At 36.0% G+C, this 54,701-nt stretch overlaps 1 protein-coding gene and 3 pseudogenes across 1 annotated transcript; 3 read left to right on the forward strand and 1 right to left on the reverse strand.

Annotated features, from left to right (window-relative positions):
* The first annotated feature begins 8,264 nt into the window (after positions 1 to 8,264).
* LOC122910382 (olfactory receptor 5H2-like) lies at positions 8,265 to 9,209 on the forward strand. The gene has a single exon (XM_044255012.1). The coding sequence runs from the start codon at positions 8,280 to 8,282 to the stop codon at positions 9,207 to 9,209; it is 930 nt and encodes a 309-aa protein (XP_044110947.1). The 5' UTR covers positions 8,265 to 8,279.
* A 16,178-nt stretch (positions 9,210 to 25,387) lies between these two features.
* LOC122910383 lies at positions 25,388 to 26,319 on the forward strand (annotated as a pseudogene).
* A 7,932-nt stretch (positions 26,320 to 34,251) lies between these two features.
* Positions 34,252 to 44,241, reverse strand: LOC122910038 (annotated as a pseudogene).
* Positions 44,242 to 51,332: 7,091 nt separating this feature from the next.
* LOC122910039 lies at positions 51,333 to 52,300 on the forward strand (annotated as a pseudogene).
* Positions 52,301 to 54,701: the final 2,401 nt, after the last annotated feature.

Genomic DNA, 54,701 nt, shown 5'->3' on the forward strand with positions numbered 1-54,701 from the left:
GAGTCTCCAAAAAGGCTATTCCACATTCTATCAAACAAATTGCTTCAGAATGGAAGGGAATAGGATAAGACCAGTGAATTTTATGGTCATGGGTCCTTTGCTGCAGTCTTTGGATGTGAAGTAAATTCCTTGTTCAGAAGATACACGGCATGTAATCCTATGATTTGGGGCAGTGGATAAGGAATTCTGAAAAGTCCAAGATGATGCTTTTGGTAGAATAAATGAATGAAACTTGATCATTCTCTTACAGCATGCACAAAGATAAACTCGAAATAGATAAAAGACCTCAACGTGAGGCAGGAATCCATCAGAATTCCAGAAGAGAACATAGGTAGTAACCTCTTCAACATCAGCCATAGCAACATCTTTTCAGATATGTCTCCAAAGGTAAAGGAAACAAAAGGAATCACATGGCCCAGTTGGTGGAGCGTCATGGACAGCAACCTATACTTGTTACAAAGCCTTTTCCTGTTCTGAGCCCATTTCAAAATTAGCAGTTTATCTGGTCACTTCATAAATGGGCTGGTATGATACACCTAAATGAGGATGATACAGTGCCTAGAATCCACAGGAACCCACTAGGTGTTGTGACTCTTTTTCGGATACAGGAACGGCCACATACACAACTTACCCTTCACCTCAGAATGGAAATGCCCATGTGCCCTATATCACTGACCCCTAGGAATTTCACAAGTATAAGGTCTCTAATACTTAGAGACCAACCCCATTACATTTAATACTCTAATACTTAGAGACCAACCCCAGTGGGGGTTGGAACTCACAACCCTCAAATCAAGAATTGCATGCTCTATGCAGTGACCCAGCCAGGTACTCTGGATTTTGTTGGGTTTATTTCTCCCCCTCTGTCATGCACATTTCTTACCAGGAAGCACTGAACAGTTGCTACTTCTTGCTCACTGGTGTCAAACATCATAATGCCATGTGTGGATTGGGCCAGTTTGATATCTTTGTGGGAAAGAAAGACAACAAGAATCCTGAGAAATATTTGCACATCATATATCTGATAATGACTTGAACTTGTATATAGGAAGAATTTACAAAACACACTAATTAAAAAGCAATTTACTCAAAAGAATTAACTCAATTAAAAACTTGGCTGGGATTTGAACATACTTCACCAAGCAAGATATAAAGATATCAAAACAGGACACAAGAAGATGCTTTATACAGTGTGTTATCAGCAAAATGCATGTGAAAACTACAACTCATTTGTATAAAGGACCAAGGTTGAGAAGACTACTCTTACTGGAAGCAACATCACAGACCTTCTGTGCTCAAGGGAGGCAACAAAATGAGTTAAGAGGTATTTATACAAAATTGAAGGGGCCAGTAGGTTTAAGCCATTTGCGTTATGTTGAAGCCACCTCTGCACGCCACCCTGCTTCCTCCACCCTTCTACTAAGTTTTCAGAATGACATTATTTTATCAGTGCTGCTTTCCCTCCTCCATTTTGGCTTGCACAAGCAAAATTATAAGGAAGCAAGAATATTGATCAATCAGTCTGCCAAAACAGATGCTGTTTGCTTTCCCCTAGCTGCCAATCAAGTCTCTTGTGAAGCCTGAACATTTTTTCTACTCTTCAAGTAGTAAATCACAATGTCTCAAAGAAGTAAATTTTTATTTTTCTGAAGAAAGTTCATTGACAACTTACTTTGTAATGCACAAAAGGCAAACCCAAACACATATACCACCATGTTCAAAATCCCTCATTTCCTTTAAGCTGGGGTAAAATACAAAGTCTCTGAATGAGCCTCCAAGGGCATGTGTGATCCCATCCATGCTGGCCTCCCCCACACCATCTGGTTACTCCTAGCTTCTCCCTTTGTAATCTGTTAGATTTCTGTTAGATTGTGCTATTCCCATGATCTGGGCTCTCTGAAAATCTAGCCCTCCAAGGACATAGGCTTTGTCGGTGATACAAGTCCAGAGGCAGCAATCACCAGGTTAGAACTGAAGACCCTCAGGCCTCACCCAGACCTACTCACACAGAATCTGCATTTTAATAAGCTCTCTCTCTAGGAGATTCACAGGCATTAAAATTAACAAGATAGTAAACAACAAGTGTTAGAGGATGTGGAGAAAGGGGAACCCTCTTATACTGTTGGTGGGAATGTAAGTTGGTGCAGCCACATTGGAAAACAATGTGGAGATTCCTTAAGAAATTAAAAATAGAGCTCCCCTATGACCCTGCAATTGCACTACTGGGTATTTACTCCAAAGATACAGATGTGGTGAAAAGAAGGGCCATCTGTACCCCAATGTTCATAGCAGCAATGACCCCCGTCGCCAAACTGTTGAAAGAATCAAGATACCCTTCAGTGGACTAACGGATAAGGAGGATGTGGTTCATATATAGTATGGCATATTATGCCTCTATCAGAAAGGATGAATACCCAACTTTTGCATCAACATGGATGGGACTGGAGGAGATTATGCTGAGTGATATAAGTCAAGCAGAGAGAGTCAATTATCATATGGTTTTGCTTATGTGGGGCATAAGGAATAACAAGGGGGACAAAGGGAGATGGAGAGAAGGGAGTTGGGGAAATTGAATGGGTAGACCAACCATCCCAGAGACTGTGGACTCTGAGGAACTAACGGAGGGTTTGGAGGGGAGGGGAGTGGGAGGTTAGGTGAGCCTGGTGGTGAGTATTGCGGAGGGCACATATTGCATGGACTACTGGGTGTGGTGCATAAGCAATGAATTCTGGAACACTGAAAAATATTTTAAAAAAATTAAAAAAAATTGGGAAGCACTGAGCTATGGGACTTCTCACTGTAATGCTTTATCATTATTTCCTTTGCACTTCAACTGACTTTTGCCTACTGAGATTTCTCACCAACTTTCAGCTTAGAGTGTGGAGTCAGGTCTATATCTGGAATGTGAGCTACAGTTTGCATGAGGACAGCTTTCCTTGGGGATGGCTCCTGAAGGGAACCTAGAACTCTGGCCTCAATAAAATCATGTATGATTAGCTCAGACAAGAACATATTAATCAAAGTCCTCAGAGCAACACCAATTTATAGATAAACTGATTTGCCTAAACATGCCAGAAGTGTCCTTAGTGGTGGAAAGAAGCAGCACAGTGTGCAATTTCAACTGTTGCAACTAGAACTGTATATGTGACATGATGTTCTCAATCTGTAAAGCCTATTGGGACACCTGGACTTCTCATCCAGATTCTAATCTTCAGTGCCCAGAAGAACAACTTAGTTTTGTCCTAAAGGGAACCCTTGGGTGCTATTAGAAGAAATTGAGTTTTCTAGTCCTTCCTTTTTTTTTTTTTTTTTGGCAAAAGCATATAGTTTTCTGAGGATTAGTTGACTCTTGCATTTAAAGCAAATTTATATAAACAACATTCTGCTGATTTTGGCAAATGAAGCCTCCAAAATGAATCAGTGTGTAAAGAGTTGCTGCCTTATGGCCATTGCAGAGCTACTGTATTTTTTTCTTGTTTTGAAAGCCCAACACTTTGAAGTGATTTCCCCAGATTTCTTGTAAGATATGGGTAAGACAGAAATGATTTCTATAATATTCGTTATTCTTTATATATAAGTTGGAAATATTGTTACATTTATAATAGTTTCATATTGGGATTACAGTTACCAAAAACCAGATGAATAATATAAAGCAAATGGTGAATAATCTATATATTTTTGTTGATAGCCATAATCTAGATAAGCAAAATAGCTCTGAGACTGAATTACTCTCTTTAAAAATATTTTATTATCCCTAATATAATTATAATGACTTTATAAGTATAGTGAATTAAAATGGAAAACATTTAAAAGTTAAACTGCCTTTAAGTATCAGGTCTTAATGATTCCTGTGTAAGAAATCTTCCAGGTTATTGTGATTAAAAGTCCATTTTGTTTAACTGAATACATCTTCTGATTAAAATTTTCAAGGTAAGTCACTTGGATATTAACTATCCTTTATCCCACTTTATAAGATTTTTTAAACTATTTTATTTATATGTATATGTAGCAAGAAATAGGCAGTAAGTATCCCCTCATAGCACCAACATTTATGGCTTGATAATTACCACACACAAATTGAATTTGAGAATTTTCAATTATTTAGTGATTTGGGATTGCATGGGAAGAAGTCCTTTCCAAATAAATATGCCTTTAGTAAATGCAGTTACTGACTTTGGTTATCTGTGTCCCTAATATTTTACTCTGGTTTTTGGTTCAATTTTATTCTGCTAAAAACACTGATGGAGAAAACGTGCTCTCAAGTAAAACCAGCAGGATTTCTATAAAAAGTTTTAATATAAAATATTAAATATAAAACAACTTTTAAATATGAGTGGAATTTTCAAGCAGTATGTAAGTATATAAGCAGTGCTTATATGTAAGCAGTATGTAAGTATATAAGCAGTGCTTATATATGTATATATATACATATATATGTATATATATACATATATGTATATATATACAGATATGTATATGAACAGCATAAAGTTTATAAAGTTAAACTGAAAAACTCTTGCATACACATATTCCATAGTAACGTAAATTTGGAAATTTGAAGAAGAGAAAATGAAAAGATTCCAATGTTGACAACTTAATGAAAACTAATGGAAGATAAATATTTGCCCCCCCAAACTCTCTGGGCCGTTCCATTTTTGTGTCCTTTCTCTGATGTCCTTCCTCTTTTTTCTCTGTAGTCTTTCTCACACTTAACCATCTGTGTGTCTGTTATTCTTTGCCTATTTCTCTTCCTCCATCTCCTGATCTTTTTTAAAAATTATTTTATTATTATGTTCAATTAGTCAGCATATAGTACATTAGTTTTTTGTTTGCTTGTTTGTTTTTAATTTTATTTTTTCAGTGTTCCAGGATTCATTGTTTATGCACTGCACCCAGTGTTCCATGCAATACACCATTTGTTTTTGATGCAGTGTTCAATGATTCATTAGTGGTATGTAACACCCAGTGCTCATCACCACACATGCCCTCCTTAAAACCCATCACCTGGTTACCCCAGCCTCCAAGCCCTCCTCTCTTCGGTAATCCTCAGTTTGCTTCCTAGAGTCCAGAGTTTCTCATAGTTTGTCTCCCTCTCTGATTTCTTACCATCCCTCCCTTCTTCTGTGGTTCTTCATGCTATTCTTTATGTTCCACATATGAGCGAAACCATATAATTGTCTTTCTTTGTTTGACTTATTTCGCTTAGCATAATCCCCTTCAGTTCCAACCATGCTTAGCCAACTGTCCACCTGGGCACCCTCTCCTGATCTTTTCACCACCAAAATTTCTCCTCCTTCTTGTCTTGTCTCTTTTCTCTTCTTGATGCCTTCTTCTCCATTTCTCTCTTTGAAAACTTTATTAGAACAATATTATATATATATATATATATATATATATATATATATATATATATTTGTCAAAGCACTGCAGACATCTAACAACTATCCTCCACAGTCTTGGAATATTTGATATCGTTTCCCTGCTATCTGTTGTGCAACTTGTTTCCCATTCACTGCTCATTATTCTCTGGCCTCAACTGTATCATATGATGAAAACTGCTCACACTAAAACCACTAAAAACATCTTAGCTTCCATGCTCAATCACACCTGTTTGCTCATTGTCCTACTAGAGTATTTATTTTATTTCATTTTTATTTTTTAAAGATTTTATTAATTCATTTGACAGAGAGAGACACAGGGAGAGAGGGAACACAAGCAGGGGAGTGGGAGAAGAAACACAAGCAGGCGAGGCAGGCTCCCCACTGAGCAGGAAGCCCGATGTGGGGCTTGATCCCAGGACCCTGGGATCATGACCTGAGCTGAAGGCAGATGTTTAATGACTGAGCCACCCAGGCACCCCAGTGGTAGAGCATTTATTTTAAAGTGATTTGGCACCATAACTTTCTTTGTTCTTCTTGAGTATCTCCCTCTCTTTATGTTCATGACACTCATCTTTCCTGTTTCCCTTCTCTTCTTGATCATTCTGCTCAGTATCCTTTCCTGGTCTCTCCCTGTCTTTATTCACTGCCAGTCAGAACTATTAGTTTCAGGAATAAATTATTTTTTTGGATTGAAATTTAACAGAAATGCTAGGAGATTAAAGGAATCACAGCTGGAGAAAAAATGGGAAGAAACAGAAGGATGCAAGGTAGTCTGTCAATAGCAAAAATTATGTCCCAACATTGGCTCCATGAAGGCTGCTATCAGTTACCAGGGCTCTGTGAGTATGCCACTGCTCACACTGACAGAGTCACGGATGTGGATTCAGGGTGCATTTGCTGGAACTTCATGTTTAGCTTTGGTTGCCTTAGCAACTCAAAATCTCTTTCCCTTTTCCTCCCTCATTCCAAATTCCAAATGCAGTGTAGATGGGTTTCAGTTGCCAAAGTTACATTGTAGTTCCCCTCACTGTGCTTGTTAGAGGAATAGGAAAGTCTATTGTAGCTCTTTTGGCTCCTAGAGTGGGTGGTAGATTGTCTGGCTCCATGATTATGTGGTAGAAAGAGGACTATCTGAAAATGACATATATCCTCCATAACCATGTCCATATACTTTGTCAGTTTAGTTCCTCTGTCTTCTCTTCACTTAGTGTATTCTCCAATGGTTAGGTCTTACATAAGTATGCCTTGAGCTACCCCAATGACTTCCAAGTCATTACATGTGGTAGACTTCTACAACAAAGTATATACCACCTGGATATTCAGAGAACATTCTCTCTACAAACTGATATTGCATCCTAATTTCAATGAATTTTGAAAAATTTGAATATAGTTGGCACACAATGTTACATTAGTTTCAGGTGTACAACTTAGTTATTTGACAAATGTATACCTTCTGCTACGTTCACCACACCTATAGCTACTATCTGTCGCCACACATTGCTCTTAATAATATTGTTGACTATATTCCTTATGCTGTGACTTTTATTACTGTGACTTATTAATTCCATAATTGGAATATCTCCCACTCCCCTTCACCCATTTTGCAAACCCCTCCAACTCCTATCTCTCTGGCAAATAAGTTGTTCTCTGTATTTATAGGTCTGATTCTGCTCTTTGTTTGTTATTCATTTTTTTAGATTCCACATAGTGAAATCATATGGTATTTGTCTTTCTCACTCTGACTTATTTCTTTTAATGTAATAGCCTGTATTAGTCTGTTGTGTCAAATGGCATGATCTTATCTTTTTTTATAGCTGGGTTATATTTTACATATATATATATATCTATACATATCTATCTATCTATCTGTCTATCTATAGTTTTACACACACACACACACACCAAATATTGCTTATTCATTTGTCTGTAGATAGACACATAGGTTGCTTCCATATCTTGGCCACTCTAAATAAGATGCAGTAAATGTAGGGGGTGCGTGTACATTTCAAATTAGTGTTTTCATTTTCTTTGGGTAAATGAAAACCTACCCAGTCACCAAGTGACTCCTGTTCCACACTGAGCACCCCTTTACCTCCAATGTGTCACAGAAGTGGTGTCTCTACATTTTGAAATCCTTTCCATTTCCCTTTTCATCTTCGCCATCGATCCCAATGTCATTTTATTCATGGACAAGCCATGTCACATGTATTTGTAACACTTGGGAAGCAAGGGTAAAATGCAGATTATTAGATTTCATTATTGAGCCACTAAATCTAATTCTAAAGAAAGCCTTACAATCTATATTTTGTACAAGAGTTCCTCAGAGAATTTCAGGGTATAACCTGGTTTGAGAACCAGTGGGCAGTAGTAACATCCTCCTGACTAGTACTCATGACCCCAACTTTACATCCTTGCAACCTATTTCCTATACTATAACATACTCATTAAAAAAAAAAGAAAAGCCTTACAGTGCCACTCCCTTTTTTCAGTGCATGCTTCTTCCCTGATGAGCAATGTTCAAGATCCTTCACATGTTATTCAACTCATTTTATTGCCCAGGTTCTTCAAGTTGCTTTCCTCTTCACCTTACATCCATGTCCTAGATACAGAATTTCTCTTTCATACTCAATCCTATCCCATAAATTTAGCATTTACATACAGTATCTTTCATTTTCCCAATTATGTTCATTGTAGCACATTTTAAAAATGGAAATAATTGCATTTATTTCCAAGACCCCCAAACAATTCCATCTATTGCAGAGGTAACACAAAAAATTGAGAGGGTATTTATGAGGTACATAATTTTATTCAACTCTTCTCCCTATAATTCATGTTACAAACTGACTGGTTTTTTTGGTCATTTGTTCAATTCCATTTCAGGCAACATCAACTGAGGACATGGAAAAGGATAATGCAACATTCCTGACAAAATTGATTCTCACAGGACTCACATATGAACCACAGTGGCAAATCCCCCTGTTCCTGTTGTTCTTGGTTATCTATCTACTCACCATTGTGGGGAACCTTGGGCTGATTGTTCTCATTTGGAATGACTCTCAGCTTCACATCCCTATGTACTTATTCCTTGGAAGTCTGGCATTAGTGGATGCTTGGTTATCATCCACAGTATCCCCCAAGATGCTAGTCAACTTCTTTTCCGAGAGCAAGATGATCTCTCTCTCTGAATGCATGATACAGTTCTTTTCCTTTGCAATCAGCGTAACCACAGAATGTTTTCTGCTGGCAACAATGGCATATGATCGGTATGTGGCCATATGCAAACCATTACTTTATCCAGTGATTATGTCCAATACACTATGCATCCAGCTGATACTTTTGTCGTTTTTAGGTGGCCTTCTTCATGCCATAATTCATACTTCTTTTTTATTCAGATTAACCTTCTGCAATTCCATCATAGTACATCACTTTTACTGTGACATTATACCATTATTTAAAATTTCTTGTACTGATCCTTCTATTAATTATCTGATAGTATTTATTTTCTCTGGGTCAATACAAGTATTTACCATTTTGACTGTTCTTGTGTCTTACACACTAGTTCTCTTTACAATCTTAAAAAAGAAGTCTCTACAAGGCATAAAGAAAGCTTTCTCCACCTGTGGAGCCCATCTTTTATCTGTGTCTTTATACTATGGCCCCCTTCTCTTTATGTATGTGCGCCCTAGATCTGCACAAGCAGATAATCAAGATATGATGGACTCTCTATTTTATACTATTATAATTCCCGTGTTAAACCCAATGATCTATAGCCTGAGAAATCAGAAAGTCATAGATTCACTGAGAAAAATGTTAAAGAGAAATGTTTAGTACTTATGGAACATTTTTTTCTTCTTCCACTAGAATAATATGAAATTGTGCAGATTAGATGTTGCTATGTGTTGATTAGTGTTCAAAGGTTTTGGCAGTTATAATTGTCCTTTCATTCAAATGACTTAAGGTGGGACTACAAATAACTATCTTAAATATGTGTGTATATTATTGAAAAACATAGAATTTTACTCAAGTTTTCATGTCATACTGAAATAATTAAGAAAAATACTTTACATGTTTTAAAAATTTTTGTTTATTTAAAATTTTTTTCAGTGTTCCAGAATTCATTGTTTATGCACCATACCCAGTGTTCTATGCAATAAGTGCCCTCCATAATACCCACCACCAGGCTCACTCAACCTCCCACCCCTTCACCCCTCCAAAACCCTCAAATTGTTTTTCAGAGTCCACAGTCTCTCATATTTTGTCTCCCTCTCCAATTTCTCCCAACTCCCTTCTTCCTCTCCATCTCCCCATGTCCTCTATATTATTTCCTATGCTCCACAAATAAGCGAAACCATATGATAATCGACTCTCTCTGCCTGACTCATTTCATTCAGCATAATCTCTTCCAGCCCCGGCCATATTGATACAAAAGTTGGGTATTCATCCTTTCTAATGGAGGCATAATACTCCATAGATATATGGACCACATCTTCCTTATCCATTTGTCCGTTGAAGGGCATCTTGGTTCTTTCCACAGTTTGGCGACTATGACAATTGCTGCTATGAACACTGGAGTACAGATGGCCTTTCTTTTCAACACATCTGTATCTTTGGGGCAAATACCCAGGAGTGCAATTGCAGGATCATAAGGAAGCTCTATTTTTAATTTCTTGAGGAATCCCCACACTGTTTTCCAATGAGGCTGCACCAACTTGCATTCCCACCAACAGTGTAAGAGGGTTCCCCTTTCTCCACATCCTCTTCAACACACATTGTTTACTGTGTTGTTAATTTTGCATGTTTTAATGTTTTCTATGTGGCTTCATAAGTGTATTAACCACCGTAATATTCTAATTCCTCTGAAAAGAATTTGAATATGAGTCTTTTATAGGGATACAGTTGTGCAGCCTGAAGCCTCACATCACATTTCACTTCACAGTGGGGTCAGGTTTATGTTTGAGTGAACAGAGGCAAAAAAGTATAATGAATTATCAAATTTCAGTCCACTCCTACCCTTCCTCTCTCACCACCGCTTCCATATACAGCCCTTCTGATACTGCTAAGGGTCCCTCACTAAGATTACTCACATCAGTCATTTGTTACATTCTTGTTACTTCTACATCCTATTGATATTCTTTTTATTTCCTAAGCATTGCTGTTAGGCTATTCTTCATAAACAGAAGTCTAAGTAATATCCCTCCTGAATAGATTTACAAGGATTGTCATATCTACCAGATTTTGTATATATCTAGCATACATATCTAGAACTCTATTATGTGTATGTATATATTTAATGTCCAAGTACATGAATGGATTACATAAACGCATCTACATCTATATATTACCCTGCATTTGTGACCCTGGCAGTACTTGAGGTACTTCCCAATAAAAATCTCGATTTGACTCTGAACTCTCCTTCCTTATGATTCTTCTATTGGACCCTGTGTTTTACCCCAAATAATTTACTGAAAGCCTTCTGGATACCTTCTTTTGATATCTGTTGTTGTTCATATGGTTTCTCCACACAGAATGCTTCCTCAAGTGTACCTATCTTCGTGTACAATTTAAATGGTGTCCTTTCTTCAAGGTCATTCTTAAATGTTCCAGCTTCCTTAATGCATTTCCAGATTACACTGAAGAAGATAAAAATGCTCACTCATTTGAAACATTGCCTATTTTATTTATTCTTTTAAGCCACTAATGCTATATGTAATACTGAATTTTCATCTCTAAACTTTTTTATTTTTTATTTATTTTTCCTTTTTTTAAAGTTTAGCATCTTAATTTTATTTTTTTATTCATGTTCCAAGATTTATTGTTTATGCACCACACCCAGTGTTCCATGCAATATGTGCCCTCCTTAATATCCACCACCAAGCTCACCCATACCCCACCTCCCTCCCCTTCATAACCCTCAGTTTGTTTCTAAGAATCCACAGTCTTCCATGATTCATCTCCCCCTCTGATTCCCCCAATTCACTTTTCCTTTCCTTCTCCTAATGTCCTCCATGTTACACCTTAAGCTCCACAAGTAAGTGAAACCCTATGATAATTGACTTTCTCTGGTTGACTTATTTCATTCAGCATAATCTCCTCTAGTCCTGTCCATGTTGATACAAAAGTTGGGTATTCATCCTTCATGATGGCTGTGTAATATTCCACTGTAATATAAGGACCATATCTTCTTTATCCATTCATCTGTTGAAAGGTATCTCAGTTCTTTTCACAGTTTGGTGGTTATGGCCATTGCTTGGTGGTTATGGCCATTGCTGCCATGAACATTGGGGTAAAAATGGCCCTTCTTTTCACTGCATCTGAATCTATGGGGTAAATACCCAGTAGTGCAATTGCAGGGTCATAGGGTAGCTCTATTCTTAATTCCTTAAGGAATCTCCATGCTGTTTTCCAAAGTGGCTGCACCAACTTGCATTCCCACCAACAGTGTAAGAGGGTTCCCTTTCTTGACATACTCTCCAACATGCTATTTCCTGTCCTGTTAATTTTGGCCTTTCTAACTGGTATAAGGTGGTATCTCAATGTGGTTTTGATTTGAATTTTCCTGATGGCTAGTGATGATGAACATTTTTTATGTGTCTGTTAGCCATTTTTATGTCTTCTTTTTAAAAGTTTTTATTTTAATCACTCTGTGCTCACCTTAAGTACAGTCCTTAACTCCCATTACTTATTTCACCCCCCTTCCCACGTCCCCTCTGGTAACCATGAGTTTGTTTTCGCTAGTTAACAGTCTGTTTATTGGTTTGTCTCTCTCACTCTCTTCCCCCTTCACCCTTTGCTTCTTTGGTTTGTTTCTTAAATTTCACATATGAGGGGCACCTGAGTGGCTCCGTGGGTTAAGCCTCTGCCTTCAGCTCAGGTCATGATCCCAGGGTCCTGGGATTGAACCCAATATCAGGCTCTCTATTCAGTGGGGAGCCTGCTTCCCCCCCACCCCCCCGCCTGCCTCTCTGCCCACTTCTGATCTCTGTCAAATAAATAAATAAAATCTTTAAAAAAACTTCACATATGAGTGAAATCATATGGTATGTGTCTTTCTCTGACTTATTCTACATAGCATTATATGCTCTAGCACCATCCATGTCCTTGAAATGGCATGTTTTCATTATTTTTGATGTTTGAATAATATTACACACACACACACACACACACACACACAGATATATTTATATAGTTGTGATATACATATATATCACAACTTCTTTGCCATCAATTGATGGACACTTTGGCTGCTTCCATATCTTGACTATTGTAAATAATTCCCCTATGAACATAGGGGTGCCTGCATCTCTTTGAATTAGTGTTTTGTTTTCTTTGAGTAAATACCCAGTAGTGCACTTGCTGGATAATATGGTAGTTCTATTTTTAACTCTTTGAGAGCCCTCCATACTCTTTTCCACAGCACTGCATCAGTTTACATTCCCCCTCGCAACAGTGTGAGAGTGTTTCTTTTTTCTCCACACATTCAACAGCAGTTGTTTGTTTTTTTTATTTTAGGCATTCTGACAGATGTGACATCATATCTCATTGTAGTTTTGATTTATGTTTTCCTGATGAGTGACGATGAGAGCCTTTTCATGTGTCTGTTGGCTAGCTGTATGTCTTTTTTTGGAAAAATGGCTGTTCATATCATATGCCCATTTTTTTTCAATTGGATTATTTGTATTTTGGGTGTTGAGCTGTAGAAGGTCTTTATATATTTTGGAGACTAACTCTTTATTTGATGTGTGATTTGTGAATATCTTCTCCCATTCTGTAGGCAGCTTTTTAGTTATGTTGATTATTTCCTTCACTGTACAGAAGCTTTTTATTTTGATATAGTCTCTATAGTTTAATCCTGTTTTTGTTTATATTGTTTAGGGGATCCATCTAGAAGAAAGTTGCTACAGCCTGTGTCAGAGAAATTACCGCCTGTGTTCTTTTCTAGGATTTTTATAGTTTTAGGTCTCACGTTTAGGTCTTTAGCCCATTTTGAATTTATTTTTGTGTATGGTGTAAGAAAAAAGGTCCAGTTTCATTCTTTTGCATGTTGCTGTTCAGTTTCCCAGCACCATTTGTTGAAAAGACTTTTTCCCTTTGCACATTCTTGACTTCTTTGTTGAAGATTATTTGGTCATATAATTAGTTTTATTTCTGGATTTTTCTATTCTGTTCCATTGATCTGTCTATACTTATGTCACTGCCATGCTGTTTTGATCACTGTAGCTTTGTAACATATCTTGAAGTCTGGAATCGTGATGTCTCTAGCTTTGCTTTTCTTTTTCAAGATTGCTTTTTCTATCCAGGGTCTTTTGTGGTTCCATATAAATTTTACAGTTGTTTGTTCTAGTTTTGTGACTAATACTGTTGGTATCTTGATAGGGATTGAATTAAATGTGTAGACTGCTTTGGGTAGTATCGACATTTTAATATTTGTCCTTCTAATCCATGAGAATGAAACATTTTCCATTGCTCTGTGTCTTCAATTTCTTTCATGATTTTTTTTTTTAATTTTTAAATTGTTTTCTGGAGTAGAATTCAGTGATTTGGCACTTACATACAACACCCAGTGCTCATTATAGTGCCTTCTTTAATACCCATCACCCATGTAGCCCATTCCTACCTCCTACCTCCCCCATCAACTCTCAGTTTGTTCTCTATAGTTGAGACTCTTAAGACGTATTTCCCTCTCCTTTTCCCCCCTCCCACATATTCATCTGTTTTGTTTCTCAAATTTCACATACAGTTGGGATCATATGGTGTTTGTCTTCCTCTGAGTGACTTATTTCACTTAGCATAATACACTTTCTTTATCCACAATGTTGTAAATGGCACGATTTCATTATTTTTGATGGCTGAGTAATATTCCATTTTGTATATGTAGCACTTCTTGTTTATTCATCCAACAGTTGTTGGACATATGGGCTCTCCCCATTGTTTAGCTACTACTGATAAAACCGCTATAAACACTGGGGTGCATGTCCCCCTTTCAAATCTGTATTTTTGTATCCTTTTGGTAAATACATAAGAATGCAATTGCTGGATTGTAGGATAGTTCTATTTTTAACGTTTTGAGGAAACTTTAAACTGCTTCCCAGAGTGGCTATACCAGTTTGCATCCCACCAACAGAGAAACAGTGTTCCCCTTTCTCTACATCTTCACTAACACCTGTTGTTTCTCATGTTATTAATTTTAGTCATTCTGACTAATGTGTGAGGTGTTATCTCATCATGGTTTTGATTTGTATTTCCCTGATGATAAGTGAAGTTGAACATATTTTCATGTCTCTTAGCCATCTGGATGTTTTCTTTGGCAAAGTGTCTATTTATTCTTGTCCATTTCTTAATTGGATCATTTGTTTTTTGGGTGTTGAGTTTTGTTAGCTCTTTTTAGATTTGGGGTACTAACCCTTTATCAGATATGTCACTTGAAAATCTCTCCCATTCTGTAAGTTGCCTTTTAGATTTTCTTTGTTTGTTTGTTTGTTTGTTTCTTTTTTTATTGTTTCCTTCGCTGTGCACAAGATTTTTCTCTTGATGACGTCCCTGTAGTTCATTTTTGCTTTTGTTTTCCTTGTCTCCAGTGACATGTCTAATAAGAAATTGTTACAGCCTGGGTCAAAGAGGTTTCTGTCTACTTTCTTTCTTTCTCTCTGCTAGGATTTTGATGGTTTCCTACCTCACATTTAGGTCACTCATCCACTTTGAATATGTTTTTACATATGGTGTAAGAAAATGTTCCAATTTCATTACTCTGCATGTTTTTGTCCAGTTTTCCCAACACCGTTTTTTGAAGAGACTCTTCTCCATCAGATATTCTTTCCTGCTTTGTCTAAGCTTGGTTGACTATGAAGTTGTTGGTCCATTTCTGGGTTCTCTCTTCTGTTCCATTGATCTATGCATCTGTTTTTGTGCCAGTACCATACAGTCTTGAACACTATGGCTTTGTAATATAGCTTGAAATGTGAAATCATTATGCTTTCAGTTTTGTATTCTTTTTCAGGATTGCTTTAGCTATGTGAGGTCTTTTGTGGTTTCATAAAGATTTTAGGATGTTCTGTTTTAGCTCTGTGAAAAATTCTGTGTTATTTTGAAAGGTATTGCATTAAACGTTTAGATAGCTTTGGGTAGTATAGTATTATAGCAATGTTCTTTCAACCCATAAGCATGGAATGTTTTTCTATTTCTTTGTGTCCTATGATTTTTAGAGTACAGATCTTTTACCTCTCTAGTTACGTTTATTCCTATTGTTTTTGGTGCCATTACAAAATGGTATCTATTCCTAGATTTCTTTTTCTGCTGCTTCATTATTGATGTATAGAAATGCAACAGATTTATACACATTGATTTTCTATCCTGTAACTTTGTCGAATTCGTGTATGAGTTCTAGCAATTTGTGTGTGTGTGTGTGTGTGTGTGTGTGTGTGTGTGTGTGTAGTCTTTTGGATTTTCTACATAGATGATCATCTCATTCCAAAGAGTGAACATTTGGCTTCCTTGTAGATTTGGATCCCTTTTTATTTCTTTTTGTTGTCTGATTGCTGAAGCTAAGACTTCCCAGTATCATGTTAAATAGTAATGGTGAAAGTCAACATCCTTCTCTATTCCTGACCATAGGTTTTGTCAAATGCTTATTCTGCTTCTTTTGACAGGATCATATGATTCTTATTCTTTCTTTTATTAATGTGGTGTATCAAGTTGATTGATTTGTGAATATTAAACCAACCCTGCAACCCAGGAATAAAAATTCCTTGACTATAGTGAATAATTCTTTAATGTACTGTTGAATTTTATTTGTTAATATTTTATTGAGAATTTTGGAATCCATGTTCATCAGGGATATTGGCCAATAATTCTCCTTTTATTGGTATCTTTGGTTTTTGAATCAAGGTAATGCTGCTGTCTTTATATAATGAGTTTGGAAGTTTTTCTTCTGTTTCTTTTTCTTTTTGGAACAGTGTGAGAAGAATACATATTAATTCTGCTTTAAATGGCTGGTAGAATACCCCTGGGAAACACTTGGCCCAGTTATTTTGTATGATTTCTGGGTTTTGACTACTGATTCAATTTCTTAGCTGGTGATGAGTCTGTTCAAATTTTCTGTTTCCTTTCCTTTCAGTTTTGATAGTTTGTACATTTCTAGGAACTTGTTCATTTCTCACAGGTTGTCCAGTTTTGTTTTTTTTTTTTTTTTAAGATTTCATTTATTTGAGAGAGAGGGAGAGAGAGTGAGAGAGAACAAGTAGGGGAGGGTTAGGGGGAGCCCAACATGGGGCTCAATATCAGCACCCTGAGACCATGACTTTAGCCAAAGTCAGAAGCTTAACCAACTGAGCCATGCAGGCACCCCCAGGTTGTCCAGTCTGTGGACATATAATTTTTCATAGAGTTCTTTTATAGTTTATAGTTTTATAGTTTATAGTTGTTTGTATTTCTGTAGTGTTGGTTGTGATCTCGCCTCTTTCATTTGTGATTTTACATCCAGGTCCTTTCTCTTTTCTTTTTGATTAAGTCTTGCTTGGCTCTCTTTTCCTTTTGCCTTGCCTTCCTTTCTCTTCCCTTCCTTTTATTTCTTCCTTTTTACATCCTATTTTCCTTTGCCTCTCTTATTCTTCCCGTCTCATCCTCTTTCCTTTTTTCACATTGAATACTCATGGTTTTACTTCCTCAGTGAAGACAAACTGAGAATACATAATAGATACAATTCACATAGAGAAAGCCAAGAAACCTAGTTACCAGTTTTCAAACAAATCAAAGTGTTTTCTCAATATCCTATTAAGACCATTAACATTTTGAAAATTATCATTATGAACTTGTAGATTTGAATATGTTTTATCAGCTTAAATCCATTATAATTATTATTCTTTTGGATGCCAAAATTATCTCATCTTTGGCTAGTAGAAACAAAACACAAAAAGATAGTTCCTGAGTCTTTCTCATAAGAGTGCAGTGGCCTCTGATAGATTTCTTGCTCTCTTGTACAAGATGTCTAGGCTAAACCTGGGGGCTTTTTACTGCAGTGTGGTAATTAGACCTTTTTCCAAAGAAGCCCAATGTGCAATAATAAGTCAATAAATTATGGTTTATATCTCCTCTGTTTCTTTTAAAAAGACAAGAAAACAAATACAAAAATATGCAGGCATATTTAAACAATCATATTTCTCCTTCTTCCTTACTCAAGTGGTAAGGAATCCATGCGTGCATGTGTGCACACACTCACATACTACACTGATTTTTTTTCCTTTACTTTAAACATGACAGGAAAATCATTCTGTATCAGTATGTAGTGATACTCTTCTTTTTCTTTCTTTTTTTCTTTTTCAAACAGTAGGACTCTTCTATGTGAATATTGAGCTGTTTTTTTTTAATGGGCTTTAGCTTATTTTTTATACTTATTTGATACACCAACACTCATTACCTTTACTTGTAACTTTTTGAGTCACTTTGTTTGTATCTGTTGTACAAAGTATAGAGCTGAGTTTTCCTTCTAGAGCAAATCTGAAAATGTTTCATTGCAATAGGTGAATTAATTAATTTATATTAACTTCTGCAGCTGGTCCAAACTCTTTCATATTATTTTTTTAAAAAATAACATCTTATTACACTATTTTATTTTTTATTTATATGACTTGTTTTTCTCGTGTTTTCTATTTCCTTTTGTTTTTGAGATGGTTTGTATTTTCATTTTGGTTGTTACCTTTATGTTAATATCTTTATTACATATCCAATCCCCTTTTCCACATTTTTGATGCTACTTTTGGTCTGGTAGCTGTAAATAATATTACTTCAATATGACTAGTGTTTGCGTGTTAATGAGCTTAAATTTAGCTCTCTACCTCTGCTTATTAAAAAAAAATTAGCCTTTTATTTTATAAGTATTTTCAGAAGAGTTAGAATGAGACTACAGAGTTCTCTGGTAGTTCACCCAAGTTCTACTAATGTTAACATCTTAAATAATCATTGCACTTACATTAAAAATAAGATGTTTAATTATGCACCTCATTTTGGATTTTAACTTTTTTTTCCCAGCAATGTCATTTTTCTGTCCCAGGATGCCAGTTTGGAATTAGCTTCATGTCTCCTTAATATCCTCCAATCTGACAGTTTCTCAGTGTTTTCCTTGTTTTTTTTTTTTTTTTTTTTTTTTTTTTTGTTGTTGTTGTTGTTGTTTTTGTGACCTTGACAATAGTGAAGAGTATTTACTGATCATATTTTGTAGGAGGTCTCTAGATTCTGGTTTGTCTGGTATTTGTTGATGATTGTACTTGTGTTATAAATTTGGGAGATGACAATCACAGAAGCAAAGATTCTTTTTCATTGTGTCATATCAGTGATACATGATAACAACAGGGTTTATTACTGGTGATGTTAACCTTGACCACTTGATTAAGGTGGAGTCTGCTAGGTTTCTCCACTGTAAAGTTAACTATTTTTCCCTTCTCATACTCCATTCATTAGAGATCAGTCACTTGGTATAGGCTACACTCAAGAGGAAAATAGTTATGCTCTTTTCTGTGAAAATATATTAACAACACTCCAGTAAGTAATAAATAGTTGGGGGGAGACATTTTGAGACTCTACAATACCTTACTTCTCAAAGTTTTGCCTACCTGTAGACCTTGCCTGCGACATTATTACTGTGTATTCTCACAGGAATTTTCTACTTCCCTGATTCTTTCTACATATATTAACTAGAAACTATAGCTGGATGGAAAATCCTTGGCTCACACCTTTTCCCCATGAGTTTATTGAAAGTCCTGAGTTATACTTGTCTTGTTTTGTATGTTACTATTGAGATACCAAACGATTTCCTTTTTGAAAGTGAGGTGTAGACCATTTTAACTTGAAGCCAGATGCTTTACTAAGATATATCTTGGAGTTTACTTTCCTGGGTCAGTTATCACAAATATGGCTAAATTCTTCTGGTTTTCCCCAAAAGTCTTTTGGATTATCAATTTAAATACTATTTTTGTTCCATTATTTCTTTTCTTCATCAGGACTCCAATTTTATGTTTGTGTATTATCTTTGCTAATTTTTCATACTCTTATACCTGCTCTAAATCTTTTACTCCTTTATTTGTTTCACTTTCATTCTCTTGGCTATTTCCTTTCCATTCTTCAAAGACCCTTTTATAGATAATACAGTTTTCTTACTCCTTGAGGTTCTTATAATTTATTAATATCTAAAGTGATTGTGTCTTTTTCTCCATATCTTTTCTACATTTAGTCATCTTTAATCTTGTGCATTTATTTTTCTCCATCTCTATTTTGTTTTTTAATTTTTCATAAAAGGTGCTTTTCTCATATCTAAATGCTTGTTTAAGGATAAGGAGTTCAGGTTGAAAACTATTAGAATTTTTCTCTTTCTATGCTTATTTTTCTGAAAATAATTTTTTTCTGTTTTTTTTTTTTGTAATTTTATTTTATTTTTTTCAGTGTTCCAAGATTCATTGTTTCACACCCACTCCTCCATGAAATATGTGCCCTCCATAATACCCACCACCAAGCTCACCCAACCCCCCCGCAAGACTCTCAGTTTTTTCTCAGAGTCCACAGTCTCTCCTCGAAGAATTTTCATTAAATGAAATATTTCTATTCATATTTTCAGTTTTCTTTTTATATTGGTTTTGTGGAGACATAGCCTATTTTTCTCCCTATTTTTAAATGCCTACTTTTTTTTTTCTGAATCAGTAATGACAGAGGATTCTATTTAGCAGGAGGGAAGCTGTACTGTAGTTTAAGAAGTTACTACTTTGGGAATAGACTTTTCTGCTGATATAATGATACACTATTCCTTTAATAGATGGTTTATCTCTGAAAAATAGGTTTAATTGTGTTGTCTGATCTTGTGATTTTCTTTTGTTTCTGTTGAGAAACAACAGAAATTTGGTTGAGAGTTTCAAAGCAACAAAGTTGCCTCCACGTGGCTGACTTGAGGCATGTTGTCTTTACTGGGGGCTCTAAAACGATCTCTGTTTTGGACAAGTTAGAGCCTGGCAAGAACAGTAGCTGGCTTAGCTTTGAAAAGTTGGAGCCTATGCTATTAGGCACATGCAAGCTCCACCCAGGCACTATAGCACTTCATTCATGTGCTGATGAACAAAACTGGGTGGCCTCCATTAGCTATCATTCTGTGTACTTGGTAGTTTAGTATTTTTTTTGATGATAGATGCTCTCTGGTATACCTTCACATGTAATATAAGGAACTCCACACTTCATATCCACTCCAGTACATCCATCTGTATGCCTTTTCCTCAGATTTTCTGGTCACTGACCTTTTACTCTGTCTGCCTCTAGGCTATTTACCAAGATCCAAGCTATTATCTCTACTATGAATCTATACATTCTCACCTTGGACCACTTCTTTCTTTACAACGAATATAGGTAATCAGGACACTACTTGAAGGGAGGATTTCCCCTTATTTGTTGCCTTTTAAGGTCACGCTGGGTGGAGCTAGGCTTTAGCAGCCAAGCATCTTGATTTGTCTCAACATACCAAGGTGACTAGGAACCAACTTGGCCTTTGAAGTCAGACATGTGAGATGAGGGCAAGAGGCCACAGCAATGGTGAAGTGTAACCATCCCTCAGAACAACATATTGCTTACAATGTAACCTATGAGAAGTTATACTAGACCAAACATGCTTAGATATAGCCTTAAGAAAAGCATGTACTGGCAATAGGCTTCTGGGGGAAAGGACGATATAGGTTCTTCAAGCTGAATAGCTGGGAACATCCGGCCTGCTCAAGGTGGAACACCACCTGCTTCATTTTTCCATTATCTCCCCTTCCCTGGAGCATCATCAGTTAGTCAGACAGTCCTTTCATTTGGACTGCTCACTATAGGTCATGTAACCAGTCATATTTTATCTTCCTTCTTACGTATCCACAAGACTCATAGTCATTGTGTAATCTACTCCAGCTTCTTTGTTGGCTGTTACTCACTTTCTAATAAATATGAGACTGAGGAGTTGTTTGGGTCTACAGTCTTTTCTACTGTCATCCCCTGCTTCCATTCTCTTGCAACTGACTTGTTTGTACTTAATTTTTCTCCCATGTGCTGTCAGGAGACATCAGTGAAAGATGACACAAGTCTAGGTTACCTGCTTGTCCAACCTATTTTATTCTCAGACTCTGCTCATGCCAGATCCTTAGGTGTGCTTCTTTCACCTTCCAGTGAATTACTACTGGGCCTGCTCAACCTTATACTTGTTAGTCTGACTAATTCCAGCTCATGAAAGAATTCTGCCTCTTGGTCACATATTGTCCCAAGGCTCGGAGCTCTTCATATAGCAGAATTTATAGCAGAGAAGGAAGTTATTTTTTGAATAAATCCTGCAGAGAACAAAGACTTGCTCTAAAACCAGAAAGGTATATATTATGATTTTTCTACTAAAGTTTTCCATAAGCTGTAATATTGGATATTCTATATCCAATTTATTTCCATAAATTCTATTGTCATTGCTACCAGAGTATGTGCAAATACAGTATATATCTAGATCTGCATATATGCACTTGTATATGTTTGTGTTCATGTGTATGTCTAGATTTAATAAATAAATATATAATATATACTTATAGAATATATATAACAGCTGCATATAAAATACACTTAAAGTTAATTATTTTTGTTTCTGTTGCTAGGATTGGCTTCTGGGATGGACCATGACAAAATAGTGGGGAGAAGCTATTCAATTAGTTTGGTTTAAACTCTATTTGTTTAAAAGATGTTTAACTATTCAAAAAATTCAACTATTCTACAATCTGGAAGTACATATCACAAGATTAGACCAGATCATATGCTCCTGAGGGATATCCCCAAGGCCCTAGGAAAGGGAGGAGTGTATCACAGCAAATGCTTTCCCCCCTAGAACATCCATATTATTGCTGTGTCTCAGATATTTCTAATACTATTGGCTGCTGAGTCAGTATGGACCTGCTGAAGAGTTCTTTCTTGTTCTGAGACCCACTCAAAATTTGTATTCTTCTCCCATTTGAGCAGGTCTACTATCTTTTCAACTTTGTAGGATTTTAAGATGTTTGGAAATAAATTCAAACAAGTGCTTGAATTGCTGTATCACAGTGTTAAGCTACAATTTAAATAATAAGCCATATATCACATTTTTTCTGACCAAGATGATTAATTAATAATAGTGGTAGTGGAGAGTAAACAATGTTTTAATATTATTAATACACAAAATTAAAAATTTTAATCCCATTTCTTTAGTCTAATTCTTTTTGAATTTCTCTTTTCATGTTTTATAATGCATAATATTTTAGTATAGTGGTACACCTATCTAATTTGTAGGTAAGAGTATATATATTTAGGACATACTACCAATGATCTTATTAGTATTAATGTACACAAAAATGGTTTGAAATATCTCCTCTACCGAAGCCATCAGCAGATGAAAGGTGGTTGAAAACAAAAGAGCAGATGAGCTAATATGGGGAAAAGTCTAGAATGAAAAAAGAGGGAGGTCAAGGATACAATCAGAAAGAAGCATCATTCAGGGCAAAGAGGGAAACATGCCCTAGTGTAAAACACTGAGATGCAGCAATCAAGGACAGAGGCAGAGAGCATTACCGTAAGAAACCAGAGAAGACTTTAATAGTACCAAACATTACAGTTGGTTAGGAAAATAATTAGATATTCCTTGGGGGTGGCATTTAAAGTTGGTTGTGTCCTTGAAGAAGGTTTTAGTAAACTGGCAGAGCAGAGAAAATAAATGATAAGGAATCAAATAGGACAATTTCCAATCTATTTTTCTTTTCTTTTATATTACCTGTTGGGTCTCCTTGTATCATGTATGAGTAAGCTTCAGCCACTCCAGTTTACTGTCCCTTTTTAAAATTAGATCTGACTGTTTTCTGAGTCCAGGCTTTTATACATGGTTCCCTCAACCTATTGGTTTGTCTCAAGCTCTTCTCCAATTATTATCCTGATTATCCTATAAAGTTATCTGGAATTATACTTCCACTTGAAAACCTTTCTTTCTTCCTCCTGGTCACCATTCCCTTCCCTCAGTATATTTTTATATAACATGTTTACACTTTTTTTAGTATTACAGCCTAAATTGCACACTAGTTACCAATGAAAGTGCCTTTCCCTCTCCCCACTAGAGGATGAGCTTCTTGTAGGAGCCATATATAAAAACTAAGAACTTATCTCCACCATTTTCACATCCTGTGCCACAGTCCCCATTGTCTTTTCCAATACTCTATATACAGAAAGTACTTGATAAAAGTTGAACAGAATGGAAATGTTAGCAGTTAGTACAGCAGGTATGGAAGATCTAACTCAATTTGTTGATAGTTTCTCAAAAAGGTTCATGACATGATTGGTGAAAATGCATGGAACCAATTCAACGCAGAGTGAAGGACTGATGTGAAGGAGTTGTTGAGCCTAACTAAACCTCCCACACCTTTGTTCTCCTCTCTAAATGCTAATCATCTTTATAAACCATATTAATCTTTCCAGTAACTGTCCAAACTAACCCAAGACTCTCTTTGGCTCATTTTACATTTCATGCACAGGATAATGAACACCATTCTAAACATGATGTCAGTTACATAAGAATCAGCAAGGTGATCATCAAATGACTTAGTGACTTTAGCAAAGATCATTTACTTTAACCTCATTGTCTCACAGGTCATCTTTAATTTATGTCACAGAGTTAATATGTTTTGGGAGCTGAATCTCCCCATAGAAATACACTGACATCATTGTAGGGAAGTCCCATAAGCATTTGATGGGAAAGTTTGATTTTGCATTGTAAGAAACATAATTATTGACACTGACTTCTTAAGTCTCCTAGATTTTCATTCTTTTAATCCCGAATGTTTTTGAGACTATAGTTAATATCTTGAAATTCTACAAGATATACCACCATTAAAAAAAAAAAAAAAACCCTGATATTGTAAGACTCTTCTCAGAGCACTCAGGTAAAGGAAGTATTCAAATTTATCTTTACCTTTACTATTAGCATCCATAAGTATTGATTAATCTGAATTAGTTAGCCTATATACATTGTTCTCCGATTTCAACTTCTCACCTTTCTAGCTCTTCTCATAATTGAAGGCTATTTTAACTTAGTTTGCTTAACTATTTAAACTAAGTTCATGGTGACTTTTCCTGATTATAAGGTATATCTTCAAAACATACAGGTAAGAATGCAGCTTAATTCAGAAGCAATTCTAGATTGTGTTGCGTATATAGGGTATGCTTGAGAATGCAGGAAGTAAAAATCAGTGTGGTCTGGTGCATTTAGTTAAAACTTTCTTAAGTAACATTGTATGTAAACTTTGCTCTACATAAAGAAGAAGAGGACTGAGATATCTGGGAAAATAGACAGGAATGATGGGGTGGACAAAATCAGTTTTTATGGAAATGGATCTAATACCAGAGAAAGTAATGAAAGAGGTGAAAATATACAGACATTTACTTCCTTGGAGAACCAAAGTAATTTTCTTAAAGGATGAAAGTCTTATTCTTAAACTTTTGTGATCTTCATACAATTCCTAAGATAGAAATTTAATACTTGTTGAATGTTATTTTCAGGCATTCACTCCACCAGGATAGTATATGGAATGTTTGTGCTCAATTACAAAAATTTGTATACATGAAAATTGATGGTAAATTTATTTTAAGGATCCTTAATACAAAAATTGAAACTGAAATTCTTTGTCAAAAATGAACCAAATATGAGTATGCAAGATTTGTACACTATTCATACATGAATTCATGACGACAAATATTTTCCATCGTAAGCATTCTTCTTGCAATTACAAAAATATTCATGGGAATGTTGATTTTCAGAATTGAGGTTATAAAATGACATGTTAGGGGAATGACTATCCCCTAGAGGTTTGTGTGCCTGTATCCAGAGATAGTAAGGGGAGTTTGGAGAAGCTTCTCTCTTTGCTATAGAAAGAAAAATTTGGAAATAAAGTTATACACATTCTAAATTAGAATCTTACATCTCCAGAATTCCTATCTCAACAGAGAAGGTGGATATGACTGAAAATAACTACTCCTTGACCACCGAATTTATCCTCATAGGATTTACAGATCACCCAAAGATGAAGAGCCTCCTGTTTGTGGTGTTTCTCATTATCTGTGTGATCACTAGGGTGGGGAATCTGGGCCTGGTGGCATTGATTTTTATGGAGCATCATCTTCACACATCAATGTATATCTTTCTGGGCAACCGGGCTCTGATGGATTCCTGTTGTTCCTGTGCCATTACCCCCAAAATGTTAGAGAACTTCTTTTCTAAGGACAAAACAATTTCCCTCTATGAATGCATGGCACAATTTTATTTTCTCTGCCTTGCTGAAACTACAGACTGTTTTCTCCTGGCAGCAATGGCCTATGATCGCTATGTGGCCATATGCAGCCCACTGCAGTACCACAACACGATGTCAAAGAAAGTGTGCATTCAGATGACCACAGGGGCCTACATAGCTGGAAACCTGCATCCCATGATTCAGGTAGGGTTTCTCTTTAGGTTAACTTTCTGTGGGTCAAATCAAATTAATCACTTTTTTTTTGTGATGTTTTTCCATTATACAGACTTTCCTGTGTTGACCCTTATATCAATGAATTGATGATATTTATCTTTGCAGGTGCAGTTTTAGTCTTCTCTATTATAATAGTCCTAATCTCCTATCTCTGCATCCTTTTCATGATTTTCAAAATGAAATCCAAAGAGGGAAGAGGCAAAGCCTTATCTACTTGTGCCTCCCACTTTCTCTCTGTCTCAATATTCTATGGTTCTCTTCTCTTTGTGTACATTCGACCACATTCAGTTAAAGAAGATGATGAAGATATACCTGGTGCTGTTTTTTATACTCTAGTGATCCCTTTATTAAACCCTTTTATTTATAGTCTAAGAAATAAGGAAGTAATAAATGCTATGAAAAAAGTTATAAAGAAAATTTTATAAAATTTTAAAGGAAGAATCATCCCCTGTGGAAAATTAATTTAAATTTGAAAAAAATGATTTTCAAAATCATGGAATATTGAGAAAGTAAAAAAGCATCACTTTGTTCATAAAATATTCAATTACTAATACATGTAAGTATAGGAGTCAAATAAATAAGTTCTGCAAGGAGAGATTCTGCTACACTGTATTCCAAAATCTTAGCTACTAGCTCCCTTTAAGAATGAATGAATTAATTATTCTTGAGGTCACAAAAAGATTAGCTAAACTATTAACTAATTCTTTCAAAGAGTAATAAGTTATAATTTTCAACAAATACAACAAATATTAGGAATACAAGTGAGTATATGTAAAGATCACCTCCATTTAATATTGTTGACAAATTTCTGGAATTCCAAAGCATAATCTTATAAAGTCTGGCACCTTCTATGTTCTCAAGAATTTATCCCTTCTTAAACTACAACATCTGTCAGATGTACACTGTATGTATTTGATTCCCAAATTTCTTTGAGTCTTTTTCATGAGACTATATTTGAATATTAATTCACATGGAATATCTATTCTGAAAAAGAAGAACATTTTCATCCTTGTGGTACCTGGGTGGCTGTCAGTTAAGCTTCTGCCTCTGGCCTGTGTCATAATCTCAGGGTCCTGGGATCGGGCCCCGCATCATGTTCTCTGCTCATCAGGGGGCCTGCCTCCTTCTCTCTCTCTGCCTGCCTCTCTGCCTACTTGTGATCTCTCTCTCTCTCTCTGTCAGATAAATAAATAAAATCTTAAAAAAAAAGAATATTTTCACCCTTAAAAGGGGAAATTTTGTTATACATCATTAGCCACAATTAAAATTATTAAAGACAAAAAAAGAATACTATTAAAGATTTATAATTAAAAGAGACTACTTTGATCTTTAGTGTTCGTCAATTTTACTCTCATATTTTCTGAAGTAGTGTATCTGTATACTTGTGATTTATCAATCTCTAGATGAAATAGATGGTATTCATACAGAAATCCATATAGATTTGGATATTTTTATATAGTTTGATTAGGTGTCCATCAAAAATGAAGTGCAATTTTGAATACATTGTACATAATGTAGGTGTTATTCTCTTTGATATTACTTATCATGTTTGTTACTAAGAATTCCACCCACCTGTACTTATTCCAATGTAAACTACTGATACATTAATAGCATTAAGAAAAAATTGGAGATGCTGTAAGCATAAATGAGGCACAAAATGGTAAAAATTCTAAATATCCAAACATAAATATTTATTGATCACTTTCATTTACAAATATAATGAAAAAGTAACTTACTGAAAACATGTTTTCTGCTAGGCACAAAGCTACACCTTAAATAGATATTACCTACCAACTTGTTAGATATAATTTTTCATGAATTTTCTCAATAAAAATCCTCATACTTTGAAACATTGAGTGGCTTGCTCAAGTTCAACCAGGTGATTCAGATTGAGCTCAATGTTGCTTGGAACTTTAGGAAATGGGGAGCCTTGTTACGTGGGATATTTCGTCCGTATGCAGGATCAGAAGTAAGATGTGCTTTAAAAATGATTTGTAGAAAATGATGTTTGGAGGAAAAAAGGAACGAGTATGACCACAGTCAATATTTATGGAAATAAGTGTGACACTGGGAACTGGGATGAAGGAGGTGAACCATGGACAGAGTCAGAAAGCTGACAAAACTATTCTTAAAAGGTGTTGTGGAATATGGGAAATAAGGATGGAAGGGAATCAGTTTACTGAGAATCTTAAATGCCAACCTAATGAATCTGAATTTATCTCAGAGGCATCAGATACTGAATTCTTCCTAGAACCAGATAATATGACTCTATTTTTCAAGAAAACTAATCTGGCAATTGATTGGGAAGGAGGCTAGAAACAATGAGGCTAATTGCCAGAATTCATATATTAGATGTTGAGAGCTGACACTGGAGGATGAAAGGGGAGGAGGGCACAGATATAAGCAACATTTTAAAGAAAAAATAGTAAACGGTGACCACCCAATAATAAAATGAAGGCCTGTCTTCTTCCTGTGAGTACGAACCTAGTTGTGACTGATTTCCTATCACTAATACTCAAAAAGATACCTGACGCATTTGGCCATTCATTAGCCATTTTTGTTAATATATTTTAATATAATCATTTAATTTAATATATGACATGTCTGTTATTTTTATTTTTAAATAAGTCAGTGAATATTTTTAATTTCTTGGTTTTAATTTCTAATATTGTAAATACTTTAAGCTGTAACCCACAAACACAAAGCTCTACAGGGTCTTAAATACATTTTTAAAAGCATTAAAGGAATCCAGATACCTGAGTTCAATGAATGCTGTTTCTTTGTATCCACTCTCTGTTTTAGAAGATACTTTTGGTTATCAGATTCACATTCATTGGTCCCTTTCCCTTTTCAAGGGGTACCACAAATTCTGTTTATGTATTTCTGCGCCACCTGCTTCCAACCCTTACCAACACTGAAGCCTAGAGGTCTGTTAAGGGAAGAGTCCATGGCTTACTTGGGCCCAGTGAGTCAACAGAGGTAATTTTGTGAAAGTTTCTGGGTTATATGTTTTCTTTATTTTAAAAGAGATCCACAAGAAAAGGTAGTCTTTCTTCCTCTGAATGTCATGCTGTGTGGATATGAAATCTGGCACAGTCCAGAACCATTTTGCCATCGAAAGAGAAACCAGCCTGGAGATGAAGTCAACACACTAATGAGGGCATAACTGAGGGAATCACAGAGAAGCAGACTCAGGGTCTCTGGAATTAACTATCCCTTCTCATTTCAAAGTCCAGTAGATCTTCTTACCATTAAACTTGTTTAAAAAATGCTTTTATTACAATTGAATAAATATTAACAGACACATTCATGTCTCTTGCCTCATTTGTCATTTTTACTTTATTTTAAATTAATTCACAGACACCCTTTTAACTTGAAAATAACTTTTCATCAGTATACATTTAACTACTCAACATATCTATCACATTTTTTACTTTTATTTCTATATTTTAATTTTCTACAACCCCACAGGAAAATGGAGAACAAAGAGGTTTCAAAATTTGTCCACAGAAATATTAGGGCAAGCTCAGGGATCAATTTAGAGATCAGATCCAAAATCCATGTTCTTAACCACTAAGTCATGTTATACACAACATAGAGAAGTGAAAGTAGCAGGAGAGGAAAAATTACAAGAAACTAAGCTGTTAAGTGGATAGAGAAATAGGGCAGAGGATCCAGAAAAATGTGAATCAGTGACATTTTCCTCCAGATTTTTTTGAAAAATTTCAAACCTACAGAAAATTTGAGAGAATGTACATGAATTTTCTAAATCAAGATGATTAATTGTTAAACTTGTACCACTTTTGCCCAATAATACATCTGCAAATGTGTATATACATGTATTTAATATACATATTTATGTCTATACATATAAATATAAGATTATGACAATTTATCCATTAATTCTCAAACATACATCTCAAAAGAACAAAGAGATTTCCTACATTGTCCTATCATTTTTTTAAGGATTTTGTTCATTTATTTGAGAGGGAGAGAGAGAGAGAGGAAGAGGGAACACGAGTGGGAGGAGGCGAAGCAGGAACCCTAGGTGCTTGGAGTTTGATTCCAGGACTCCAGGATCATGACCTGAGCTGAAAGCAGACCTTAACTGACTAAGCCATCCAGGCACCGCATCATGTCATTATTATCCTTAAGAAATTTAGCATCATCTAATATGATGTTCATATTGAAATTGTTCCCAATTTTCCCAAAATTATCCTTCCTAGCAATTTATTTTTTCATCAAGAATTCAATTAAGGGCCATTATTTGCTTTATTAACATTCTTTAATCTCCTGTAATGTACAACAAACTTCTTGCTTTTTTTTTTCCTTTCATGACATTTTAAAATTTTTTAAATATTTGTGTCAGACATCATTTAAAGTATCCCACCATCTCTATTTTTGTAATGTATCCTCATGATTAGATTAAATTAAATAATTCAACAATCACGGGTGTACTGTTTTCTTCTCCCATCATGAGGCCTATCACATCAGCTTTTCTTGTTAATTGATGCTGTTCATTGGTTACTTCAGTTAGGTGGCACCCTCAGCACTAGGATAAAGATAACTATTTCCTTGCTAATAAAATCTAATCTTTAGGGTGATACATTGAGGTCATGTGAATTTCTTGTTCCCTAATAATTTTTCATCAACAGTTTTAGCATCTCATGACTTTAATTTTTTGAATCAATTATTATCATTGGAAGAAGAAAACTGGTGATTGTTTTCCCCCAAGTGTTCTCTGGATTCATTCTGAGAAACAAAAACTTTACCTCAAAGATTCTCATTCATTTTTAAAAGTTCTTCAAACAATATTGATTTATAGAAAATAATAGAATATAGAGAATTCCCATAATGACATACCCACTTTCCCATGTCATCAATATCCTACATTAGTATGGTACTTTTGTTAAAATTAATGAGCCAACATTGATACATTGTGATGAAGTGAAGTTCATACTTGATGCAGATTTCCATAGTTTAATCTAGTGTCCTTGCACTGAGAATCCCATTCAGCATATCACTTTATATGTAGTCATCATGACTCTTTAGTAATCAGGTGTCTGTGATAGTTTTTCAGGCAATCCTTGTTTTTGATGTCCATGATAAGATTTGAGAAGCACTAATCAGGCATTTTGTAGAATGTCCCTGAACTGGGATTCTTCTGATGTTTTTCTCATGATTAGACTGGCGGGGGGGATAGCTTTTTAGGGGAAAAGCCACAGAGGTAAATCACCATTTTCTTTACATCCTACTGGTGGCAAATACTGTCCTCATCACTTGTAACTCTTTTGATGTTGAACTTGACCACCTGGTTGAGGTAGAGTTTGCCAGGTTTCTCCATGGTGGAACTGCTCTTTCTCCACCTTCTCTTACTGTGTTGGGTAAGGAAGAAGACACTATCCACAGCCTACACTTACAGAAAGGAGAGAAATGGATCACCTCCATGGGGCAAAGTATCTATATAATCTGGAATTCTTCTGCATGGAAGATGTGTCTATTCACCTCACTTATTTATACATTCAATCCTCTATTTACATGAGTATAGAATCATGGGTATTTATTTTATACTTGGATAAAATTAAATACTACTCCATTAATTTTGGTGCTCAAATCATTCTAGCTTTGGCCACAGGGAGCTGTTTCCATGGGTTCCTGTGTCCCGTTGGCATACATCCATCGCTGTGTATGCAGGGAAGTTTTGTGTTTGTTCTTTAGCTTTGATTTTTTTTCCTCTTCCCTCCCTCCATCCCTTCCTCCCTCTCTCTTTCTCCCTTCCTCTCTCTTCCTCCTTACCTCTCTTTCTTTATTCATTTCTTTCTATTTATTTATTATTTTTCTCTTTTTTTTTTCTATTTTCTGGCATTACAAGATGTTCCAGGTTCATCCTGCATATTTATTTCCTACCCTAGTCACCACATCAGCTATTTCTTCAAGTAGACTCAATTCCTTTGACTGGAAAATGGTATTAAGAACCAAATTCTGAGACATAGGTATGCTAATTGTTTCTGCAATGTCACTGCTTTTGGGTCCTGTCAGCTGGCAGAGTTGGGTATGTGTGTGTGTTCCTATCATTCCATATTCTTGCCAACAACTGGTATCTTTTTTCTATTTTTTTAATTTTAGATTTCTTTTATGTTATGCCCTTTATAGTTTTAATTCATAATTCCCTATGGCAAATAATGTGGAGCAGATTTTCATATGCTTATTTACCATCTGTATTTCTTCTTTGGTAAAATGCTTGTTCAGGACTTTTGTCCAATTTTTATTGGATTCTTTGCTTTCTGTTCATTGTTTATCAACAAACAACAAACAATTTGGATCTTCTTATACAAGTCTTTTATCAAAAATGTGTTTTTCTGGAACTCCCAGAAGCCCATGCTGATGCACTTACTGCTGGCTTTATTTGTCTGTGGGTCTGTGCTTTTCTTCTCATTCTCTTTCTCCTTCATCCTTTGGATTGCATACTCTCTGTTGATATAACTTCAAATTCACCAATCTTCTGGCTATCAGTTTAAATCTACAGTTGAGCTTCTGTGATATTTTTTAAATTTTAGTTGTACTTTTCAATTACAGAATTTCCACATGTTTCTTTATACTTTCTCTTCCTTCATAGTCTATTTCACATAACATTGCATTCATACCTTCCTTATTTTATTTAATCCTTGTTTCCTTTAGTTCTATGAACACATTTATCATGATTATTTATTTTATTTTTTAAAATTTCTTTTCAGCAAAACAGAATTCATTGTTTTTGTACTGCCTCCAGTGCCCCATGCAATACGTGCCCTCTATAATACCCACCACCTGGCTCACCCAATGTCCTACCCCCTGCCCCTTCAAAACCCTCAGATTGTTTTTCAGAGTCTATAGTCTCTCATAGTTCACCTCCCCCTCCAATTTCCCTCAACTCCCTTTCCTCTCCATCTCCCCATGTCCTCCATGTTATTTGTTATGCTCTACAAATAAGTAAAACCATATGATAATTGATTCTTTCTGCTTGGCTTATTTCACTCAGCATAATCTCTTCCAGTCCCATTCATGTTGATATAAAAGTTGGGTATTCATCCTTTCTGAGGGAGGCATAATACTCCATAGTGTGTATGGACCACATCTTCCTTATCCATTCGTCCATTGAAGGGCATCTTGGTTCTTTCCACAGTTTGGTGACTGTGACCATTGCTGCTATAAACATTGGGGTACAGATGGCCCTTCTTTTCACTACATCTGTATCTTTGTAAATACCCAGTATTGCAATTTCAGGGTTAAAGGGAAGCTCTATTTTTAATTTCTTAAGGAATCTCCACACTGTTCTCCAAAGTGGCTGCACCAACTTGCATTCCCATATTAAGTTTTTTTCTTTTTCCTGTTAAATGCAATATATTAGTACCCTTACAGGCAGTTTTATGTTCTCTGCTAATTTTTCACTATCTCGTGACTTTTTTGTTGCTGTTGAGAATTTGGCATTTAAGATAATAAACACTGTAGAACTCTGGATACTCATTCATTCTTGGATCTTGTTATATCTTTGTTTATTTGTTTAGGAATTGGGTAGATATTTTGTGTGTGTGTGTGTGTGTGTGTGTGTGCGCGCGTGTGTGTAAAGTCCATTTCTCTGCAGTGTAAAGACTCCGATGTTGCTCTTAGAGGATGCAGTATGCACACAGTCCCTTGGGATGACCATGGTTTTATCATAGGTCCTCTTCTATCTTTCTTTGACCACAACCAGCTGTTAGGTCCCATTAACTCCTAGCAATAGCACAAGCACTCTCTTCCTCTCTCTCAAATGACTTGGGGAATAAGTTGTTCTACATTCATAAGCAATTAAATTTGGGCCCCTTTGAAGCATGGTTTGTGAGGATAATGTTTGAGAGTCTTTCTAAATTGAAGCAAACTCCTCCCATTTGCTCCTGCATTTTTCCAGGCAAACCAGCAGGATGTTTCACCAATGGTTCCACCGATCTTCTCCTAATCATCTTTTGCCAATAAAGTTACTTTCTTTGAGGGACACATTGGTGGTTGCTATACATGACTAATGAATCATTGAACACTACAACAATAACTTATGATGTACTACATGCTGGCTAACTGAACATAATAAAAAATTAAAAAAAAAGAAATGAATCTCTTCTGAAAGGATATAAAAATATTTATTCACATTATTTAATGAGATAAGGAATCATTAAATTAAGATTTTCAAACATGTTTCTTAAATTACCATAAAATTCATACTTAGAAAAATCTGAAAATTATGTTTTAACTTTGGGGGTTTTCACCTAATCAAAGATTAGGTGAAAAGAGATTAACAAAATTTGATTTGAAACTGATTTTCTACTATTAGTTTTAATCAAAAATAGTCAAATATCAGCAAATTCATATGGTTCTACCTAATTAGAAGCAAGAGACAGCTGGAAAACTAATTTTCACACCTAACGAAACAACCCAGCCCATGTGTTGTAACAAATAAAGTCTTTGCAAGAGAGAATGACTTCAGCTATTGTGATATGTGCTTGAAATACCAACCACAACATATATTCAACACGAGGATTGAATGCTTTGCCAGCATTGAATGGATTGCCAGCATTCCATGCTTTAGGATGCTACCAGTAAGGCTGTAATTCACGAGGTCCAATATGCCTGACTTTCCACAGTGCATATTAAAGGCTGATGTTGGACTGACATTCACAGACAGCTTTGGGGTTACAAGCGGTAGGGACATTGTCCTAAATAAATAACTTCCTAATACAAAATTTCCATGTTAGTCAGTAACTTTAAAACCCCATGCCCAAGTGCTTTGCATCTTTGTTTAGGTTTTCTGCCTTCCATGGAAGGTAATGAAAGGCATGATACTTGAAGAGTGAAGAAGAGGCAGAAAAGTGAGTAAGCAGCAACTGCATAGGCAGTTATCAGCTGCAGAGTAGTACTGGCTCTGCTGTAAGTCAGAAGCAGACTTGACTATTTCTGTGCTATAGAACACAAACATCCATAGCCTTTATATGACTTTTTAAAAAACTAGCCACTTTAAATAGGACACACAGGATCACAAAACTCCCCTGAAAACACGTTTTTAAAACTCTGAAACATAATGGTTAAAGAGGCTCTTCTTTTCTTTTATTTCTTTTTTTTTTTTAAGATTTTATTTATTTATTTGACAGACAGAGATCACAGGTAGGCAGAGAGGCAGGCAGAGAGAGAGAGAGAGGAGGAAGCAGGCTCCCTGCTGAGCAGGGCTCAATCCCAGGACCCTGGAATCATGACCTGAGCAGAAGGCAGAGGCTTTAACCCACTGAGCCACCCAGGCGCCCTGGCTCTTATTTTCTAAAAAGAGGCAAGGAGTTCCCATATTTTTTGGTAGATAAAACAGAGACTCCAGAAACAAGGCATTTTCTGAAGAACCACAGAGACACTCTTTCAGAATCCTGTACTTCTTTATCCTAAAATATTGAGATTTAAATCAACTCAGATGTGATATACTATTGAGTTTCTTCTTATATATATTTTTTTATTTTAAAAAAGACAGATTTAGGATATTTTAATAAATTACTAAATTTCATTTTTTAAAAATCTGTCAAGTCTACAGTAATGGAATAAATAAATAAGATTTTTAAAAATTCATTGTTTATAGACATTTTATTAAAAAATGACTGAATTAAAAGATTAAATAATGTTGATACACACAAGGAAGGAATTTAGACAAGGAAGGCATGTCATTTCACCACAAGAAATAAAAACCTTAGTTGTAAATCAATGAGAACCCAAAACTTTAGGTCTTTTGGTAGGTTTTCTAAGCTCCGGAGGGTCATTATGGAGGAAACTTCTTAATGGTACTGAGCTAGAATAAATAAGATAGGAGTTGGAAAATTTTACTCTGTGACCCCAAAGTAGTTTTGGAAAGAAAGTACTCTTAATGAGCCTGATGTGTGAGGAGGCAGGGAGCAAAAATCCAAAATGGTTTGGTTGGACTGAAAATCCTGCTGATGTTAAGGAAAGCTAAGAAACAAAAAAAACAAAAAACAGAAAAGGTGAAGTAAAATAAGGTTAATCCTCTTGTCTGGCTGAATTGGAATTCTTACAGTTTACAAAGTTAAAATTTCAAGTAAACACTGTATTATTCACTCCATTCTTGTAGACAGACACAGTTTGGTTAAATAGCTGCCATACCTCACCTTGAATAAAGCTGTATGCCCATATTTGGGGAAAAGGATCTTAGATAATCTCCTTATTTTATATTGCTTAAGTCTTTGAAAAGAGCATTAATGCTCTGGTTGGCTGACTATCTACAATGGCAAAGTGACCATAGGTTCTGACAACAATGAGAGGTTTCTCAGAGACACTAAAGAATTTCTAGTTCAACAGATAGTTATTTACTGAAAAGTCTAACAGACTTCAAAAAAAAAAAAAAAGTCTAACAGACTTCAGTAGATGTTTTTGGATCAATTTCCCACTATCAGTTTTCTTTCACAAATGTGTGGCAAGTGTTTACGCATTTCTTGCTGTCTGGACTCTAAACCCAGATTAGTTTGTTTAAAAGATGGACTCTTAGTAGTATTAAGAAACAAATGTCTGAATAAATAGAATGGATTTTCAAGATAAAATAGAATATCCACAAAGAAAAAAAAATAAATTAAAAACAATGCGGGGGAGGGGAGACAAGGGGAAATATTAATATTGAGAAATAATAAAAATGGCAGTTGCAAAGCAGGAAGCTTCCCACCCATGCCACACAATATGCTTTCATTAAGGTTACTCTTTCCTATTGGTATGAGCAACCCAGATGAAGAGAGCAGAAGCCATGAACTGTAAAGGAGCTGAGATGCAAGCCAGGCAGAAGAACCATTAAAATTCCCCAGACACCTTCTCAGACAGCTCTAGCTTCTGGTGGAGTAGTTCAGTTCCAGCATCATAACAACTTACTGAGCCCAGTGTAAACAGATGTTGGAGGAAAACAAATTATAACTAGGTAAGAGCATAGTAAGAGCTTTTCAAGTGACAGAGCAGGGCATCAATATGTGATTGTTTAAGAATTATGACTCTTTGTCTCTATGGAAACAGGAAGAAGATAAAAGGTTTGTATAATGACAAGACTCACCTGCAATAAGATGAAGAATGCCTGTGGCAATGGTGGGATATAAACTCTGGCAAATGCAAGCACAAAGTCCAATCACAGCCCCAAAGCACAACAAATCTAGATTAAAAATGGTGAAAGGAACTGGAAATGCCAAAGATCTGATTTTGAAAAAGAGAAAAGAAAGATGTTACCATGATTTCAGACAGTTTTTTCACAATGACAGTTTCATGGACTAATTAGATCTTTTCTCAAAAAGTGAGAAAGGAAGAGCTCCTTGATGGTGCAGTCAGTTGAGCATCGATCTCTTGGTTTCTGCCCAGGTGGTGATTTCAGGGTCCTGAGAAAGAGCCTTGTGCTGGGTTCTATGCTTAGTGGGGAGTCTGCTCAAGATTCTCTCTCTTTTTCCCTTTGTCCCTCCCCCTGCTCATGCTCTCTCTTCTTCTCTCTCTCTAAAATATTTTTTTCAGCTTCTGATCTTGTTGTTTTTTTCTTTAATTTAATTCCTTTTCAGTATAACAGAATTCATTGTTTATGCACCACACCCAGTGCTCCATGCAATACGTGCACTCCCTAATACCCACCACCAGACTCCCCCAACCTCCCACCCCCATCCCTTCAAATCCCTCAGATTGTTTTTCAGAGTCCATAGTCTCTCATGTTTTATCTCCCCCTCCAATTTCCCTCAACTCCCTTCTCCTCTCCATCTCCGCATGTCCTCTGTGTTATTTCTTATGCTCCACAAGTAAGTGAAACATATGATAATTGACTCTGTATGCTTGACTTATTTCACTCAGCATAATCTCTTCCAGTTACGTCCATTTTGCTACAAAAGTCGGGTATTCATCCTTTCTGATGGAGGCATAATACTCCATAGTGTGTATGGACCACATCTTCCTTATCCATGAGTTCGTTGAAGGGCATCTTGGTTCTTTCCACAGTTTGGTGACTGTGGCCATTGCTGCTATAAACATTGGAGTACAGATGACCCTTCTTTTCACGACATCTGTATCTTTGGGGTAAATACCCAGGAGTGCAATTGTAGGGTCATAGGGAAGCTCTATTTTTAATTTCTTGAGGAATCTCCACACTGTTCTCCAAAGAGGCTTCACCAACTTGCATTCCCACCAACTGTGTAAGAGGGTTCCCCTTTCTCCACATCCCCTCCAACACATGTTGTTTCCTGTCTTGTTAATTTTGCCATTCTAACTGGTGTAAGGTGATATCTCAATGTGGTTTTAATTTGAATCTCCCTGATGGCTAGTGATGATGAACATTTTTTCATGTGTCTGATAGCCATTTGTATGTCTTCATTGGAGAAGTGTCTGTTCATATCTTCTGCCCATTTTTTGATATACTTGTCTGTTTTGTGTGTGTTGAGTTTGAGGAGTTCATTATATATCAACCTTTGTACTGTCATTTGCAAATATCTTCTCCCATTCTGTGGGTTGCCTCTTTGTTTTTTTTTTATATAAATACTAATAGTTTTATTATTCTGAGAAAACTACTGTTAATGTTTTAGAATTTTTTTTCCCAATTTTTTTTATTTTCAGAAAAACAGTATTTGACTGTTTCCTTTGCTGTGCAGAAGCTTTTGATTTTGAAGAAGTCCCAAAAGTTTATTTTCTCTTTTGTTTCCTTTGCCTTTGGAGACATATCTTGAAAGAAGTTGCTGTGGCTGATATAGAAAAGATTATTGCTTATTTTCTCCTCTAGGATTCTGAAGGATTCCTGTCTCACATTGAGGTCTTTTATCCATTTTGAGTTTATCTTTGTGTACGGTGTAAGAGAATGGTCGAGTTTCATTCACCTCATATAGCTGTCCAGTTTTCCCGGCACCATTTATTGAAGAGACTGTCTTTTTTCCACTGTATATTTTTTCCTGTTTTGTCGAAGATTAATTGACCATAGAGTTGAGGGTCCATATCTGGGCTCTACAGATCATTCATGAAAGAAATGGAAGACCATTCCACACTCTTGGATCGGAAGAATAAACATTGTTAAAATGTCTATACTGCCTAGAACAATCTATACTTTTAATGCCATTCTGATCAAAATTCCACTGGTATTCTTCAAAGAGCTGGAGCAAATAATCCAAAAAATTTGTATGGAATCAGAAGAGACCCCGAATCACTAAGGAAATATTGAAAAACAAAAATGAAACTGGGGCATCACGTTACCTGATTTCAAGCTTTATTACAAAGCTGTGATCACCAAGACAGCATGGTACTGGCATAAAAACAGACACATAGACCAGTGGAACAGAGTAGAGAACCCAGATTATCTAGTTGACCATTTTATGTTATTGGTAAGGCTTCTGATCAACAGCGGGCTGTTCATAGTTGTGCTTTGGGGGAGTTAAAAGCTACACGTGGAATTTTGACTAAGTGAAAGAGACAGTGCTCCTAACCCTTACATTATTCAAGGGTCAACTCTATTTGCCATCTTTATTCAATGCTTCTTCTCATGACATTGTCATTCTACGCATAAGCTCCAGAAAGTCTCTATGGCCTGAATATCAGGTCCAAATATGAAGACATTATTTCCTAGGTTGTCTGACCATCAAAGAACAGAATGCTCCTAATAAATATTTTCATTATTATGATATCTATACTTTTGTTACTACTACAAAAGACTGGATTAACATTTTTCATAGCCCTGAACTTTGACTCATATAGAGCGTGTAATCAACTTTTTTCAGATATCCCTATCTGAACTCAGGAACTGAAATGTTTATCTCAAATATAGAAATTTATTATTTATCTAAATTTAATATTTGAGTACAGATTCTTTGCCTCTTTGGTTAGGTTTATTCCAAGGTACCCTATAGCAATTGTAAATGGGATTGACTCCTTAATTTCTCTTTCTTCTATCTTGCTATTGGTGTATAGAAATGCAACTGATTTCTGTGCATTTATTTTATATCCTGACACTTTACTGAATTCCGGTATGAGTTCTAGCAGTTTTGGAATGGAGTCTTTTGGGTTTTCCACATGAAGTATCACATTATCTGCAAAGAGTGAGAGTATGACTTTTTCTTTGCCGATTTGGTTGCCTTTTATTTCTTTTTGTTGTCTGATTGCTGAGGTGAGGACTTCTAGTACTATGCTGAGTAACAGTGGTGATAATGGACATTGCTGCCATGTTCCTGACCTTATTGGAAAAACTCTGTTCTTCTCCACTGAGAATGATATTTGCAGTGGGTTTTTCATAGATGGCTTTGATGATATTGAGGTATGTACCCTCTATCCCTACACTTTGAAGAATTTTGATCAGGAAAGGATGCTGTACTTTGTCAAATCCTTTTTCAGCATCTATTGAGAGGATCATATGTTTCTTGTTCTTTCTTTTATTAATATATTGTATCACATTGATTGATTTGCGGATACTGAATCAACCTTGCAGCCCTGGAGTAAATCCCACTTGGTAGTGGTGAATAATCCTTTTAATGTACTGCTGGATCCTGTTGACTAGAATTTTGGTGAGCATCTGTGATCCTCACGGACATCGGTCTGTAATTCTCCTTTTTGGTGGGGTCTTTGTCTAGTTTTGGGATCAAGGTAGTGCTGGCCTCATAAAATGAGTTTGGAAATTTCTCTTCCATTTCTATTGTTTGGAACAGAGTCAGGATAGTAGCTATTAATTCTTCTTTAAATCTTTGGTAGAATTCCCTTGGGAAACCATCTGGCCCCGGTCTCTTATTTGTTGGGAGATTTTTGTTGACTGCTTCCATCTCCTTCCTGGTTATGGGTCTGTTCAGGTTTTCTGTTTCTTTCTGGTTCAGTTTTGATAGTTTATACATCTCTATGTATGCATCCATTTCTTCCAGATTGTCAAATTTTCTGGTGTATAGTTGCTCATAATATGCTTTTATAATTGTTTATATTTCTTTGGTTTGGTGTTGGTTGTGCTCTCTCCTCTTTCATTCATGATTTTATTTATTTGGATCCTTTCTCTTTTCTTTTTGATAAGTCTGGCCAGGGGGTTATCAATCTTATTAATTCCTTCAAAGAACCAGCTCCTACTTTCATTGATTTGTTCTATTGTTCTTTTGGTTTCTACTTCATTGATTTCTATTCTGATCTTAATTATTTCTGTTTAGGTTGAGGCTTTCTTTGATGTTGAGTATAGGCTTTCTTTGCTGTTCTTCCTTCAGGTCCTTCAGGATTTGGGCTTTCTTTGCTGTTCATTCTTCAGCTCCTTCAGGTGTAGGGGTAGGTTGTGTACTTGAGACCTTTCTTGTTCTATAAATTACTCATGAAAGAAATTGAGCGAGACACAAAGAAATGGAAGAACATTCCATGCTCATTGATTGCAAGGACAAATACTGTGAAAAGGTCTATGGTACCTAAAGCAATCTACACATGTAATGCAAACCCTATCAAAATACCACATTTTTTTTTTTACCACAGAAATGAAACAGATAACCTTAAAATTTATATGGAACCAGAAAAGATCCCAAATAGCCAGAGGAATGTTGAAAAAGAAAACCAGCATTGATGATATCACAATGCAAACTTCATGCTCTATTACAATGCTATAATCATCAAAACAGTATGCTACTGGCACAAAAATAAACTCATAGATCAATGGAACAGAATAGAGAGCCCAGAATTGGACCCTCAACTCTATGGTCAACTAATCTTTAACAAAGCCAGAAGAATATCCAATGGAAAAAAGGAAGCCTGTTCAACTAATGGTGTTGGGAAAATTTGAAAGCCACATGCTTTCAATTAAACTGGACTATTTCCTTATACTACACACAAAAATAGACTCAAAAATGGATGAAAGACTCAATGTGAGACAGGAAGAAATCTATCAAAATCTTTGAGGAGAACACAGGCAGCAACTTCTTCGACCTCAGCTGCAGCAACTTCTTCCTAGAAACATCACCAAAGGCAAGGGAAGAAGGGGAAAAAATGAACTATTGGGACCTCATCAAGACCAAAAGCTTTTGCAAAGCAAAGAAGCAAAGAAAACAGTCAACAAAACCAAAAGACAATGAAGAGAATGGGAAAAGATTTTTGCAAATTAAATATCAGATAAAAGGCTAGTATCCAAAATCTATAATGAAGTTATCAAACTCAATACCTAAAGAACAATTAATCCAATCAAATGGGCAGAAAACATGAGAAGGCATTTTGGCAAAGAAGACATCTAAAATGGCCAACAGATACATGAGATGGTGCTCAACATCTCTCAGCATCAGGGAATTACAAATCAAAACCACAGTGAGATACCATCTCACACCAGTCAGAATGGCTAAAATTAACAAGTCAGGAAATGACAGGTGCTGGAGAGGATGCAGAGAAAGGGGGACCCTCTTACTGTCATGGTGGGAATGCAAGCTGATACAGCCACTCTGCAAAACAGTATGAAGATTCCTGAAAAAGTTGGAAATAGAGCTATCCCATGGCCCATCAATCACACTATTGGCTATTTACCCTAAACCCGAAGTGGCACTTATAGCTGAATGGTTATAGTAGCAATGTCCACAATAGCCAAACTATGGAAAGAACCTAGATGTCGATCAACAGATGAATAGATAAAGATGTGGTATATATAAAATGGAATAATATGCATCCATTAAAAAAAAAGCCACAAAATCTTGCCATTTGCAACATTGTGGATGAAACGAGTATGTGTTATGTTAAGGAACATTAGTCAGTCAGAGAAAGACAATTATCATATTATCTTTCTGGTGTAGGGAATTTGAAAGACAGGGTGGGGGATCATGGGGGGAAGGGGGGAAAATAAAATAAGAAATGACTGGGGAGGAGAAAAATCATGTTAAATTTAAAAAAAAAATTAAAAAGCTATTGGTTTCATCACATAAATCTCTTTCCCTCAGAGAAGATGGAAAGATCTTAGTAACTCATGGGCACAAACTTTAACTGACTATTTTTCCTGGATGCCACTGAGGGAAGAGAGGAGGGGAAAAACCTTATTACAAGGATCACTGTTCTATTAGGGGGAAAAAAAAAGAATATGAAGAGAAGATTCAGGGGTTGCTGATCATGATGCATTTACTTGTTATCAAGAACAGAAAGTAAAATTTCTTTGTACATTAAAAATAAAATAAAATATTTAAAATTTAAATATTTAAAATAATATAAAATAAAATATAAAAATAAAATAAATTTTCCCTTTAAAAAATGGCCCACTAATGAAAACAATCTGAGGGGTTTGAAGTGGCGGGGGGGTGGGAGGTTGGGGTACCAGGTGGTGGGTATTATAGAGGGCACAGCTTGCATGGAGCACTGGGTGAGGTGAAAAAATAATGAATACTGTTTTTCTGAAAATAAATAAATAGGAAAAAAAAATGGTCCACTAATGACATTTTTTAAAGAAAAATTTTTAAATTTATTTTCAGCATAACAGTATTCATTGTTTTTGCACCACACCCAATGCTCCATGCAATCTGTGCCCTCTCCAATACCCACCACCTAGTTCCCCCAACTCCCCACCCCCCACCTCTTCAAAACCCTCAGATTGTTTTTAAGAGTCCATAGTCTCTCATGGTTCACCTTCCCTTCCAATTTCCCTCAACATCTTTTGGGGACGTCTGTAGTCTGTCATCCAATGTGTTCACTGCTTCTTTCAACTCCATATTTCTAATTTGGTAAGTATGTATCTAACTTTAAAATATATTATCAACAGAACAGAGTTCACTGCGATATTATTAGAGATCTTATTCCAAGTTGATGCAATGTACTGACTCATCTAGGTCAATAACAGAGATCAACAATTGGCAGATTTATTTTCTTTTTCCCCCAACTGTACTGCTGAGATCAATGTACTCACAGGTGTGAAGCAGATGGATCCCTCTGTAATGATTTCTAAGATCAACAAATTTCTCCACAAACTGCTCATTAAGTATGAAACTCATGCATGGTGACCACATCACATGACTCTGCAACACGACTAACAATACTGCTTGTTGTTTGAATTATAAACCTTTAACAAAAATCCCTTTCAGTAGTTACTCTCTGAAATAAAAAGCGATATAGAGAGATGTTCCCAGAGGACAACAACCTCTTTGGCCTTGAGTGACACACAGGATTCACTGATGCTCAATGAATGCCAGTGGTTCTCAGGCTTAACTCATGGGCACAAGGAAAGAAAAGAAAAGTTGAAGCAGTAAAATGATTGAGAATAGATATGCAAGAAAACTAGGAAGGTGGAGAGGACAAAGACCTAAATAAATAGGACCTTTGATTGTCTTTGCCAAAACTGCTCCTCAAACCACCCTCTTACCCATTTCAGTTAATGATAAATCCATCCTTCCAGTTCTAGTTCTTTCTAGCTCCATTTTTCTGGTTTTCAAATGGAGAGTAATTGTCTGTAGTGATAGCATGGCTTAGCTCTAAACCTAGGGGCCTGTGCTATGATTTGCCTAGAGACCAGCCTAAGTCCCCTAAAAGCATCCTTATTTCTCACTATGCCTTCAACTACCATTAGTTTTGGTGGATCATGTGACCCAAGGAGAAGAGCACCTTGTACAGCTGCTTACGCCTTTGCAAATCCTTCTCCTGTTCAGAGTCACACTTAAAACTAACAGTGTTCCTGGACACTTGGTTAATGGATTGGAATAATACACCCAAATGAAGATGACATTGGCTCCAAAATTCACAGGCTCCCAATAGGTGTTGTACCTTTCTTTTGGTTGTAAGAGGGCCAGATGCAGCAACTTATCCTTTACATTAGAAGAGATGTCTCTCCATGACCCACCACTGGACGGGTAGAAATTTCACCTAGGTAAATAGGCCTTGAATTTTGTTGAATGTATTTCTCAACTTCTGGTACACCAACGTCTACCAATAGGATTACAGTAGTTGCTGCGTAAGGAATAAATGTGATAACTTATGGCAGGGAAAGAAGATCAAGGTCCTTGAATAAATATTTGCAAGTCATGTATCTGATAATAGCCTCATAAGAAGAATATAAGAAGAATCTCAAAGCTAAAAAATAAGAAATATATAACTCAATTTAAAAAAGAGAAAATATTTGAGTAGAAATTTAGTAAACAAGATACACAGGTATCAAATGGGGACACAAAAATATGTTCAATAAAATTCATCATTGGGAAAATGCAAATGACCATAGTGAGATACACTGACCCACCATTTAAAATAACTAAAATTGAGGGGCACCTGAGTGGCTCAGTTTGTTAAGCATCTGCCTTCTGCTCCGTTCATGATGTCAGGGTCCTGGGATCAAGTCCTGCATCCAGCTCTTGCTCAATGGGGTGTCTGCTTCTCCCTCTCATGCTTCCTCTGTGCTCTCTCCCTTTCAAATAAATAAATAATAAGTATCTTTTTTTTTTAAGATTTTATTCATTTATTTGACAGACAGAGATCACAAGTAGACAGAGAGGCTGGCAGAGAGAGAAGAGGAAGCAGGCTCCCCGCTGAGCAGAGAGCCCGATGCGGGGCTCGATCCCAGGACCCTGGGATCATGATCTGAGCTGAAGGCAGAGGCTTTAACCCACTGAGCCACCCAGGTGCCCCAATAAATAAGTATCTTTAAGAGAATAACTAAAATTGAGAAGACTACTAATATTGGAATTAGCTATCAGACTTTTGTACCCGTAGATGGACCACAATATGAGGTGAGAGAAAAATACGCAAAATTGAAGAGAAGAATTAAATTTAACTCAAGTTTGGATTATGTTGAAATTTCCAGTGCACATATTGCTTACACACCCTTCTAGTGAGTTTTGACAGGGCTTCTCTTTTATCTACATAGTTTATTCCCCCCCTTTTCTTTGGCTTTCACAAACAAAGTCTAAGCACACAGAATAACTGATTAATGACTCCATCAAAATATAGGCCCTTTTCTTTCCCCCTAGCTGCCTTCAAGTCCCATGAGGAGGTTAAGGGCTTTTACTCCTCTTTAGATACTAAATCAAAATGTTGCTATTTGTACATTGTACTCTTTTGACATATATAATGTCATTATTTTCCGAGTGAACATTATGTTACTTCTCTCTTCATGTTGAAAGGTAAATATGAACACCTTACCACCATGTTCAAAATATCTCATTAGTTGTCCTTAAAAGTGGGAACAAGAATAAAAGGCCTGACCTAGCCTCCAGACCCCATGTGAGCCCAATCATGTTGGTCTTTCTCATCCCATCTGGCTCCTCTTGCTTCTCTTTGGATGCCAGCTACATTTACCACTTTTCTTTATGTGCTTCTCCAATGATCTAGCTCTGAGATCATCTAGGTCCTCCAAGCATGGAAGGCCCTAAAGGTGGCAAATGTCCAGGTCATCACCTTCTTAATGAAGACTCTCAGACATCCTCCCTTACCTATCAAGAGAGAATCTGCAATTTAAGAAAATTGCTAGGAGATTCACAGGCATTAATGTTTGAGAAGCATTGGTATATGCCACCTCCCACTATGGTCCATTTAATTTGTTTTCCCTTTCATCTTCCCTTGACGTCTGTGAAGTAAGATTTCTCACCTGTTTACAAATTAAAGTGTGAAGTTCAGTGGTTCTGAAATGTGAGCTGCACTTTGCATGAGAAGGACACCTGTACTTGAGGTTCCCCTGAAGGGAATGCAGAACTTTGGCCTCATTAAAATCATGTATGATTGGCTCAGATGTGATCATACTAATCAAAGCACTCAGAGCATCAACATTTATACATGGAAATTTGCATAAATATGTCAGAGGTGTCATTAGTAGTAGAGAATAGGGGCAGAAAATATAATATCTATGATGACTTGATGTTTATGATTTCAGAGTCTATAATGCCCTATGAGTTACCTGGACTTTTCACACATGTTCAAGTTTACATTGTCCAGAAGAACAATTTAGTTTTGTCCTAAAGGGAAGCCTTAGGTGCTATTGGGAGAATTTTAGTTTTTCATTCCTTCCCATTCTGGCAAAAAGCCCACAGTTGTACAATTGACTGAGTCTTGTGCTTGAAACAAATTGGTATAAACAACATTCTCCTGAGCTTGTTAAAGGAAGCCTCCAAAGTGAATCAGTGTGCAAGAAGTTACTACACGTGTTATGGTCGTTTCAGTGCTACTGCATTTCTTATCTACTTTAGAAAACCTAACACTTCAAAAGAATTTTCTCAGTTTCTTATATGATATGGGTAAGAGAGAAATGATTACTATAAAATTCATTATTTTTTATATATAAATTTGATATACTCTTAGATTTATAATAATTTTACATTGGGTTTACAAGAGCCAATAAGCCAGGTGAGTAATGGAAAACCAATAGTGAATAATTTACTTATTAAATTTTAATTACTATCCTCTAGTAAGCAAAATAGCTGTAAGATTGAATTACTCCCTTTAACAATGTTTTATTATTTCTTAACATGTCTCTAAAGAATTTATAAGTGTTCATGAACTAGAGTGTCAGTTAATTTAAACTACATTAAATATCATTCCATAGTGATTCCTACATAAGCAATCTTTCTGCTTCTTCTGATTAAAAGCTCCATTGTGTCTAACTGATCACATATTCTGATTCAAACTTTTAAGGTGAGTCAATTGTATGTTAACTCTTTCCTATCTCCCATTTTTGACAAGAATTTCATTGACTATTTATATAAAAATGGGCAGTAGGTACTCCTTCACTTCTCTTTCCAGCATTTGTAGCTTAATAAGTACCCACACAAACTGAATTTGAGATTTTTTTCATTATTTAGTTATTTGGAATTGCCTAGAAAGGAGGTTTTTTCCCAATAAAAATACCTTTATCTTCTCCCATTCCGTGGGTTGCCTCTTTGTTTTCTTGACTGTTTCCTTTGCTGTGCAGAAGCTTTTGATTTACCCCAAAAATACAGATGTGGTGAAAAGAAGGGTCATCTGTACCCCAGTGTTTATAGCAGCAATAGCCACAGTTGCCAAACTGTGGAAAGAACCAAAATGCCCTTCAACGGAGGAATGGATAAGAAAGATGTGGCCGGTATACACTATGGAGTATTATGCCTCCATCAGAAAGGATGAATATCCAACTTTTGTAGCAACATGGATGGGACTGGAAGAGATTATGCTGAGCGAAATAAGTCAAGCAGAGAGAGTCAATTATCATATGGTTTCACTTATTTGTGGAGCATAACAAATAACATGGAGGACATGGGGTGATGAAGAGGAGAAGGAGGTTGAGGAAATTGGAAGGGGAGGTGAACCATGAGAGACTATGGACTCTGAAAAACAACCTGAGGGTTTTGAAGGGACAGGGGGTGGGAGGTTGGGGGAACCAGGTGGTGGGTATTAGAGAGGGCACGGATTGCATGGAGCACTAGATGTAGTGCAAAAATAATGAATACTGTTATACTGAAAATGAATAAAAAGTAAATAAATAAATAAATAAATAAAAATAAAAATAAAAACACACTTACACACACAAAAATACCTTTATCATGTGAAATTAGTAGTTTTCTTATTTCTGTCACCTGTATTCCACTCCATTTTGCCTCAATTTTATTCTGTGAAAACACTGGTAGAGAAAAGATGTTCTCAAGTAAAACCATAAGGATTTCTGGAAAAAGTCAGTCCTAATCACTGTTATAGCAAATGTGAAGCAACTTTTAAATATTAAAAAACTTTCAGGCAGTGCTAATATATTTATGAGCAAAGTTTATGATGTAAAATTTAACCAGAAAATCTGTTACATAAACATATTCCATGGAAAAAAAATTTGGAAATTTGAATAAAATAAGGAAAGAAAAGATTCCTATTGTTGACAGCTTTAAGCAATACCCAGGGTTAAAGTAAGCATTTATCCCTAAATCCTGGGCCTTTATTTTTTTGTTGTCCATAGTTTTTCTCTGATATATGCTCTTTTTCTTTTAAAGATTTATTTATTTATTTTAGGAAGAGAGAGAGTGCAAGTAGATAGAAGGGCAGACAGAGAGAGAGAGAATCCTCAAGAAGATGCCCCACTGAGTGCATAGTCCAATATGTGGCTTAATCCCAGGAATCTGAGATCAGGACCTGAACTGAAATTGAAAGTCTGCCTCTTAACCTACTGACCCACCCAGTCACCCCTGATAGATTCTTAATCCTTCTTTTCTGTGTCTTTCCCACACTCATCTAGCCATGTGTCTATTCTTCTCTGCCTATTTCTGTGCCTGCATCTTGTGATCTTCACCCACCCAAACTTCTTATGCGGTCTTCTTTCTTCTTTTTATGGCTTTCTCTCCACTTCTCTCTTTTGAAAAATTTTAATAAAGCAATATCAAGGAAAGATGTTCTATTTGTCCACCTGCAGTAGATGTATAACAACTGTTGTCCATACTCTTGGAATATTCAGTCTTGCTCCTCTTCTCACTGTCGTCCAGTTGTTTCCCACTCACTGCTCATTATGTTCTGGCCTCCACTACATCACATGACAGAAACTGCTCTCACTAAGGGCATCTCTCAGTTTCCATGCTTAATCACACCTGTTCACTCCTTATCCTGCCAGAGCATTTATTTTAGTGATTGGTACCATAATTTTCTTTGACGTTCTTGACTATCTTCCGATCTTTGTGTTCATGACACCCATCTTTATCATTCTGCTCAGTATCCTTTCCTGGTCTCTCCCTGTCTTTATTCACTGCCAGTCAGAACTATTAGTTTCAACAAGATATATTTTTTTGGAATGAAATCTAACATGGAAATTCTGGGAAATTAAAGGACTCTGCTGAGAAAATAATGGGCAGGAACAGAAGCAAGCATGGCCATCTGCCAATAGCAAAAATTATATTCCAACATTGACTCCATGAGGGCTGTTGTCACCACTGCTATGTGAGAATTCCACTGTTCACATGGACAGAGTCACTGGTGTGGGTACAGGGTGCATTTGCTGGAGCCTTCATAATGTGCCTTGGCTGCCTTTGCAATTCAGATTATCTTTTGTCCTTGTCCCTTTTCCTCCCTCATTCCAAATTTCAACTTTAGGGTGAGTGATGTAGAGTTGCCAAACCTACATCATGTCTCCTCACTCTAGATGTCAGAGAGATAGGAAAGTCAACTGTAGCACTTTTGGGTCCTACAATGGGTGGTAGAGTTTGCTGATTCAAAATTCTGTGGTAGAAAAGAGGATCAGTTTGGCTATCTAAAGGAGATATATAACTTCACTTTAATATACATTGTCAGTTTAGTTATTCACCATTCTCTTCACTTTATGTATTCTCCAATAGATAGGTCATACATAACTATGCCTTCAGTCTACCCCAATGATTTTCAATTCATGATCTGCAGTAGACTCAAACTACAAAGTACACATGCACTGGATGTCCACAAACTGGCCACGGCATCTGAGTTCTCACTCAAATTTTGATGAGAATCTATGAAAGTTGCCAAGTGATGCCAAGTGAGGCCAAGTGAAGATTCCATTCTTCACTGACTAACCCTGCAATGTCAGAGGCACTGCCTCTACCTTCTGAAAACTTTCCATCTGTCTCTTCATCTTCCCACCAATCTCAATGTCATTTCAAATATAGATTAGCCATGTCACATGTGTTTGGGTCACCTATAGTTCAAATAGAACACAGATTATTAGCCTTGATACTTGACTCACTAAATCAATGTCTACAGTAAAACCTCAAATATATATTTTTCATAAAACTTTCCTCAGAATGTGTGATCTAGAGGACATTTAATTCAAAATATACATTTGATGTTCTACTATAGGTTCTGTTTTGAGAACACTGAATATAGTAATGTTTTTACAAGTATTCCTGACCCGAATTTCAAATTCTTTGCAGACTATTTTCTACACCTCCATATATTCACTTTAAAAAGAATTTACTGTTCTTTTCTCTTAGTTTCAGTGCTTGCCTATTCCCTAATGAATAATGTTCATGATCCTCCACATGCCATTTAACTCTTTGTATTACTGAGACCCTTCAAGATCCTTTTCCCTATACCCTCCACCCACATCCCAAACATAAAATTTCCAAATTATGAAGATCCTATCCTATAAATTTAGGATGTACTACAATGTCTTTCATTTTTCCAATTCTGTTCATTGCTGCACATTTTAAAAATTGAAATAATTGCACTCATTTCAAAGCCCTCAAAATAGATTCCAATCAACAGAGAGGCAATACACAAAATTGAGATGATTTTTTTTTAAAGATTTTATTTATTTATTTGACAGAGAGAGATTACAAGTAGGCAGAGAGGCAGGTAGAGAGAGAAGGAGGAGGAAGCAGGCTCCCTGCCGAGCAGAGAGCCCGATGCGGGACTCGATCCCAGGACCCCGAGATCATGACCTGAGCCAAAGGCAGCGGCTTAACCCACTGAGCCACCCAGGCGCCCCTTGAGATGATATTTTGATGTGCATAATTTTATTTCAACTCTCCTTTCCTTATTTTCATGTTATAAATTGAGTGACTTTTTTCCAATTTCCTAAATGTCATTTCAGGCAACACTCCAGGAGGATATGGAAAAAGAAAATGGAAAAGGACTTGGAAATGCAACATTGCTGACAGATTTGATTCTCACAGGACTCACATATGAACCACAGTGGCAAATCCCCTTGTTCCTAATGCTCTTGGTTATCTATCTTCTCACCATTGTGGGGAACCTTGGCCTAAATGCTCTCATATGGAATGACTCTCAGCTTCACATCCCCATGTACTTATTTCTTGGGAGTTTGGCATTTGTGGATGCTTGGATATCATCCACAGAATCCCCCAAGATGCAGCCCAACTTTTTTGCCAAGACCAAAATGATATCTCTTTCAGAATGCATGATACAATTTTTTTTCCTTTGCAGTGAGTATAACAGTGGAATGCTTTCTGATGGGAACAATGGCATATGATCGCTATTTAGCCGTTTGCAACATTATCCAGTGATTATGTCAAATACACTGTGCATCCGCTTGTTAGTTTTGTCACTTTTAGGTGGCCTTCTTCATGCCATAATTCATAGTTCTTTTTTATTCAGATTAACCTTCTGCAATTCCATCATAGTACATCACTTTTACTATGACATTATACCATTGCTTAAGATTTCTTGCATTGACCCTTCTATCAAGTATCTGATAGTATTTGTTTTTGCTGGGTCAATGCAGATGTTCACATTCTGATAGTTATTGTCTCCTACAAACTAGTTCTTTCTACAGTCTTAAAAAAGAAGTCTCTACAAGGCATAAAGAAAGCCTTTTCTACCTGTGGAGCCTATCTCTTATCTGTCTCCTTATACTATGCTCTTGTCTTCATGTATGTGCACCCCGTATCTACACAATCAGAAGACCAAGATATGATGGACTCTTTATTTTACACTATCATAATTCCCTTGTTAAATCCAATTATCTACCATTTGAGAAATAAGGAAGTCATAGATTCATTGAGGAAAATATTGAAGAGAAATTCTTAGAATTCACATTATTATCTGTACTCGTTTTACTAGAATGACAAACTGTACAGATTACATACTTGCTAGGTGTTGATTAGTGTTCATTTTTTGCAGTTGTAATTGTCCTAATGTTTAAATGATTTAAGGGGAGATTACAAAACAAATATATGTATATGAAGTCAAAGATAGAGGGAATTTTAATCAAGTGTTCATGACATAAAAATAATTTATAAGGAAACAAAATATTTCACATGCTTGCATGTTTCAATGTGGCTTCATAAATGCATTAAGCATTGAAATAGGGTAATTACTCTAAAAAAGAATTTGAATATGATATATCTGACAACCATACAGCTATGTACCCCAAAGATTCACATTACATTCATTTCACATTGGAGTCAGGGTTGTATTTGAGTGAACAGAGACCAAAAAGTATAATGAGCGATCAGATTTCAGGTTCACCTTTGCCCTTCCTCTCTCACCACTGATTACCTACACCATTCTACTGTTATAATTGAGCTCTTCACACTAAGACTGCTCATTTTTGCCATTTGCTGTAATCCTGTTACTTCTACATCCTGTTAATATTCTTTCTTCCAAAACATTGACTAAATAATATCCCACTTCAGCAACTTTTTATGGATTGTCATATCTACCAGATTATTATATATGTCATACATAACTAGAACTTTATATATGCATATGCATATTTTATTCATATATGTATGTGTACAAAATGAGTGATATACAAAGATACCTACATACATATTATATAGATTGTATATATTCCTGGCAAATTTTATATTTGCTATGTGTTAATTAGTATGTTGTTGTTATTATACAAATTACTATAAGTTATAATACAAATTATAAGTTATATACAAGTCATAATTAATTATATTAATTATATTATAATTAATATTATATATAAATATATAAAATAATAGTATAATTAATATTAATTATATTAATATTAATTATAATATAATATGAGTTATAAGTTATGATTACAAATTTTAAAGATTTTACTTATTTATTTGAGGAAGATAGATCACACAGGAGTAGGGGAGATGGGCAGAGGGAGAAGTGGATCCTCCACTTAGCAGGGAGCCAAATGCAGGGCTATATTCCAGGACTCTGGGATCATGATCTGAGCCAATGGAAGACCCAAATGAGCTTAACCAACTGAGCCACCCAGATGCCACTGTTGTTGTTGCTGTTGTTGTTGTTGTTGTCTTAAAGTAGGCTCCACGCCTGGTATGGGACCCAACACAGGGCCTGATCTAATGACCCTGAGATCAAAACCTCAGGTGAGATCAAGAGTCAGAAACCCAACTGACTGAGTCACTTTGATGCTCTTGTGTTGACTAGCTTTAAACAATTTTTGCAGTTATAATTGCTCTAGTGTTAGTGACTTCAGTCCTAAAGTCTTTTTATGCACAACTTTAATATCTGTGTATGTTTGTGGACATATACACTTGTTCTCCCTGGCATTACTTGAGATTCATTCCCCCAAAACCTTGATTTCACTCTGAAGTCTCCTAAAACACGCCTATGGAGTCTGTGTTATACTGATATGAATTACTGAAATTCTTCTGGACTCTTTGTTCTTAGGTACACTATTTTGTTGATACAGGCTTTTCTACAAAGAATCCTTTCTGAATTGCACCCACCTTCACTTATAATTGAAATGGATCCTATCTTTAAGATCTGTCTTAAATGTTACAGCTTCTTTGATGTATTTCCAGATTACCTCAAAGAGGTATTGTTTGTTTGAGGCATTGTATATTTCCTTTATTCTTTTAGGTCACTAATGCTCTTGGGTAATACTTATTTTTAGCTTATGAACTTCCTTAGATTATACTTTAGAAGTCCTAGTACTCTTCCAGTCTTTTGCGGTGTTTAGCACAGTGGCTGAAACCCATGAGTTAGTAAATAACTATTTACAAAACATGTAAATTGAAAATGAAACTGACAGCACAAATATTTCAAATGAAGTGAAAATGCATCACTCATTCTCATACTGTAATGAGTCTTTGGTGATTACTAGGCCTGGAATGCGTGCGACATGCCAGTTCACCTTCTTGAACTTCTTCCAGGACAATCACGAGTATCATACACCTAAAGTGAATCATTTGTGTTCTTCTTATCATGAGAATTGGCCCCAGGAACAGAGTACAGCACAACCTCAGGGAGAAGCTCTTCAATTAGGTGTTTGTTTAAAGATACAAAACAGGAAAACATTTAAAACAAATATTAATATGTATTCCTGGAGTTTCTGATCACAAGATTAGACCAGATCAACTGCTATATGTTTGTTTCTTTGAGTGATACCTTCAAGTCCAGGGAAAGGGAGTGAATACAGCAGAGTCCAGACATTGTTACTACTTTTCACTAGAGAATCCATGTTATTGCAAAGGTC

Source organism: Neovison vison, chromosome 6 (genome assembly GCF_020171115.1).
Source record: "Neovison vison isolate M4711 chromosome 6, ASM_NN_V1, whole genome shotgun sequence".
Lineage (NCBI taxonomy): Eukaryota > Metazoa > Chordata > Mammalia > Carnivora > Mustelidae > Neogale > Neogale vison.

What these genes read in the sequence shown, in the direction of transcription:
- LOC122910382 (XM_044255012.1), top strand. Translation starts at nt 8,280, where the DNA reads ATGGAAAAGGATAATGCAACATTCCTGACAAAATTGATTCTCACAGGA.